This window comes from Eubalaena glacialis, chromosome 2 (assembly GCF_028564815.1).
Source record: "Eubalaena glacialis isolate mEubGla1 chromosome 2, mEubGla1.1.hap2.+ XY, whole genome shotgun sequence".
Classification (NCBI taxonomy): Eukaryota; Metazoa; Chordata; class Mammalia; order Artiodactyla; family Balaenidae; genus Eubalaena; species Eubalaena glacialis.
The window spans coordinates 138,884,676-138,956,764 of NC_083717.1; positions in this window are offsets into that span (position 1 = coordinate 138,884,676).

The window sequence follows — 72,089 nt, forward strand, 5'->3', positions numbered from 1 at the left end:
CAAAGATAGAGATTTGGATCTATGGAACAGAATAGAATATAGAAATATTTTCATTTTTACGTGGTCAGATGATTTTTTGACAAAGTTGTCAATACAATTCAACGGCAAAAAGATAATCCTTTCAATATATAGTTCTGTTACAATTGGATAGCCATCTGCAGAAACAATAAACTTCCATCGTTATATTAGAGAATTACATTAATACCAATGGTAATTCAAAATTGATTATTGAGTGGAATGTACAAGGTAAACCTTCCAAATTTTTCTAAGAAAATCCAGGAGAAAAATCTTAGTGAACCTTGTCTAGCTAAGTTGTTTTTTTTTTTAAATGACCCCAAACCACAAACTATTAAAGGATTTAAAAAATTAAAAATTAACTTAATCAAAATAAAAATATCTGTTCTTCAAAATGCAGTTGTGAAAATAAAAAAGCTAACCATCAACTGAAAGAAAATACTTGCATATCACATATCTGTTAATTCAGATCTAGAAAACAGAAGAAATGCTTAGAACACGATAACGAGACAAACAACCCATATTAAATTGCTAAAGATTTGAACAGACATTTTATCAAAGAAGGTAAAATTAATGGAATAAGCACTTAAAAGGTCTTCAAGATCATCAGCTAATAGGGAAAAGGACATTAAAACCACAGTGAAATACTACTGTATTACCTGAAGAATGACTAATATATAAAAGCCTAACTATATCGAGTGTTAACAAAGATTTAGATCAAATGGGATTATTATACACTGCTAGTGGGAACATAAAATGATTAAGAAGTTCCTTAAAAAGTTAAACATACATCTACCATATGACCCAGCATTTTCACTCTTAGAAATTTACCCACAGTAAATGAATGCATATGACCACACAAAATCTTGTACACAAATGTTTACAGAGGCTTTATTTCAACTACCCCAAAACTAGTGGCAACCCAAGTATCCACCGGGAGATAAATGAATAAACAAATACCCATATAATGAAATTCTAATCTTAAAAAATGGGAATGAACTACTGATATACATGGTAGCATGGGTAAATCTCAAAATAAAGTATACTGAGTGATAGGAGTCAGAACTACAGGTACTTACTACGTTTCCCTTTGTATGACAAATTCTAGAAAATGGACACTAATCTATAGTAACAAAAAGCAGATGAATGTGGTGGTGAGGAAGTGTAGGATTAGAGAAGAACAATAGGAAACATTTGGTGTGGTAGGTATTTTCATTATCTTGATTGTCTTAATGGTTTCACAGCTACATATATATAAATTCTAACAAATCAAACACTTGAAGAAAATAATATATTTAAATTAGTAAAAGCAGTAGTGTTCTTATATTCTAGATTTGAACTTAGAACATGTAATGTAAAATATTTTTCAATAAAATCTATATACACATTCATATATAATATATGGGTCATACGTTATATATTTTGGTAATACATACAAGCCTTCCTAAATAAGTGGAGAAACATATTTTAGGATTAAAATATTTCCATTTGAATATCTTATAGTCATCTCTAATTTAATATTTCTAAAACTGATTTTCTAACTCCCTCTATCTGCTACTATTGTGCTTCATAGTTCGTTCATTAAATGGCATTGAAGTTTACTCAGTTGCACAAACCAGAAGAGTGGTATGACTTTTTTCTCCCATCTCTCTATAGTCCAACCCCCCATACCAATCTTGACTCAATGTTATTTTATTTCTTAAATTTCTTTATTCTACATCTCTCCATCTGTATTTTTATGACCCTACTCTAGTTCCTTTCCTGGACATAGAAACATTCTCCAAATTTTCTCTGAATCTTCGATAGTAACATTTTTAACATTGCTTCCCAATGCCAGGGCGATAATGTAAACATTATATAAATATCATTATAAAGTTTACCTGCTTCTGTATATTCATCTCAAGCTACTGCATCCCCCATCTACATTATGACTCCATGTCAGCAATCCACTGAACTTGCTTTATTTTTTAAAATAGATTATGTTCTTTGTGGTGTTCATATGTATGTTTCCTTCTGCTGAAACACTAATTCTCACTTTTTGCTGGTATATTAATTATATATGTCTCAGTTTCAAAAAGATTTTCAGACTGAAGCTTTCCTTAAACTTTAGACTAGGTTGAGACTCACTTGTGCATTCTTTCATAGCATAATTCAGACTTATTATATAATATGTATATTTATAGCGCCATGAAGACTGAGATCCAAGAGTACAAGCACTTTGTCACCTTATCCTACTAGGAGTACGTGGAACATAAAAGAATAAAGTAAATATTGACAGATCGAGTGCATATATACCTAATAAATCTCCAGCACCATGCAGATGAATAAACTGAGGTATAGAACTTTCTTAAGTTCACAGTGTATTTGTTGAAGACCAGAGGTATTCATAGTAATCAAGCTTCCTCATTGTCAGTTCAGTATTTTTTCCACCGACTACATTACATTAGTTAAAGTTAACTATTGAAATGAATAAATCTCCAAAGTTTAGATAGTTAACACATTATTTCTCCCTTACCTCACAATCCAACGTTGATGTTGCAGAATGGACAACATTCCTCCTAGTTGTGATAATGTGATCCAGGCTCCTTCCATATGGGGTCTTTCCATCTTTCATCACATGGCCACTGAGTCTATTCTAGGAGCTTTCTCTATTCCATCCAGCTATAAGGGAAAAGAGCAAGAAATATCATCTGTGGGAGATTTTTATGGGCTGGACCTGAAAGTGATGCACATTACTTCCTCTCACATTTCATTTGTCAACATAGTCACATGGCCTCACCTAACTGCAAGAGAAACTAGGAAATGGAATCTAGCTGTGTGTCAAGAAAAAGGTGACAATAACCAGTCTCTGCCGATTACAATGCACTGTAATTAATAGTTAGACTCTAGAATGTCAAGGTATAAATACTCTATTTTAAAGCAGCACCTATTAAGTGTAAGCTTAGTGAAGTCAGGCATAACCCAGTGTTTAACAGACTGAGTTTAAATTTGATGGACAGAATTTAGAACATATGACAGAATAATGGTATTTCTATATAATTTAAAGGCAATAAAGTTGTAATCACTTCTTCTAAGTAAAATATCCTAATCACTATATGAATACATTTCCAATCTTGTTAGATGAAAATTATTAGTTACGTATTCTGCTTCATAGTTTCACCTTTCTGTTAAATATTAAAAGGGGTAAGAGCAATTCTTTTATTTGCTTAAAGGATGAATTATATAAAGGTCATTCAGGTCTATCTGCTCTAGAAGCAAATAAGGGAGATTTTATACTGGATGTGAAAATAGATATTTCATTTCACTTATCAACATTGAATTCAACTTCCCTTCACTTCCCTGTGCTGAAAAATACACTACACAGGGTTCAAGATTACAATGCCACTGTAAGTAATGCACAAAGAGCACAGTGCTTGTAAGTCGAATTGACTGAAATTGAATGCAATCCACAAAAAAATTGAGAAAAAAATTAATATACATTGTCAATGATGCAGGCATAAAAACTAGGAGTCGCTTTGAAAGCAATCTCATTTTTAACTCTATCACCATTTTTTTCCTTCCAAAGTATCTTGCAAAACAAATAATTGTATATTGTAATATAATTCACTTATGCTGCATATGGTTTGGTCTCTATATTTCACAATGTAGAGATAAATTTTCAGAAGAAAATATTAAATTTAGGTTGATGCAACTGTAAGAACAATTGAGCGATGATAATAATTTGCATTGTCTCAGTTTTAATTTGTGTTTGAAGAAAAAAATTCAGTTTCATTATGCCTATGGTCTATGATAAATTTCTTGGTTATGCTTATGCATATTTTTGTAACCCTGGCCAATATTATATTGGTACCACTGTCAATAATCAGGGAGTAATCAAAAAAATATTAAAATATATATTCTTTAAAGATAATGTTATACAAATTAATAGCAACTTATATACTTATGTGATCTCCCTATTTCACATGAACCTGCTCCATATATTTCTGTTTATGAATGTATTGAAAAAAAACAATTCTTCCTGAGGCAGGTGGTATAAATAATCTGCACCTGAGGGACATGTTAGTGTCTTTATTTCACCATTTTTTGGCTATATGTCCTTATAGAAAAAGTTCTGAAGATTTGCTATTTTTAATGGAGCAATATTTATCAGACTGATAATGATGAGGTACATCACCCAACCATTTATTGCTCATCTATTATGTAACAGGAACTCTTTGGGGCTCTAAGAAACATAAAGGAGTAAGACATGGATCTCACCCTTGAGGACTCACTGTATATTTATTACTGCATATCAGCAACTCTAAGTTGCCATTGATTGTAAAACAATTATTTTATATACTCTTAAGAAAGAAAAAATGATGTCAATTAAACCTGATCTAATCCTCTCTTACCACATCAATTATAACACACATCCAGACTTTATAGGTATTATAATATAGAAAAATATGCATTTAGAATATTTGCAATACAATACCAGCATCAATGTGATAAATGCTCTATCAAGTGGTAGAGAGAGGACAAAGTGACAATAGAAGTAGCTAAGACTGATTTTTCTTGGGAGAACAGAGGACAGGATATTAAGCTATGTCATAAATAAGTAATATTTAATATATGTCATAAAGAATAGGTAGGGAGTTTTATGGCAGCACACATAAGTAAAGAAAATAATATCACTCTTCTGTGCCTAAATTCTATAATTCTGCAGTGATACAGTAGTAAAATGTGTTACCGTAATTGTGATTTGTCCTCATGGATTCCATGTTAGTGAGTGCTACTCTTTGTATTTGTCATGATTTTAATAGTTCTAACTTTTATTTCTTCAAACCATAGTTTTTAATCTGAATGGGATAATTTCATGCCTTTCTTATCTGTGTTGTAACAGTTTACAAATTGCCATTAGCTACTAGCTTTCAATCTTTCACTTTTCTTTTGTTGTTGTTGTTACAACATTGAAGTATATCTCTAGCAAATTCCAGAGATCCTTTGAAAGTTTTCAGGCATTCTATTTCTGTAATGTATAGCCATTTACTCAAAGAGTTTTACAGCAAATGTATCTTAGATGCATGATTCTTCCTAATTCCTCCACCCTCTGTGTCACAGTTGGAGATTTTCTACTATAGTTTGATGTGGAACTCCAGCATATTAATTTTACTGGTGAGATATAAGTATTACATGTATTTTTCATAAACCATGATCAGATTCAAGGGCAATATCTAATTTCTTATGGTCATCTATATCTTTTCAGCTATACAATATCAAAGGTCGTTAGATTATTTTCAATAAAAATTCACGTTTTATGGCTTAGTTAATTTTAAAATTACTTTCCCAAAAGTATTTTATTCAACTTAATTTAGTAACTGCTAAATGTGAACAACTAATAATGTATAATGGACATACCAACAGAAAGAATATATAGTCTATTTTCCTTTCTAATTTCCCTATATTAATACCATTGCACTAAGAAATATGTAAAGATATATATTATACCTAAGCTTTTAAAGCCATTTTCCACTAACATAAAATATGACTTAGAATCAATATATAAAGGTTTGAACAGACGTTTTCAAATCATTATACAATGCCATCAGTAAGCAAAGTTATTTCATTGAAAATCTCCTTCAAAAACTTTAATAGGAATTTCTTTCCAATTCTCATAAAGAAGATAATGACTAATTTTCATGTTAATGCTATGACCCTGATAGAGGGCAATTATCTCTAAAAACCAATCAAATATTCATTAGAGCTGAATAAATTTGTTATTTAACTCAACTGCCTTTTTAGAAACTCAAATGTCAATTTTAAAATGATCTTAGAATATTTGACTGCATCAGCTGGCTCATGTTTTAAGGTGTTCTATATCCATATACTCTACTATATCATCTTAAACACCAATATTCTTAACCTACTTCTATATCAAATTTACATAAAATGATCATACTCAATATGATGTATGACAGCATAAAAATCCAGAATGTAGCTACTGTAATAGTGTGAAATTTGACATACTCCCTCCTGGCTGGTCATGTGCAAAGGAAGATGATATTTAAGTGATTGATAATAAAGTCAGCTGCAGCAGGTCCTCAGATAGACTGATTCCACTTTGTGATAGCTGGTAAAATGGAGGAGTACCAGAACCCACATGCATTATGTGCTTGTAGCCACATAACAATATATCTAAAGAATTACAAAAAACAGGAGAAATGCTGACACTTTTTCCCCTTCTGAGTACATAGAATTCATTTATGTTTCATCTTTTTGTCTAAAAGAATATCACATGTAGGATTTCTTCTTTCAAGTGAACTATCTGAATTCCCAGATCCAGTTTTTCTACTGAAAATTTAAAAGTGGCTGCTATAAAGGCATGGACTGCCGACAAATTGATTTGGTTTTCTGCTATTTAAATTTTTCCATTTTTTTCTTTACTTTAAAATATATAGCTGTAAACCCAACATCCAACATAAAAAGTAGAGCACTACCTGTACTTTGTACTTGCTTATATTCTCCTCCATTTGCCCATCTTCCCACCCTCTAACCCAGAGATAAACATCAGACTGAACTGCGCATGTATTATTTCTTTTGAAAAAGTTTTACTATACACACTTTTAAATAACATGTTAATCATGTGTGCTTGTTTACAAATTCTAGATAAAGGATATGACCATATGTAATTTGGTAATTTGGTAATTTTAGAAGTTTTATTTTTCATATAAAATTAAATTTCAAAGATTCATCTATATTAAATTTACCCTTTCATATATCTAGGTGTCTTTTTATGTATTTCAATATTTTTAACATAACAACTTTGTATTAGTTTGGTTATGTGCATTTCTAATTTCCTTAAAATTGTGTGGTGATTATAAGTAGTATTATTTTTGTTTAAAATTAAGTTTTAAAAATTTTACTAATATAAAGGAATGATTAATTTTATATGACTTTTAACCCAATTAGGAGTTTTTCAAAATTTTAAAATTTTAATTGTGGTAAAATACACATAACATAAAATTTGCCATCTTACCATTTTTAAGTATACAGTTCAGTAGTTTAAGTACATTCACATTGTTGTACAATAAATCTCAAGAATTATTTTCATCTTGAAAAACTGAAACACTATACACATGAAACAACAACTCTCTATTCCCCTCACCCCTAGTAGCCCCTGGCAACCACCATTCTACCTTCTGTCTCTATGAATTTAACTACTCTAGGTATCTCTTATAAGTGGTAATTTGTCTTTTTGCAACTAGCTTATTTCATTTAGCATACTGACTTCAAGGTTCATTCATACTGTAGCGTATGTCAGAACTTTCATCCTTTGTAATGATAAATAATATCCCACTGTAGATACTACATTTGGCTTACCTATTCATCTGTCAATGAGCACTTAGGTTGCTTCCAAGTTTTGGCTAATGTGAAAAATGCTGCTATGAACATGGGTATATAAACATTTCATTGAGACCCTGCTTACAGTTCTTTTGATTATATACCAAGAAGTAGAATTGCTGGATCATACAGTTACTCTATTTTTAATTTTTTTTAACTGCCAGATTGTTTTCCATAGCAGCCAAAACATTTTACAATCCCACAGCAGTACACAAGAGTTTTGATTTTGCTATATTCTTGCCAATAAATGTTATTTTGTTTTTTTTTTAACAGTTGCCATCCTAATGAATGTGATGTGGTATGTCACTGTGGTTTTGATTACATTTCCCTAATGATTAATGATATTGAGCACCTTTTCATATGCTCATCCATTTGTATATCATTCTTGGTGAAATGTCTATTAAAATCCTTTGTCCATTTTTAAATTGTGTTGTTTTTCTGTAATTTGTTATTGTGAGTTGGAAATGTTATTCATATATTCTGAGTATTAACTCCTAAACATATATATGATCTGCAAATACTGTCTCTCATTTCATAGGTTTCCTTTTCACTCTATTGATTGGCCAACCATCTTTTAAAATTCACTTAAAAATTCTAATGTTTGCTCTGTAAATTTACTTTAAATTTTAGCAATGTTGGCATGTGCATATAACCAGAGCGCTGTTTTTCACATTCAAAATGTTATACATTTTCACTTGATTTTATGTCTGATTGTGTTACCTAGATCCTCTGAATAATGACGGAAGTATTAATAATAGGCAACATTTTCTTACTGATTGTAAAGAAGTATTTCAAATATTTCCCTACTTAGAATAATACTTGCTGTAATTTTAAGTACATATTTTTAGAACAGGTTTAGATTTATACAAGAATTGCAAATTTAGTACAGAGATTTCCCATATACCCTGTACATACTTTCCCTTACTGATAACATTTTACCTTACTGTGGTAAATTAACTAGAATTAATGAACTAATGTTAATACAATTTTATTACCTAAAGTCCATACTTTATTCAGAGTTCCTTAGTTTTTAGCTCTTACCCTTTTTTTCTGCTTCAGAGACCCATCCAGGATAACACATTGCATTTAGTTGTCATGTCTCCTTGAGCTTCTCTCATCTGTGCCAGTTTCTTAGACTTTACTTGTTTCTAATGTTTTGAGAGATGTTGGTAAGGTGTGTTAAAATATAAACTGAGGCATATTAAACATTTAAAAGTTTATTTGAGCAAAAGTGTATTAGAATTGGGCAGTGCCAAACTGCAAGTGGTTAGGAGTGCTCTGCTGAGGAGAGCTAGGGGAAAGAGAAGTTACAGAAGAAAAGAAAGAAAATTATTTGATTGAGTATAAAGCCTAGTTGACTGTTTGTGATTTGTTGTACCTAGGTTTTGATTTCTTAACCTTGAGGCATTTACAGGCTTAGATTTTGCTTTGCTTACATAGACCACCAAAGCATTAGAGCCACTTCAGCCTAATGAACTCCTTGTTTAATTAATTTAACAGATGTTTTGTAGCATGTCCTTCTACTGGGATTTGTCTGATATTTTTCTCATAATTAGACTGGAGTTATTGGTTTTTCAGAGCAAGACCACTTAAGTAAGGTATCATTTTTATGATATATCAAGGGTACATACCATCAGCTAGACTTATCACTGTTGATATTGACCCTTATTACCCATCTCCCTTTTCACATTGCACTTTTGAAAGCAAGTCAATTAGTACAACCTACACTTAAGTAGTGGGGAGTTATGATACATCTCCTCCAGGGTGAAGTGTCTATATACATTATTTGGAATATATCTGCATGGAAGATTTATCTTTTCTCTCCCATTTATTTACTTATTCAATAATTTATTTATATCACTATGGACTCAATAATATTTATTTTTTTATTTTCAATTTTAATCCAGTACGTATGTGTTATTTTGTTTCTCAAATTGCTATAGCTTTGGCCATCAGAAGCCCTTTCATTTGACATCTATGTCCCTTTGACATACCACCACCATTGTGTGTGCATGCCTCTGTGTGTGTGCATGAGTTGTGTACTAAGCTCTATAGTATCCTCTGGCACTGCAAGATGCTCCAGGCTCATCTTGTGTATTTTATTTACCAGTCTACAATCAAGAGACCTTGATTCTTCTGTTGGAGAATGGTATTAGAAACTGTAATCTAGGTGCCAACCATGATCATTGCTACTGAGTTTCATTGCTTCTAGGCCCTTTCAGCTCACAGAGCAAGTAAATAAATATATGGAGCCAACCCATGTGTATGCATATATCTATAAATATTTCTCTACCTAACCATCCATATACATGTGTTCATACTGATTTCTCCAATTCTAATCCATTATCCCATGGGTCATTATAGTCTCATCCCCATGATTATGTGTAAATGCCCACTCTAAAAATGAAAAAGCTGACCTTCTGCTATCCATTTACTTAATGGTTCAATTCCTATACATGTATAGCACAGAGTTATTAACCTGTATCCCTGTGGGAAAAACTTTATCATCTAGAAAACTAAATTAGAATGTTTATGTACAATTTCTTTTGTCTTCAGTTTGAAAGATTCCATGACACAGTTATTCAGGTCAGCACATTTTCCTCCACCCCCTTTAGTTAGTGCTATGGTCTGAAAATTTGCGTCCCTCCAAATTCCTTTATTGAAATCCTAACGCCCAAGCATGATAATATTTGTAGATGGGGCCTTTGGGAAGTGATTAGGTCATGAAGAAGGAGCCTTCATGAAAGGGATTAGTGACCTTATAAAAGAGATCTCACAGAGCTTCTCCTTCAACTATGTGAGGATATAAGAAGTCTACAACCCGGAAGAGAGCCCTCACTCGATCATGCTGGCGGATCTTGGACTGTCAGTCTCCAGATATATGAACAATATATTTCTGCTGTTCATAAGCCATCTAGTCTACGGTTATAGCAGTCAAAATGGACTAAGACAGTGAGTAAGTTTGTTAAATATATTTGAGATGCAGGTGGTTTATTTTGTCATTCTGCATTTTATTCTAGGAATCCTTAAACTCCAAAATAATATTTTTTTAAAATTTACAACATTAAATTTCAACAGGTTTAGGCAAAGGCATAATGTCATGTAACTGCAATTACGTATCATAGGGAATAGGTTAACCTCTGAAAAATCCCTATGCTCTCCCTTTTCAACTTTCCCCTCCCCCCACCCCAACCTTAGACACACTGATCTTTTGACTGTCTATAATTTTGCCTCTTCCTGAATGGTATATAATTGAAATCATACAGTACATACTCTTTTCACAATGAATTCTTTTACATAGTAATATACATTTAACATTCATCAATGTCTTTGATGGCTTGATAGTCATTTTTATTGCTGAATAAAATTCCATTGTATAGATATCACACAGGTTTTCTGAAGTCCATTTACTTATTGGAGGATATAATGCTGCTTTCACTTTTTGGCAATTATGAATAAACCTGCTATAAACATTTATGGGCAGTTTTTTGTGTGGACATAAGTTTTCAAATCAGTTTGATAAATACCTAAGTGTGTGATTTCTGGTTGATAATCTATGTTTAGCTTTGTAAGAAACAGCCAAACTCTTCCAAAGTGGCTGTACCATTTTGCATTCTCACTAATAATTAGTGAGAGTTCCAGGTGCTCCACATCCTCACCAGGATTGTTGCATTTAGGTCATTCTAATAGGTGTTTACTAGTATCTTGATGTTTTAATTTGCAATTCCTTAATGATATTTTATGTTAATAATCTATACTTATTAGCCATTTGTATATCTTCTTTGGCGAGGTATCTGTTCTGTTTACCCATTTTTGGGATTCTCTTTCTTGCTGTTTAGTTTTATGAATTCTTTCTAATTTGAATATCAGGAGCTTTATTATGTATGTGTTTTTCAACTATTTTTTCCCAGTCAGTGGTTTCTTTGTATTTTCTTAACAGTGGCTTTGGGAAAGCATACATTTTTAATATTAATAAAGCCCTACCTATCACTTTTTTCTTTCACGGATTTTGCTTTTGGTGTTGCATCTAAAAACTCATCACCAAACCCAACATTACCTAGATTTTTGTCTAAGTTTTTTACCAAAAGTTTTATAGTTTCACATTTTACTTTAAGATCTATATTCCATTTTGAGTCAATTTCTGTGAAAGATGCAAAGTTCATGTCTAGGTTACTGCTATCATTTTGTAGATTTTGTGGGACAACATTTCTTCCTATAGCTATTTTTTCTAACAGTGATGAGACTAAACCTCATCATTTCTAAAGGATTATGCTTTCATCCATCACTTTATTCATACTGGGTAGGAATATTTTGTATATGATTTTTGCAGCTACATTCATGTTTGTGACTGAATTTTAATTATCCATTTGATTATTGTATATCATGAATATTCTTGAATCATATAATTCATTGGGGAATATCCTTATTTTATTCTTATTTAAAATATTTTGTATAGGAATTATTCTATGGCTATTTCTTTATTGTGGGCAGATAGTTATCCATTGATTTAACTTCTTTGATCATTAGAAGTCTTTTCAGTATTTATATTATATAATTATAGTTATATACTTGCTTCATAGAATGGGTAAATATTTAAGTCAGATGCCACTTTATGTTACAAATTAAAGATAAGAACCTAGGTTGTCTGGATTTCACAAAGGGTATGTGAAATTCAGACCAGTTTACATAAGTTCAGCTTGTACTGCTTGTAGCATGTTTTCAGATGATATGAAAAAGATTCTGCCTTTTTCTAGAAAAAGGATACCCAGTGTAGTAAATAATTATCATAATGCATCACAGTGAATAATATCTCCTTGTGTCCACACATGTTTGCAATACAACAGATGTGGGTCCTCTTATGAAGAAATAATTATTCATATTCTTGAATCTGGACTGGTTGAGCCTTGCATTGACCAATATGATGTGACAGAAGAGATGTATGAATTCTGGAACCTAGGACATGAGGCCTTGCACCTTCTGCTCTCATATTCTTGGAAACTTGAGAACTTTATGTATGAAGTCTAGTCTAACTTACTCGTGAGTAAGTTTTCAGCCTCATAACAATGCTGTGCCTTACACTTTCTAAAAATCAGTCTTCATCTAATGAATCACAAATTTAGATGCTTTTACATCTTTTCCATAGTTTCCTTACTCATTGTAGATGTTACTCTAGCACTTTCCAAAATGGCCTCATGCAGAGACCAACGAATATCCTCTTATTCTTTCTGGATATACCATATTGTTGATTCACTAACACTGAGCTTACAGCCAACAGCACTATAACCATGCCCAAAGGAAACTTATCTAACACAGGTATTTTCTTCACAAGGCAAATCACATCTTTTTTGTACTTAAGAATGTTACACAGTGCTTGCACAAATATATGAAAAATGTAGCAACCAACAGAGAGTGAAAAGGACACTTTTTTCAATATGAGCATTGAAATCAAGAAGGCAGGGTGAAGCCTTCTTCAACCTCAGCTGGGAACTTGAATGTCCAGGCACTCAAATTTTTCACAGTCCTGCACATGTCTACAAGTGACTGCAAAAGTGTCCTGAGTATTGATTTGGGGCTTACAGATAAATTTTAGCAAGTAGTCAAATTTTCAAATATGGAATCCATAAATAATGAGGATTGAATATATATGACATATATGTGGACATTTCCATATAAAAATATTTTGCAGCATAGCAAATAATTAGAGTTGCTAGATGTGAAAATTCCCAGCTAAAGTAAAAAAAAGGTGATGGTTGGCCATCTTGTTTCTATCTTATGCAGATGACTAGGGAATAGTGATGACAGGCAGGAGTGCAATGCAGTGTAAGAATTTCCAGCTCCGGGGCCATTTGAAGAAGTTTGAACCCCAACTTGGCCACCTGTTAATGGAGTAGCCTCAGGCAAGTCACAAAACATTTCTGATTCTGAATATCATTTTCTCCTTTGTAAAATAAAGAAAATAGAATCTACTAGGATAAGTTCGTTTCAGGATTTAAAATTATCATGTATGTGAGATATATATATTTCCCCCTAGGAACAGTAGTTCAGTATTCACTAATTTAATGTTCATGGAGACTTTATAGAACAAAACTACCATGAATAATGAAAACTAACTATATATATGTGTGTGTGTGTTTGTGTAAAATATGTAATATATTTCATACATACATACAGTTGTATGTCTGTGTGTTTACAGGTCACATTGACAAACTATTACATCTACTCAATAGAACACTATTCATTTGCAAAAAAAGGTACACACTACTGACACAGGCTCAAATACATTATGCTAAGAGAAAGTAGCCAGACACAAGAGACTATTTTAGGATTCCATTTACATGAAATGCCCAGAAAAGATGAACTTATTGAGAATAAAACTAGATTATTGGTGACTGGGAACTGGGGGTAGGAGTGGGAATTAGCTGTAAAGAGTCATGAAGGAACTTACCGGAAAGAAGAAAATGCTCTAGAAATGACTTGTGGTGATGGTTATACCACTCAGTAAAGTTATTCTGTTCCTCAGAAGTAGGATTGTTCTTATCTCATCATCCTGCCTAAGACTGTTAAATGACAGGTTTGTTGGCACTGGCTAGCTCATAAAAACGGAATATAGAAAAAACAAATCAGTTCTTTGCACCGAAAAATAAAATTTCATCCATATTTCCCTTAAAATGCCACAAAGACAGGATCAATGATACCGATATCCTACTCATTTTCTTGGAAATTTTTGTTGACCTGCAGATCAAGATGCAGGAAAATCTCCATGAATCACATCTGTTTTAATATCATCTGCACAAATTCAAAAAGGATTGTCATTCTGCTATTGTGCTTTTGAAAAGATCTGACGGTATCATTAATTGCTCTTGCTATGTTTTTCTATTTCAAATTTCTCTTTCTAACATCATATCTGAGCATTTTCTGTTCAGTAGTAATGACCTTTGTTTCCAGAAATTCATGAGATTTTCACAACATGAAATAGCTTCTAATGAAGTCATTCCTTTTGTCCATTAATATCTTTGGGTATCCATGGGACTTCAGAGGAGGTGACTAATGCGATCTGGTGTTCTGGTCAAACTACCATTCAAAATGGCTATGCCATTTGCATTCCTACCAATGAAAACTGCAGAACTCTTGGCACATAGCAACTCCACCCAACACTCTGCACTAAAAAAAAATTGCAATATAAAAATTTTTGAAATCTTCTGACCTCCCTCTCTTTTTTAAAGTCCTACTTTTGGTATGTTATGAGATGCAACAGAGATAATCCCCATTTTTTTCATATCAAATACTCTTAGCAAGATACAGGATCTCCTACACTAAGTAACTAATGATCAAAAACTCCTTGTAGATAAGAGTGGACACGTAGCTAAATTCTGGGCAAAGTTAAGTAAGCCAAAGTGACTTCTATCAGCTCCCTACCTTAAGAGATACTTTCACTTTCTTCTTTGGCCCTCCATTTGGCTACCTATAAAACTGATGCAACATCTCGTGTCATATGGTTTAGAACCATGTCTTAGGATTGGTGGAGTACTTAGCTGTGGGTCCTTGAGAATTGCCTGCAGTAGAGATACTATTCTAACTTTGGACAGCTTGCCTCCTGGTTGATTTATGTGGTAAAAAAAAAAAAAAAAAATTAAAATAAACTTCTATACTGCTTATGGCACTGTGATGTATGATTTTTTGTTACTCGTAGTCAACCTCATTCTAAAATTTTAGGAATAATTGACTGTAATCATTATTTTTAGCAATAAGGGAAATAAATTTACTTTTCAAGGCTTAAGTACCAGAATTACATAATAAATTTTAGTCCAAAGTAAATGTTAATGTAGATTGCTCATCAGAACTGGAATTTTAGGAAAAGGAAAGTCATAGAGGCAATCTCTGGCATGACTAGGGAGAATACAGGTAAATAAAAGAGTGTGTTGCATAGTGATCTAAAGCACCAATTACATATAATGACAAAAACGCTAAATTAAACTTTCTATGAATCATTTATTCTTAAGTAAAATGTTTAAAATTTTCAAGCATGTTGGATTATTGGTATAAAAGGTTTACGATATCTATCACATAAAGAAAAATTTTCTATTCATCTATCTATTTTCCTTAGCACAATGCCTGTAATACAGTAAGTACTTAATCAATGTAAGTTGCTGCTATTTGCTTTACTCAGTGTTATTTTGTGTTCCTTTTTTATTAACACTAAAAGATTGGTTATATCTCAGGTCACTTCAAGCTCTAAGTATAATGGTTTGCATATTTAAAAGACCAAAATAATTATTATGAAATTTAAAAGTTCTTATTCAAGACTTTTTTCTTATAATATTACTGGAGAATGTCTTAATGGAATTAAAATAAACTATTTTTTTAATTATATGATACTATTTCGTAAAATATTCTTATTTATAAAAGCAACTGAGGCTTAAGTATAAGTTTCTAGCCTAAAATCACACAAGGATTTGGTTCAGAAGTACAACTACAGTTTCCAAATAGTTTAATCATAGGTCTATTTACTCCATATCACACACTGTTTCCTTACTTTCTTTTTCTTAACATATTTTGTCCATTACGTTCTAATGAATTTTCTTTTATGTCATAAGAAAATACAAAACTATTATGTCATTTTAAGGAAGAGAGTTTACAAATTACCTTTTTTTCCCTGTTTTATTCATCTTAAATCCTTAAGTTATTGTGTATAAAAAAGTGAAAAGGCATGTAAATATATCAGAACTCCTATAAATAAGCATCCTTACTGTATACTGCATATGGTTTGCCAGAGGGATTGTTAAGATAAAGGGGAATAGTCAATAATAGTGGCAGTTCAAATTTTGTACCAATTTCACCTTCCATTAAAACTGTATTATTATATTTATATGATTTAGTGGAATTGTCTTGCTGTAAAGAGGTACACACTCTTTGATGGCTAGACTCTGGCTCTGGTTGTCAGCTTTAAAAACCATTCAGGGGCTTCCCTGGTGGCGCAGTGGTTGAGAATCTGCCTGCCAATGCAGGGCACATGGGTTCGAGCCCTGGTCTGGGAAGATCCCACATGCCGCGGAGCAACTAGGCCCATGAGCCACAATTACTGAGCCTGCGCGTCTGGAGCCTGTGCTCCGCAACAAGAGAGGCCGAGATAGTGAGAGGCCCGCGCACCGCGATGAAGAGTGGCCCCCACTTGCCGCAACTAGAGAAAGCCCTCGCACAGAAACGAAGACCCAACACAGCCATAAATAAATAAATTTAAAAAAAAAACAAAAAACCATTCAGATGAATTTGGGTTGTATAGAGACCAATATATCATGATCTGTTTAAATCACTATTATTTCCATAGTATTTCTACTTCAAGAGTCTACTGAAGCTTTGGAAAAAGGGAACCTATATAAGTCGGGAACATGTTTAAAATAGCTTAAAGATTTTTGAAGTCTTCTTTCTACCCATTACCAAACCAAGTAATACAAATATCCCAAACCTAATTTCTGATTGAAACACTTGAGGCTTAATCTTCTCTTTCTATATAGAGAAAAAAATGCAATGAAATTGCAAAGAAATATTCCGTTGGTACTTATTTTTATTACATACAGCTTTGGCTAGAAACTAACGTAATGTTTAGCAAGCCAGAGGGTGAGAAAATAAATTTTATGAAATATAAGCTATATTTGGTGAATAACCTAGAGCTACTTTGTATATTTTCACTGTGATGCTAGTATTTCTGAAATTGTCACTAGTCCAGAACTTATATGTTTATTTTGAAATTCTTCCTTTTAAACTAATATAGATCTAGGCAGAGATATGGTAATATCCATAGAACTTGTTGCAAATGTTTGGAAACTATACATTGAAGGGATATACCATGAAACAATCTCTGCAGTTATGTATTAACAATAGTGTTAAATAAAAAGCGTTTGAATTAAGAATTACAAAAAAAACATATTTTGGACATTTTAAATACTTTTGAAACCAGAAAATGCTCTTATATTTGCCTATCATTATACTTCTTGTATAGGGTCTATACTACTTGCATAAGAGATTTCAGTTATGTGCTCAGCAGCCTTTAGCCAAATCTCTTTGCTCTTTGGTCTGTATAGTAAACTATCAAGATATTTACTAAAGTAGCTCATAGAATTAACTAAATATTCAGTTCAATTATTAATTTACTTATTCATTTAGCAAACATTCCTTTATCCTTTATCATAAAAGCACTGGAAATTACAGAAGTAACTAGTAAAAGATACTTTTATAAAACTTACTCGGCAAGAAAGAAAAGAAACACATAAACAGCCAAATAAGACAAATTTATGTACTCAAAACTGTTTTGTCACAAATGACATAGAATGGTGGGAAATAATGGGCCAAGGTGGGGAGTGTGTGTGTGTGTGTGTGTGTGTGTGAGTGACACAGAAAGAGAGAGACAGAGACAGAGAGAGACAGAGATTTCAGCAAAGGTATCCAGGGAAATCTTCTCTGAGGAAGGATATAAGGTAGGTCATGAATGCTGAGAAGAAGGAAGCCACGTGGTGATAGGTTTAAATAACATTCTTTTTTTTTTCCCCCTCCACCTTTACTGAGATATAATTGACATATAACATTGTGTAAGTTTAAGGTGTACAACATGTTTATTTGATATACTGATATACTGCAAAATGATTATCACCATAGCATTAGCCAAGGCCTCCAGCATGTCACATAATTACCACTTCTTTTTTTGGGGGGGCCACATTTTAGATTTACTCTCTAGTAATAGAGGAAACACAAATGCCAAACTTTTATATGAAGAAATCTTGGTGTGACTGTGGAGCAGAAAAAAGTAGAATATAAAGTAGAAAATTCCAGAATTCATACCATGAATAATGTATAAGAATTGCATTTATTAAACTTTAAAATTTTTCTATATTTTAATTTATAGATAGATCTATCTAGAGACTATGTAAGTATGTGTACAGGCTTACAATAAAAATTCACATTTGTATTTACCACAGATCACGATAAAATGGGGAAAAAAAACACTTTCCTAAAAGGACTGATTTATAGATTTTAATAAATTTAATGTTATTCCAATAATGTATTGCATGTACAATTATGATAGTTTTTAGAAAGGATATAATTCATCTTAAATAGATACAATAATTAGCCAATAATTATTCTAATTTATTTAATATTTTTCCCAAGTTTTTGGGTATTAAGCTGGCAATTTAACCTGTAGAAACATATTAAGATAGATTGAGGAAAAGGGCAAAGGAATGTGACCCACCTTCCAAGCCTGAAGGCTATTATCAAAAAACTTCATAGATTATACCTTTTCCTATATCATATGTTTGAATGAGGTTGGAAAAAATGTTCCTAGAAATTAGATATATAGGATTTTGAGGTACTATGTGGGTGTGTTAACTATATTTCAACTATCTAGGATTTAACCACAAGTTCAGATAAAGTAAGAGTAAGCCACAACATCCAAGCTTTATAGCTTGACCTTGATGCAAATAGTTTGTTTACATAAAGCAAATAAATAGGTAGGTATCAATTTACATAGGACAACATGAAACATGTTTCCTCTAAACGAATAGACTATTTGATTATAATCACTTAACATTTCTTCATGTGGCTAGAGTTCATTCCAAATGACAGAGTTTATACACCACAATTTTGACTTCCTAATAAACTGAATATGCTACAAAATAGTTACCAACTCTGTAAATTGAGGCATATTACTTCATTAAAATATTATTTGTTATCACAGAAAGTGGATTTAACTTAGAATACGTTTTGCACCACAGAAATACTCTTTTCCACTTCCTCTCAAATATCTGTTATAGACTCTAACTGCTTCTTAATCCCTTTTAAAACAGAATTAATAAGAAACCATTTACCAAATTATATTAGTCACATTTCATTTTCTGAATTTCTCCAAAGGCTGTTGTGTCAATTTAAAATGTAGATTCCATTCACTATTAACTACCTGATGAAAGTTATGGAGAAATAATTATTCATACCATTACTGTCTTAAAAGGAATAGCTCTAAAAATTAAGTCATAGGCATTCACGTTGATATTGCAAACAGCTTGTCTTTTACCCTCTGTGTTTTACTTTATTAGAATTTCTAGCTTTACCAAATGCTTACGGATCAACACACTGATTTTATATCCCTATTAAGTTTTCATTCTATAGTACAAAAGAAGCCAATCTAGAATCTCATACATAAATTCAAATCCAACTTGGCATGGCCGTAACTAAGAATATATGCTACTGGAAGATAGTCTACGAATTTATTGAGCTATTTCATGCTATTTTGCTAAAGTCATGAAGAAATCAATTGCATCACAGCTACAATACTTGACCCTAAAGGTGCAGATGATAGCAAATGGCTTTAAACTAGCTATTCAAGGAATACTTACCTAGTCCCATAAAAGTCTTAATAAATACTGAATGCTTAATTGGCAGACTTCAACATTATCTGTACTTAATAGTAGTCTCATTTCATATATTTTCAGTTACTTTCCTAAGTGCAGCTAAATTAATTACAATGGTTACATTAAACTCCTTATCATTTGTTGAAAATAAGAGCCTGTGTTGACTTATAATAATTACTATCTGGGTCTAGAAAGATAAAAAATAGCTTCACTCAACTTGCGTTGATACATGGTAATGTTTGCTAATTAAGCAGTTGTGAATGGGAGTCATTCTTTTTTCAGTGAAATAGCGTAAAAAAACAGTATATTACAGTTGACCCTCCATATCTGCAGGTTCCACATTTGTCCTGGAGCTAGACCCCCAGAGATACGGATGGATGACTGTATAAATATTGCTTGATACTGTAGAATCATATTTCTATTTTTTAAAAAATTCAGAATATATAAGCCTAAAATAAGAATTGACCGTAATACTGTCTCCTAGATAATCACCGTTGAAATCTAAGAGTGGCAACTTCTAGAGCTTCACTTGTTATGTTTACAGTTTGGAGAGCATGCTTAAGATTAAGATGTTATACTAAATTTTCACTTAAATAATGAAACTAGTTCTTACACATCTTTCTATAAATGCTAAAATTATATCAAACTCACAAAATGAAATTTTCATCTTAAGATGGTTATATCATTGCAAACTTGTATTGTGCTTTTCATGACTTTTTCATGCTTTACCACATGTAAAATATATTATCCAGGGGTTTTCTACTGAATACTAACAGCACAATTGTCAAAGAGGAAAAGTGAGCTTTTTTCTTTTTTAAAAAACAGCATCATATCAGCAATTTCAGATGTGGTAATGTTGATAGATCCCTAATGGTAGCAAAGAAGATGACATTAAACAAATAAGCTAACTAATGAAATGTCTAATTTTCCTTTTCTATAATAAGTTCTAAATCAGTGTTTGGTAACAGTCTTAAAAACAAAATAAAAAATTGTAAGGATATATATAATGTATTATGTTGGTTAATTTTATGTGTCAATTTGGATGGACCACAGAGCCCAGATATGTGGTCAAACATTAATATGGATGTTTCTATGAAGGTGTTTTTTAGATAAGATTAAATTTAAATTGGTGGACTTTGAGTAAAGCAGATTACCCTCCTCAATGAGGGTGACCTTCATCCAATCAGCTGAAGGCCTTAATAAAACAAAGACTAACCTATCCTGAGCAAGAAGGAATTCTTACAGCAGACTGCATTTGGACTCAAACTGCAACTCCTCCTTGTCAACTGTGTGTGTGTGTGTGTGTGTGTGTGTGCGTGCATGTGTGTGTATGAAGTTATTCTAACTCTTTCCTTATCTTTTTCATATTATTTTTAAATGAGTACTAAGTGACTTATGGGAATACAGGCACACCCTGCTGTATTGTACTTTGCTCTATTGCACTTCACAGATAATGTATTTTTTTTTTTTTTTTTTTACAAGTTGAAGGTTTGTGGCAACCCTGCATTGGGCAAGTCTATTGGTACCATTTTTCCAACAGCATTATTTTTTAATTAAGGTATGCACATTAGACATAAAGCTAATAGATTACAGTATAGTGTAAATGTAACTTTCATTTGCCGTGGGAAACGAAAAAATTCATGTGACTCACTTTATTGGAATATTCACTTTATTGCAGTGGTCTGGAACTGAACTCACAATATCTCTAAGGCATGCCTGTAGTCATAAATCCCTGAAATCTATTCTTTAAGGAAAAAACAGTAAAGAAAAAAATTAATACTGTATGATCTCAATTACATAATGAATCTAAAATAGTCGAACTCACAGAACCAGAGAATAGAATGGTGGCAGCAAGGGGCAACAGGGTAGGGGGAATGGGGAGATACTGGTTAATGAGTACAAACTTTTAGGCATAAGATGCATATATCTGGGGATCTAATGTACATCATGCTGGCTACAATTAATAATGCTGTATTGTATAACTGAAATTTATTATTATTAGATCTTAAGTGTTCTTACCAGAAAACAAAGGTAACTATATGAGGTGATGAACATGCTAATTAATTGATTACAGTAATCATTTCACAGTGTATGTGTATATACGTGTATATATACATATATATAATCATCATGTTGTACACTCTAAATATATATACAATTTCTATTTGTCAATTATGTCTCAATAAAGCTGGAAAAGAAACTGTAAATGTTGTTAAAATCTATTAATTTACTTAGAGGTTACCCCCTGTACTGCTTTAGTTTCTATCCCAGAGTTTTTCTCAAAGAATTAAGATAGCACTCAAAAGTCTTCATATGAGAGTAATTCACTTTGGGGAAGGAATCACAAGAAAAATACAGTTTAATGCTTAGCAATTACTGTTTTTCATCACCTGTCTCATACATTAATTCATTGATCTTTTTCCCTGAAGAAGAAAGGTACCATGAGAGGATGAATTGTGTCTTATATACTAATTGACTCCCTACCACTTTGAATGGGGACTACCTAGTAGGTTATAGGCACTTAGAAATTATTTATGTGAACTAGTTTTTAATTTTGTTTAAGAACATTCATAGAAATAATAGGTATTGCATATAATATGCAGTTTCCTTAAATAAAACAATCCAATTCACCTACACAAAAAGTTGTTAAAAACTTACTTAAATCTTGTTATTATGTTTCACTGAACCAAGACCAAACTGATCATCATTTCTGCCCCATTACCCTGATTATGTAATGAGAACTGGGAAGACAATTTACAGAAAAACACCTAATTTGTTAACTCATACTAAACTAAATTAAATACATTCTTAAGGCAATAAATTACCATCTGTTCACTTTTCCTAAGGGCTACAGTGTGAGATTAAGACAATTTCAATGGGAAAAGGATGTGATGAATAATTATAGACTGTGAATTATGCAGTTTACAATGCATTGCTTATTCAAAAGAATATCTAAAATTACATTAATATATAAATGTTTACCTGTATGTTATCTGCTTCTTTTAAAATTCCTTTTAAACATTATCAGTACCAAACATCAGGAATGTAAAACAGCACAAGAGATCTTAATGATTCTATAAATTATTTTCACTAAGTTATTCAAACATATATAATATTAATTTTGTTTTGGTTTTACTGTTATTACTTCTATATGGGTTTGATTATTATCTGTTAACACAATATAATTTCACAAATAAGAAGGCAATATTTTGTATCTGACCATTAACATTCAGAAATGAAATAAAATTTCTCAGTCCTCTTTAATGGATTAGCTAAACAAAATTGATGAAACACAGCCTAAAGCAAACACACGCTACTGAGGTTAGACTATTTGGTACCTAGTTTTAAGGGTATAAATGGTAACAAATCATGATAAGGATCATTCAGTTTATGTTAAAAAAATGCCGTTTTTGGAATTTGAATATAACCGATCCTCCAGTGCATCATATCATGAGATTATAAATAATAATTCAAATCTGTTCCAAAGATATAGTCTCCTAACCTCACTGATTCTTATTCACAATTAGTCCTCCTATCTCTAGTTCTAAACTTAAAAATTCCACAAATATGTTTTGAGTACTTCTAATGTGTGAGGCACATTTTTAAGTGATAGGAATAAAGTTCCTACCTTTCAGCAGGTTATACTTTTGATACTTTCTGCTACTCTTTGGTTTGGTGACTCAGTTACTCTCACACTTCGCAGATTACAGATTTGCTTTTCCCATTCATTTCTCAATATTCACACTTTTTTATTTAACATCTTTATTGAAGTATAATTGCTTTACAATGGTGTGTTAGTTTCTGCTTTATAACAAAGTGAATCAGTTATACATATACATATGTTCCCATATCTCTTCCCTCTTGCGTCTCCCTCCCTCCCACTCTCCCTATTCCACCACTCTAGGTGGTCACAAAGAACCGAGCTGATCTCCCTGTGCTATGTGGCTGCTTCCCACTAGCTATCTATTTTACGTTTGGTAGTGTATATATGCCCAGGCCACTCTCTCACTTTGTCACAGCTTACCCTTCCCCCTCCCCATATCCTCAAGTCCATTCTCTAGTAGGTCTGTCTCTTTATTCCCGTCTTGCCCCTAGGTTCTTCATGACCATTTTCCCCCCCTTAGATTCCATATATATGTGTTAGCATACAGTATTTGTTTTTCTCTTTCTCACTTACTTCACTCTGTATGACAGATTCTAGGTCCATTCACCTCACTACAAATAACTCAGTTTTGTTTCTTTTTATGGCTGAGTAATATTCCATTGTATATATGTGCCACATCTTCTTTACCCATTCATCTGTTGATGGACACTTAGGTTGCTTCCATGTCCTGGCTATTGTAAATAGAGCTGCAATGAACATTTTGGTACATGACTCTTTTTGAATTATGGTTTCTCAGGGTATATGCCCAGTAGTGGGATTGCTGGGTCGTATGGTAGTTCTATTTTTAGTTTTTTAAGGATCCTCCATACTGTTCTCCATAGTAGCTATATCAATTTACATTCCCAACAATAGTGCAAGAGGGTTCCCTTTTCTCCACACCCTCTCCAGCATTTATTGTTTCTAGATTTTTTGATGATGGCCATTCTGACCAGTGTAAGATGATATCTCATTGTAGTTTTGATTTACATTTCTCTAATGATTAATGATGTTGAGCATTCTTTCATGTGTTGGTTGGCAATCTGTATATCTTCTTTGGAGAAATGACTATTTAGGTCTTCGGCCCATTTTTGGAATGGGTTTTTTTTTTTGATATTGAGCTGCATTAGCTGCTTGTAAATTTTGGAGATTAATCCTTTGTTAGTTGCTTCATTTGCAAATATTTTCTCCCATTCTGAGGGTTGCCTTTTGGTCTTGTTTATGGTTTCCTTTGCTGTGCAAAAGCTTTTAAGTTTCATTAGGTCTCATTTGTTTATTTTTGTTTTTATTTCCATTTCTCTAGGAGGTGGCTCAAAAAGGATCTTGCTGTGATGTATGTCATAGAGTGTTCTGCCTATGTTTTCCTCGAAGAGTTTGATAGTGTCTGGCCTTACATTTAGTCTTTAATCCATTTTGAGTTTATTTTTGTGTATGGTGTTAGGGAGTGTTCTAACTTCATACTTTTACATGTACCTGTCTAGTTTTCCCAGCACCACTTATTGAAGAGGCTGTCTTTTCTCCACTGTATGTTCTTGCCTCCTTTATCAAAGATAAGGCGACCATATGTGTGTGGGTTTATCTCTGGGCTCTCTATCCTGTTCCATTGATCTATGTTTCTGTTTTGGTGCCAGTACCATAATGTCTTGATTACTGTAGTTTTGTAGTATAGTCTGAAGCCCGGGAGCCTGATTCTTCCAACTCCATTTTTCTTTCTCAATATTGCTTTGGCTCTTCGGGGTCTTTTGTGTTTCCATACAAATTGTGAAATTTTTTGTTCTAGTTCTGTGAAAAATGCCAGTGGTAGTTTGATAGGGATTGCATTGAATCTGTAGATTGCTTTGGGTAGTATAGTCATTTTCACAATGTTGATTCTTCCAATCCAAGAACATGGTATATCTCTCCATCTATTTGTATCATCTTTAATTTCTTAAAGAAATTAAGACACTTAAATTATCAGTGTCTTATAATTTTTTGCATACAGGTCTTTTGTCTCCTTAGGTAGGTTTATTACTAGATATTTTATTCTTTTTGTTGCAATGGTAAATGGAAATGTTTTCTTAATTTCACTTTCAGATTTTTCATCATTAGTGTATAGGAATGCTACAGATTTCTGTGCATTAATTTTGCATCCTGCTACTTTACCAAATTCATTGATTAGCTCTAGTAGTTTTCTGGTAGCATCTTTAGGATTCTCTGTGTAGAGTATCATGTCATCTGCAAACAGTGACAGCTTTACTTCTTCTTTTCCAATATGGATTCCTTTTATTTCTTTTTCTTCTCTGATTGCTGTGGCTAAAACTTCCAAAACTATGTTGAATAATAGTGGTGAGAGTGGGCAACCTTGTCTTGTTTCTGATATTAGAGGAAATGGTTTCAGTTTTTCACCATTGAGGATGATGTTGGCTCTGGGTTTGTCATATATGGCCTTTATGATGTTGAGGAAAGTTCCCTCTATGTCTACTTTCTGCAGGGTTTTTATCATAAATGGGTGTTGAATTTTGTCAAAAACTTTTTCTGCATCTATTAAGATGATCATATGGTTTTTCTCCTTCAGGTTGTTAATATGGTGTATCACATTCATTGATTTGCATATATTGAAGAATCCTTGCATTCCTGGGATAAACCCCACTTCATCATGGTGTATGATCCTTTTAATGTGCTGTTGGATTCTGTTTGCTAGTATTTTGTTGAGGATTTTTCCATCTATGTTCATCAGTGATATTGGCCTGTAGTTTTCTTTTTTTGTGACATCTTTGTCTGGTTTTGGTATCAGGGTGATGGTGGCCTCGTTGAACGAGTTTGGGAGTGTTCCTCCCCCTGCTTTATTTTGGAAGAGTTTGAGAAGTATAGGTCTTAGCTCTTCTCTAAATGTTTGATAGAATTCGCCTGAGAAGCCATCTGATCCTGGGCTTTTTTTTGTTGGAAGATTTTTAATCACAGTTTCAATTTCAGTGCTTGTGATTGGTTCATATTTTCTATTTCTTCCTGGTTCATTTTTGGAAGGTTATGAATTTCTAAGAATTTGTCCATTTCTTCCAGGTTGTCCATTTTATTGGCATAGAGTTGCTTGTAGTTATCTCTCACGATCCTTTGTATTTCTGCAGTGTCAGTTGGTACTTCTCCTTTTTCATTTCTAATTCTATTGATTTGAGTCTTCGCCCTTTTTTTCTTGATGAGTCTGGTTAATGGTTTATCAGTTTTGTTTACCTTCTCAAAGAACCACTTTTTAGTTTTATTGATCTTTGCTATCGTTTCTTTCATTTATTTTCATTTATTTCTGATCTGATCTTTATGATTTCTTTCCTTCTGCTAACTTTGGGGTTTTTTTGTTCTTCTTTCTCTAATTGCTTCAGGTGCAAGGTTAGGGTGTTTATTTGAGATGTTTCCTGTTTCTTAAGGTAGGATTGTATTGCTATAAACTTCCGTCTTAGAACTGCTTTTGCTGCGTCCCATAGGTTTTGGGCCGTCGTGTTTTCATTGTCATTTGTTTCTAGGTATTTTTTGATTTCCTCTTTGATTTCTTCAGTGATCTCTTGGTTATTAAGTACTGTATTGTTTAGCCTCCATGTGTTTGTATTTTTTACAGATTTTTTCCTATAATTTATATCTAGTCTCATAGCATTGTGGTTGGAAAAGATACTTGATATGATTTCAATTTTCTTAAATTTACCAAGGCTTGATTTGTGACCCAAGATATGATCTTGGAGAATGTTCCATGAGCACTTGAGAAGAATGTGTATTGTGTTGTTTTTGGATGGAATGTCCTATCAATATCAATTAAGTCCATCTTGTTTAATGTATCATTTAAAGCTTGTGTTTCCTTATTTATTTTCATTTTGGATGATCTGTCTATTGGTCAAAGTATGGTGCTAAAGTTCCCTACTATGATTGTCTTACTGTCGATTTCCCCTTTTATGGCTGTTAGTATTTGCCTTATATATTGAGATGCTCCTATGTTGGGTGCATAAATATTTACAATTGTTATATCTTCTTCTTGGATTGATCCCTTGATCATTATGTAGTGTCCTTCTTTGTCTCTTGTAACAGTCTTTATTTTAAAGTGTATTTTGTCTGACATGAGAATTGCTACTCCAGCTTTCTTTTGATTTCCATTTGCATGGAATATCTTTTTCCATCCCCTCACTTTCAGTCTGTATGTGTCCCTAGGTCTGAAGTGGGTCTCTTGTAGACAGCATATATACGGGTCTTGTTTTTGTATCCATTCAGCCAGTCTATGTCTTTTGGTTGGAGCATTTAATCCATTTACATTTAAGGTAATTATCGATATTTATCTTCCTATTACCATTTTCTTAATTGTTTTGTGTTTGTTATTGTAGGTCTTTTCCTTCTCTTGTGTTTCCTGCCTAGAGAAATTCCTTTAGCATTTGTTGTAAAGCTGGTTTGGTGGTGCTGAATTCTCTTAGCTTTTGCTTGTCTGTAAAGCTTTTAATTTCTCCATCAAACCTGAATGAGATCCTTGCTGGGTAGAGTAATCTTGGTTGTAGGTTTTTCGCCTTCATCACTTTCAATATGTCCTGCCACTCCCTTCTGGCTTGCAGAGTTTCTGCTGAAAGATCAGCTGTTAACCTTATGGGGATTCCCTTGTGTATTATTTGTTGTTTTTCCCTTGCTGCTTTTAATATTTTTTCTTTGTATTTAATTTTTGATAGTTTGATTAATATGTGTCTTGGCGTGTTTCTCCTTGGATTTATCCTGTATGGGACTCTCTGTGCTTCCTGGACTTGATTAACTATTTACTTTCCCATATTAGGGAAGTTTTCAACTATAATCTCTTCATATATTTTCTCAGTCCCTTTCTTTTTCTCTTCTTCTTCTGGGACCCCTATAATTCGAATGTTGGTGCATTTAATGTTGTCCCAGAGGTCTCTGAGACTGCCCTCAGTTCTTTTCATTCTTTTTTCTTTATTCTGCTCTGCAGTAGTTATTTCCACTATTTTATCTTCCAGGTCACTTATCCATTCTTCTGCCTCAGTTATTCTGCTATTGATCCCTTCTAGAGAATTTTAAATTTCATTTATTGTGTTGTTCATCATTGTTTGTTTGTTCTTTAGTTCTTCTAGGTCCTTGTTAAACGTTTCTGTATTTTCTTTATTCTATTTCCAAGATTTTAGATCATCTATACTATCATTATTCTAAATTCTTTTTCAGGTAGACTGCCTATTTCCTCTTCATTTGTTAGGTCTGCTGGGTTTTTGGCTTGCTCTTTCATCTGCTGTGTGTTTTTCTGTCTTCTCATTTTGCTTAACTTACTGTGTTTGGGGTCTCCTTTTCTCAGGCTGCAGGTTCGTAGCTCCCATTGTTTTTGGTGTCTGTCCCCAGTGGCTAAGGTTGGTTCAGTGTGTTGTGTAGTCTTCCTGGTGGAGGGGACTAGTGCCTGTGTTCTGGTGGATGAGGCTGGATCTTGTCTTTCTGGTGGGCAGGTCCATGTCTGGTGGTGTCTTTTGGGGTGTCTGTGGCCTTATTATGATTTTAGGCAGCCTCTCTGCTAATGGATGGGGCTGTGTTCCTGCCTTGCTAGTTGTTTGGCATAGGGTGTCCAGCACTGTAGCTTGCTGGTTGTTGAGTGAAGCTGGGTCTTGATGTTGAGATGGAGATCTCTGCGAGATTTTTGCCATTTGATATTACATGGAGCTGGGAGGTCTCTTGTGGACCAGTGTCCTGAACTTGGCTCTCACACCTCGGAGGCACAGCCCTGACACCTGGCTGGAGCACCAAGAGCCTTTCATCCACATGGCTCAGAATAAAAGTGAGAAAAAATAGAAAGAAAGAAGATAAAATAAAATAAAATAAAGTAATTAAAGTAAAAAATAAAAAATAACTATTAAGAAAAAAATTTTTTAAAGTAAAACAAACAAACAAAAATAACTGGACAGACAGAACTCTAGCACAAGTGGTAAAAGCAAAGCTATACAGACAAAATCACACACAGAAACATACACATACACACTCACAAAAAGAGAAAAATGGAAAAAAAAAATATATATCCTTGCTCCCAAAGTCCACCTCCTCAATTTGGGATGATTCGTTGTCTATTCAGGTATTCCACAGATGCAGGGTACATCAAGTTGATTGTGGAGATTTAATCCGCTGCTCCTGAGGCTGCTGGGAGAAATTTCCCTTTATCTATCTTCTTTGTTTGCACAGCTCCCGGGGTTCAGCTTTGGGTTTGGACCCGCCTCTTCGTGTAGGTCGCCTGAGGGAATCTGTTCTTCGCTCAGACAGGACATGATTAAAGGAGCAGCTGCTTCGGGGGCTCTGGCTCACTCAGGCTGGGGGGAGGGAGGGGTATGGATGCGAGGCGAGCCTGCGGCCGCAGAGGCTGGCGTGACATTGCACCAGCCTGAGGCGCACCATGCGTTCTCCCAGGGAAGTTGTCCCTGGACCACGGGACCCTGGCAGTGGTGGGCTGCACAGGGTCCCGGGAGGGGCGGTGTGGAGAGTGACCTGTGCTCGCACACAGGCTTCTTGGTGGCGGCAGCAGCAGACTTAGCGTCTCATGCCCGTCCCTGGTGTCCGCACTGATAGCCGCGGCTCGTGCCCGTCTCTGGGACTCATTTAGGCAGCGCTCTGAATCCCCTCTCCTCGCGCACCAGGAAACAAAGAGGCAAGAAAAAGTCTCTTGCCTGTTCGGCAGTTCCAGACCTTTTCCCGGACTCCCTCCCGGCTAACTGTGGTGCACTAGCCCCTTCAGGCTGTGTTCATGCCACCAACCCCAGTCCTCTCCCTGCGATCCGACCGAAGCCCCAGCCTCAGCTCCCAGCCCCCGCCCGCCCCAGCGGCTGAGCAGACAAGCCTCTCGGGTTGGTGAGTGCTGGTCAGCACCAATCCTCCGTGCGGGAATCTCTCCGCTTTGCCCTCTGCACCCCTGTGGCTGCGCTCTCTTCCGTGGCTCTGAAGCTTCCCCCCTCTGCTACCCGCAGTCTCTGCCCACGAAGGGGCTTCCTAGTGTGTGGAAACCTTTCCTCCTTCACAGCTCCCTCCCACTGGTGCAGGTCCCATCCCTATTCTTTTGTCTCTGTTTTTTCTTTTTTCTTTTGCCCTACCCAGGTATGTGGGGAGTTTCTTGCCTTTTGGGAAGTCTGAGGTCTTCTGCCAGCGTTCAGTAGGTGTTCTGTAGGAGTTGTTCCACATGTAGATGTATTTCTGATGTATTTGTGGAGAGGAAGGTGATCTCCGCATCTTACTCTTCTGCCATCTCGAAGCTCCTCCTGAATATTCACACTTTCTTGATTTTAGCTTCAACATGCATCAGTGGCCTTAACACTGCCACATCCACAAATTGAGAAAGAGTCAAACACATCAAAAGAATAACTAATTACTTCTGCTAGACCCCATCGAAGACATAGTTTAAACCATGTTTCATGTTTATTATATTCCAATCTAAATTTTGTTTTAGAAAGTTAATATGGGGAAACAATAAGTAATAGACATTTGTTTCATTTAAAATACTAAATAATTGGTTGTAGTGAACAATATTTCATTTCTGCCCTCAACTAGCTTAAAGTAGAAATCACCTAACCAAATTCAAAACTCAATACATAGTTAGAGCTTATACTTTAATATGAGGGAAGTAGAGACAATAGACAACATAAATAAAATACATGTATGTTACGTAATAAGTGTGATGGAGAAAATAAATCAAGTGAAATGGACAGATGTAATTTCAAATGGTGGTTAGGGTGAATTGCTAAGAAAAATTGCATTTAGGTAAATGCTATGACAGAATGAGCTATGCAGTTAACAAGAGTGATAATGGCCCAAGCAGAGGGAAAAAACAAGTACAGAGGCCATGAATGAGTTTGTGTAATTTGGTTTTTTAAAGAATAGCAAAAACAGGTAGTGAAAGCTACTGTCTGTTGAAAAAAAAAGAAAGAAAGAAAAGAAAAGGAAAACCAGTAAGCAGAAATGTGGAGAAAGAGGAGAAAGGAGAGAAAAAAAGAATGAGAAATGAAAAAGATAAAGCAAAATCTGGAGATGCAGTGAAGGTAAATACTTTGTTAAGAACAAAGACATTTAATAGTCCTTCTAAGATAGCATATTTTTATACATAAGCATATGTATTTAAATTAGTCCAAATATTTAAACTCTCATCAGTTTCACCAGTTGTAAAGGGTCAGACTTAAATGCCAACCTCCAGTTTTTTTTTTTTTAACAGGTATATGTTTTCTCCTAGTCTATGGCTTTTTCTCTCATTTTCTTAACAGCTTTCATAAAGCAGAAGTTTTTAACTTTGATAAAGCCCAGCTTATCATTTTTTATTTTTGTTGCTTTTCACCAATAAATATGGTCATAAATATAAATTTTATAGATGACCATTATCAGGATGAAGTATTCCCTTGATATTCCTAAACTGCCCTTAAAAAATCAAAAATAGTGATTGAATATTGTCAAATGCTTTATAAATCTACTAAATATTATCATATTAATTTTTTTTAGTGTTTAATGTGATGCATCTCAGTGATCAATTTTTGAATGTTGAACATGTCTTACAATCCCCAAATAAGTCCTACTTTTCTTGATTACTCTCCATTCCCATTCTGGGGTTCCAATTACACAGGTATCATTTGATATTATCCCACAACTTTGCTAAAAGGTCCTGTCAATGAATAACCAGAGTAGTATTGTAAAAGTTTATTGTATACACACCAAAAAGACAGAACTAGGAACACTTCAAAGCAAAACATGGAGTGGGTTTAGGCTTTTGTTGTAAAGCAGCTTACACAGTGAGAAAGCAATGACTTTATTCTTCTCAGTAGTTGGTTATAATGTTAGAATTTTCTTAAATGATAGAGAATTGGTTAGTGGTTACCTCATATCAATTTGGGGGAAACATTTCAAGTTTTGCTTATGAATTCCAGAAGCATAAACAAGAAATGACCCAGGGTCAAATTAGTCCTGCAAAATAAGCTAAATTAAGTTTTGTGTGTATGACTAAACTGATATTGTCTGTTTAGGGAATTTTCAGAGTTGCTTTCCATTTGTTTTTTATTTTAACAGCTCTTAGATGACTGTTCTGTTTGTTTATTCTTTTATCACTTTGCAATTATGTTTCAGTTATTTATTTTGATATATATCAAGTTCACAGATTCTTTCCTCAGATGTGTTGAATTTACTGATAATTTTATCAAAGACATTGTCTTTCTGTTATTTATTTATTTTTTTATTTCTAGTATTTCCATTTGACTCTTTCTTATTAGTTTCCATATTTCTACTGAAATCCCCAACTGATCATTCATGTTATCCACTATAGGCAATAAAGCCCTTAACATATTAATTATAGTTACTTTACATTCCCTGAGAATTGCAACATCTAGGTCATTTCCAAGCCTAGTGGTTCTAATTATTTTGTCTCTTTGTAATGTGTATATGTGTGCATATTTGTGTGTGTGTGTGTGTGTGTGTGTGTGCACCTGTGTGTTCATGCTTTTTGTTTTGTACTTTTTGATTTTGCAAAACTTGTGTAGGAAAGTAAAGACTAAGGTAAATGATATTTATAGTAGAAAATGGGCATGCCTCTTCTTTGCTAGAACTTTAGTGTGTGTGAGGGGGTTAAGAGATGCAATGGATTTGGGTGTTGTGCTTATGGTTCCCTTCCACGCACTTAACATTGGCTTCAAACTTCTCTAGTGTTACCTTTTGCTTAGTGTGGGGACTGGGTTCCTGGAGTAATTTTCTCAATGTTCCTGTTCACTTTCAGCTTTGGAGTTTTTCTATGTGCCTGTTACTCACAGAAGGTCTCTCTCCACCCTCTTGCCTCTCCCCCAGTGGTAGACTGCTGCTTTACTGGTTACTCAATGCTATGGCTAAATGTGTGCCCCCAAAATTCATGTTGAAGTCCTAACCTCCAGTACCTCACAATGTGACAATATTTGGGGATAGGACCTTTAAAGAGGTGATTAAATTAAAATGAGGCATTTAGAGTGGGCCCTAATCCAATCTAACATATGACCTTATAAGAAGAGGAAATTTGGACACATAAAGAGACACCAGAATTGTGCACATATAGAGGAAAAACCATGTGAGAACACAGCAAGAAGGCATCTATCTGCAAGCCAAGGAGAGAGCTACTGACAGCTTAATCTTGGACTTCCAGCCTCCAGAACTGTGAGAAAATACATTTCTGTTGTTTAAGCTACCCAGTTTGTGATATTTTTTTATGGCAGCTCTATTAAACTAACACATTCAACATTTTCTAGCTTGTGTTCAGGATATGGAGACGCCTTGTCTCTTGTACCGATGTAAGCATTGCCTATATCCCTGGATCTTGGCTGTGGGGCTTTACAGTGATCCTGCTCCTCCCCCAGCATTAGGTGTCCAACTGCCTGTGCCCAGTACATTTTCCTGCCATTTCCCAGATGTAGTGGTTTTTGTTTGTTTTGTTTGTTTTTCTCTGTTCTTCTCCTCCAGTTGCAATGGCTCTTCAGCTATCATTGGAATCTCAGTGTTTGCTGCCCTTTTATCAAGGGATTAAGCCTTTTTTTCCTTAAGATATGAAGTTCTAGGCAAGGATTTTTGTTGTTTCTATCATAGTGGTCGTTCCACTACCCAGGCTTAACACTATTCCTTTGGCCCTAATCTTTCTTAAATGCATGTAATGACATCTGTGGAAGAGAGGCTGCAAGTGAGAACAAATTTGCCTTGTTTCTAAAACTCCCAGGGATTCTATACTATCACATTCACTCACATTATCTTAGCAATTGTTTAAAAATTTTAGCTGAAATCTTCTTACTAATGCTGTGCTGTATCCTAGGTTATCTAGTGTTTGAAACTCGTATCTCTTTGGTGGTACCTTTCTTTCCTTGAATTTCAGGCTAGTTGATTATACCGCAACCTTAACTTTCTGAGAGTTTAAAGATGAATTATAAATTTGCATTCTGTCTATCTGATTTTTCTTGTTGTTAGGTTGGGAGATAAACTCTTTTCAGTTTTCTGTATATGCTAAGTGGAAACAGAAAGGGGAAAAATCATCTTCATAGGGACATCATTAATAGTTTGAAATTCAACATTTTTTTGTTGTTGTTGAAAGATTTAATAAATGGAAAGCAAGTAATGGAGTTAGAATTTACTAATAGGTTTCAAATCATAACATGCAACATCTTACACTAAGCTGAGCCCTGAAGAAACAGCAAAATTTGTGTGTGCCACATTGTTTATGCAAATTAAAGTAATTTATTCTACAGTACTCATCAGATTAGATATTTTTAAGTTTGTCAGAGATTGCCCTCCCAGATCATTCAGCCCTGTGTAATCTTATGTCTATCAACTATCTGACCTGTCGGAGTTCTTAATGATATCAAAGGATTCACCCCAAGAATGTAGCTACTTGACTTGTTTTGTAATATAGCAAGTTTCTCAATAGTTTTTGATGCAAAGTTTTAAACATACTAAAAATTTTCTAAGTTAATGATCTCCAAACAGCTGCATTCATAATAAATCTACTCCCTTGTATTGTCTTTGAAAAATAAATCAACATTAAATTTCTTTACATTTATGATTCAGTCAGATGGGATTATAATCACAGAACTTATACACACTATTAATAAGGTAAAACTCAAACAATAACTTATCATAGGATAGGTCTGGGCAGAATTCTGAGTTTTTTTCTTTTTTTCTCTTTAACTCCATTTCACCTCTTTACTCCCCTAAAGTCCGGTTCAGTACTTCCAAATTTATCCTTCAATTGTGTAGGATATTCTTCGACTATGCTCTTTGGCTGAGATGTTCCATCAACTTCTTAAAATGTATTAGTTTTTCTCTACCTCATTTTCTCAGGTTCAGTCTCCTATTTATTCTGTAATTGTTATTTCAATTACTATTTATAAGCAGAGTGGATGAATTATAACAAAACTAGTCTTGACAATCAAGCTATTTAAAAGGAAATCAGCGAAGAAAATGTATTCCAAAATTGACAAATGGCCTCACCTTTGCTTCTTCCTCTCATTCCACTGTCCTAAAAACAGGGTTCTTTCAAAAGCAAAGCTCAGTAGGCTTATGAATACCCTTGGTGTAAGAGTGAATGGAATAAAATGAATTCACTTTGGAAAAATTCTAGTGTGGAACTTATACTAAGAACTCATAGTTATGAGTCTGAAGAGAAACCAAAGTTTTAAGGTAGGGTCTTAGAGAATGTCCCTAGAACTTTCTGAACTTTCTACAAAGGCTCTTTTTGTGTGAATCTTGGCATGTAGATTTTGAATGTCTGTTTCTACAGCTTTGACATGGTAGGTTGAGGATGTGGAGTGAAAGGCAGATGGGAACAGAGAGTGAAGAGCAGATTAACAATGAACCTAGCTTTTCCCATCACAAGGTCAGAAGAATTATTCATACTTTATTTTCAAATAAATAATATTTTGACCAGTACCCATTTTTACCTTATATAATTATTTTGCATGGAACAAACCCAGACCACTGCCAGATATCCATTCTGAACTAAAACCTTGTACTTCCTGAAAATGTAGATAATAAAAATAAAAATTTACTTTCTGTAATTAGCTGAAAGATGCCATTTTGCCAGTTGTTGTGCAATTTTGCCCTTTCTCCTCCTTTATTAAATTTTGACCTGTTCATGTTGTAATATAAAGGAAGAGAAGGGAAATGGAAAGAACTTTGGCTCCCTAGGTTGATTGCTACTACTCTTTGTAGGGTACATCATATGCTTTAACCTTTCATTAGTTAACAATACAGGACTTGAAGAAAGTAGTTTTAAAAATTGTGTTCAGGATGTTTCTAAATGAGAATAAATGGGAATAATTTTCCTTTGGAGAAAAATATAATTCTGCGTGTATTTTAATTTCACCCCTAGTAAGAGCAGGAAAATAATGGCAACAAATTTTATCTCTATTCTCTTAGTATATCCTAGAAACAGCTCTAAATTGGCAAAATAAAATAGAATGAGTGATTATTTTGAGAACTTAGACTAAAGCAGCTATTTGGGAAATAAATAGCCTGACTGCTCTCTTAATAAAGTCAGTTAGGCAACTTTTTAACCCCAAATTCCATGTTTTCTTTCTTTTATCCAGCCATCAAAGAATATGTCGAGGTAAAAAAGTACTTTGCAACCATTTATTCAAGTAAAATGAGTAAAATACTACATATTAATATGGGGCTCTATGATATTCCTAAACTATATCATTCCTATATGAATTAAGGCAATGCATTTTACTTGAGATTTTACAATATCAGGCACTATGTTAACTATCCTGCAAAACTTCTAAAGTTTACGGGGTGCTCACCTTCCCTTCCTTCCTATTCACCAAAAGGGAATGTTTGGCTCCATGTCAAGCACAACATGGAAACCTTAAAATAAGGGGTCTATTTTCCAATGGGATAACTAAACTGACAAAAGTTCAATTCTTCCACATGATGTTCTCTTTCATTTTTCATTCATCCAGTGTGGAAGAAAACTAGGGCTGTACATGAACTGGGCATCCCTTTCACCTTTGTGATGAGTCAAAACAACTCAGGCAGGATCTCAGCAAAGAAAAACACATGGTGGAGGCACTTCATGTCTGCTTATGATCACAATGATGGCAATAATACCAGTGATCTTAACATTTAATATTAATTGCTTACTATGTAGCAGTCACAGTGTTTAGCACTTTATGTGCATTACTTCATTTAATTCTCATAAAATTCTTATGAAATAACTACTGTTATATATCACAAAAAGAGTAACTGAGGCTTAGTGAAGGATTCAAATCCATTTTTAAACTTTAGTGTAAATAAAAGATATCCATGAGTTTCTACTTTCCTAACCTAGTATAGCTATAAAGAACACCAGTTACAAATAAGTAGCTGAAGGTCCTTAAATGATCCTCGGAAACAAAAATTTTATCTATAATAGGACGTTGGTGGGTGTGGTAGTTTAAAATATGTCCACAAATTATTTGATACTCCTGTGATGGTTAGTTATATGTGTCAACTTGACTGGACTAAGGGATGACCAGACAGTTGGTAAAGCATTTCTGGATATGCATGTGAGGGTACTTCTGGAAGAGATTAGCATTTGAATCTGTAGACTGACTTATGAAGATCATCTTTACCAATGCAAGTGGACATCATCCCATTTTATGAGAGCCTGAATAGAACAAAAAGGCAGAGGGAGGATGAATTTGCTCTCTGCTTGAGTTGGGATGTGGGACACCCATTTTCTGCCCTTGGATATTGGCAGTCCTGGCAAGGGACCTGGACTGAATTACAACACCAGCTTTCCTGGTTCTCCAGCTTGAAGAAAGAAGATAATGGGATTTCTGAGCTTCCATAATTATGTGAGCCAATTCTTGTAATAAAAATCAACTCCCTCCCCCTCTCTCTCTCTCTAGATATACATATATAGATATAGCTCTCTCTCTCTCTCTCTCTCTCTCTCTCTATATATATATATATATATATCCTATTATATCTCCTATTGGTCCTGTTTCTCTGGAGAATCCTGACTATAACAACTCCCTACAAATTTAGAGCCAAATCCACCCCACTCTACCCCCTATAAGTGCGTGAGTTGGACTTAATGACTACCTTCTAATGAAAGTAAAATGGTGTCTCTGGCACTAGGTAATAAAAGTCATTGCGGCTTCCTCACTTTTGGGAAAGCCAGTTGGCAGAGCCATATTAACCAAGACCCAAGGCTTCCTGCTAACTTCCATGTAAATGAGTCATCTCAGAAACTTCTGATGACTGTATCTCAGACTGATCTGTTGACTGCAAACTTCTTAGACACCCAGAACAGAGCCAACCGCTACACAGATCTTGAATTACTGATCCAAAGAAAACATGAGATAATGTTTTTTGTTTTTTGGTTTTAAGCAACTACGTTTTGGAGTAATTTGTTATGCAGCAATAATTAACCCATATTGAGAATTATTAATGTTGGATCCATCTCCTTTAAAAAATAACAAGCAGAAGAAGTTTTCAAAATATAATAATGACCAAACTCTCCCTTTTAACAGTTCATGGTGTAAAGGAGCATAAATAAAACACTAGATACAATCCAGGTTGCCTTCTAGAAAAATGTAGACAGAGTAAGAAAACAGAGCCATGTGCGAGATATTTTACCTGCGAGAATCAGGGAAGATTTCATCAGAGAAGTAACATGAAAACTGAGATTTAAATCAACTATTTAACTTCTCTGAGCAAGTTACTAGACTGTTAAATAAAATGATGTGTTACACATATAAATAAGTCCCACAAAAATGGCCCTTCTTGAGATCTACAGAATGAAGAAGATTTATATCTGCTTCATAGAAAAGAAGTATAAGATAACTGGTTCTATTAAGTGCCTGAAATGAAATTTAAAGTAGAAAGCGTTGGAGGCAAATATTTGTTTCTACTAAATGAAACTGAAATGAAATTTACCATACATACTAAGGAAAACTGGCTAATGTGCAATAAATCTGCATTTTAATAATTCTTGTATAAATTATATTCCTCCTGAGGCAGTCATTCTGAATTAACTCTTTTTTTATCTTGAGTTACTTACATGTAAGATAATATTTCTCTCAAAAAAATTTCACTCAAATAAGTCTGTCAATTTACCCTTCTAACTAATTAATTCTTATTAATAACATTAAAGATATTGAGTCACCTCTGGACTAGGGTTTAGTATTCATGAATTTAAGCCTTTTCTACTTTTGATTCTAGCAATTCCTATAATTTGACATTAATAATAATGTGACTGTTTAGAAGCAGTCGAACATTAAAGTGCTCTTTAGTCAATATCATATAATTTAACTGACTTGTGGATTCAAAAATAATTAATTCTTAGTTCTGCCCAGAACGCTGTAATTTCTACACAGGGTATCATTTTAAAGTTGGACAAAAAGACAGACTGAACACCAAGCATTCTCTCTTTCTTATGGACATACTCAGGGTGTCTTCTCTACATTTCTTGAAATCACTGCAGCCAGTATCCAAAGGTAGCAAGTGAGGAAACAAAACAAAAGAAAACAAAATATCAGTCGTAACAATAAGAAGAAATAAGGTCAAATTTTCTGAGGATAGGAAAAGATCTCCACCATTTAGAAGGCATTTGTGGAACCAACATGGCCTTGTTTCTTTGTTATTGCTTATTTACTTGTTTGTTTTAGAGGAAAAATAATGAAATTTTGAGTCAGATGAAGGAAATTTGACTCATGACAGTCTCTTTTTGACTAAATATGTGCACTAGTATTTTAAGGCACTTCTAAGCCTCCATTTTCTCATAAATGAAATGAAAAAGGTAACAATTCCTTACAGTTTGTGATACTGATTTTAATTACAAGAAAGTGTGAGTGGCATGTGAGACATTATGAGAATTTAGTGCCTATTCCTCTAGTCTGTTAGGTTTTTGGGTTCATGTATGATGACAAACTTGTCTTTATTCCTACCACTTATCACAATGACTGTGAAATAGAAGGGTTGCTTTAAACCTGTGTTGAGTGATTGATTAAAAATAAGACCATAAACAAAATGAAAAGACAACCCACAGAATGGGAGAAAACATTTGCAAATGATGCGACCAACAAGGGATTAATCTCCAAAATACACAAACGCTCATACAGCTCAATATTAAAAAAACCAAACAACCCAATCAAAAAAATGAGTGGAAGACCTAAATAGACATTTCTCCAAAGAAGACATACAGATGACCAAAAGACACATGAAAAGATGCTCAACATCTCTAATTATTAAACAAATGCAAATCAAAACTACAATGAGGTATCACCTCACACCAGTCAGAATGGCCATCATCAAAAATTCTACGAATAATAAATGCTGGAGAGGGTGTGGAGAAAAAGGAACCCTCCTACACTGTTGGTAGGAATGTAAATTGGTGCAGCCACTGTGGAAAGCAGTATGGAGGTTCCTGAAAAAACTAAAACCAGAGCTACCATATGATTCTGCCAGCCCACTCCTGGGCATATATCTGGAGAAAACCATAATTCGAAAAGATACACGCACTCCAATGTTCACTGCAGCACTATTTACAATAGCCAAGACATGGAAGCAACCTAAATGTTCATCAACAAATGAATGGATAAAGAAGATGTGATATATTTATATAATGGAATATTACTCAGCCATAAAAAAAGAATGAAATAATGCCATTTGCAGCAACATGGATAGACCTAGAGATTATCATACCAAGTGAAGTAAGCCAGACAGAGAAAGACAAATATATGATATTGCTTATTTGTGGAATCTAAAAAAAAAAAGATACAAACGAACTTATTATAAAACAGAAATACACCCACAGACATAGAAAACAAACTTATGGTTACCAAAGAGGAAAGGGAGGGAGGGATAAATTAGAAGTTTGGGATTAACATACAGTACTGCTATATATAAAATAGATACCCAACAAGGACCTTCTGTATAGCACAGGAAACTACACTCAATATTTTGTAATAACCTATAAGGGAAAAGAATCCAAAAAACATAGATATATATGCATGTATAACTGAATCACTTTTCTGTACCCCTGAAACTAACACAACATTATAAATCAACTATATTTCAATAAAAAATAAATTAAAAAAGAGACACTGCTTCAATTTCTTTCAATTTCCTTTCTTATAAGTACATGGGCTTATATATTTCCAACTAATGATATTAAGAGAAGAATTATTTCTTATACAAGTTGTGGATGTAAATTCAAAACTAAAAAATTTCAGATAATATATTTTATACTTCAAATGCTTCTTTTCTTATCCAGTTCCCTTAAAAAATACTGTCATATATTCTGACATGGTTAAAGATGTAATAGAAAAGTAAGAAACATGACTATAAAGCTAACACACTCAATAATACGGAGCGGATTGTAATGTAAATTTATCTAACTGTAGGCCAAAAAAGGGAAAAGCGTATACAGAGATTGAGATAAACATAATAGGTCAGGCCAACAGTAAGTGTAAGCGTGTCTAGAAGAAAAGATTTCCCCATTGTTGGTACATGGGACATGGCAATAAGAAGTCTAAGATTAGCCAATACTTGTAAATACAAAAGGTCATGCATTAGAACTTATCAGAAGGATATATCAACAGGACCTGGAGTATAGCACATGTTATAAGCCAAATCACTTCAGCACTTAAGGTAACATTGAAGCTAATCACTTTTAATATTTAATGAAGTCCCCATTTTAAAGAACCACTTCAAATATTTTGAAAGCATCTGAACCAATCTGTTCTAACTTAATTGGTTTATTATCAAGATTCTGATATCTAAAATGGATAAAAAAAAATTAAACAAAGAATAGCATCTAAATAATGGTCTCTGAATAAGGCATATTTTAAGTCAATATCTATTTTACAATGTCTATATGTTGATGTTCCTATTTATAGCAGGATCTTTTGATAGGGCTTTACCCATCCTGTTTTACTATAAGTGATATTTGGTTCTATCAAAAAAAAAAAACTACAAAAACAAACGAACTGGGCTTCCCTGGTGGCGCAGTGGTTGAGAATCTGCCTGCCAATGCAGGGGACGCGAGTTCGAGCCCTGGTCTGGGAAGATGCCACATGCCGCGGAGCAACTGGGCCCGTGAGCCACAATTACTGAGCCTGCGCGTCTGGAGCCTGTGCTCCGCAACAAGAGAGGCTGCGATAGTGAGAGGCCCACGCACAGCGATGAAGAGTGGCCCCCGCTTGCCACAACTAGAGAAAGCCCTCGCACAGAAAGGAAGACCCAACACAGCCATAAATAAATAAATAAATAAATAAATTATAAAAACAAACAAACTTTAGGATATTAGGGTTTCACAAAAGATAAGTTAATAAGTCCTGAAAATTACATATTTAAGACATATCACAGTTTCTGTGGTATATACCATGATGTTTTCATAAGGATTTTGACTCTGGTCTTGACATTTAAATCTGGGGATTTTTTTTTTTTGTATTAATGGTCTTGGTGAAAAACAGAATATCAATAGCATATATTTTCAACACATATCATTATTTAGGGTGCAGCATGGGCATTAATTACATTGTACTGTGGCAAATATTTGGGTCACAATCCTACCATGCAGAGTAGTCACAGAACATTCTCTCTTAACAGTCTTATATGTTTGCTTTAAGAAAAAATAACTCATCTCAGAATAGGATGTGGTTGGTTAGCATCTCTTAACTGTATGCCAAAATAATCATTTGGACCCCAAGATCTATTAAATTTCAAGAGTAAAGGTAATTTTACATTATGTGCTGGTTGTTATTGAAATTAAAGTCAGTGTTTTCATATATAACAGGTTTTTTTTACAATCAGAAATATTGTTTTATTATATGGTGATAAGAGAATGAACACTCAATAGCCAAATGATCTCTGAATGCTACACAATTACTTGTATTTTTAAAATTGCCAAAATTAGAAACTACGAAATGCATATTGGAAGTAGGATATTCATACAGCAATGAAAATCTACATCAGGACAGATTGTTGGTTGCCAGAGGCAGGGCATGGGGGGAGTGGTGGTGAAATGGGTGAAGGGAGTCAAAAGGTACAAATTTCCAGTTATAAAATAAATACGTCATGGGGATGTAATGTACAGCATGGTGACTATAGTTAATAATACTGTACCGCATATTTAAAAGTTGCTAAGAGAATAAATCTTAAAAGTTCCCATCACAAGGAAAAAAAAATTCGTAAGCTATGTATGGTGACCTATGTTAACTAGACTTACTGTGGTGATCATTTTGCAATATATGTAAATATCAAATCATTATGCTGTACACCTGAAACAAATATAATGTTTGTCAATTATACCTCAGTAAGAAAACAAACATCTATAACTTCACACAATAATATGAATGAATCTCAAGAATACAATTTGAATGAATGAAGCCAGACATGATAAAGTACACACACACACTACATACATATATACACATGTATGTATTTATAAGTACAAAAAATAGGCAAAATTAATTTATTCTGTTAGATTTCAGGATAGTGATTATACTTGGTGGGGGAGGGGTGGATGGAAAGGAAAATGAGAGGGGTTTCAGGGATGCTGGCAATGTTCTTTTCTTGATCTGATTGCCAGTTACATGGGTGCATTTAGTATGCAAAATATTTATTGAAATATAACTTAGTTGTGAGACAGTACTTTATGGGTCCCTTGCATTTGTGCATGTTGTGTGAGGAGAGGCACCGGCTGCCTTTTGTTCCAGATTATCTTTTCAGAGATGTTAATATAGAAACGGCCTTGGAAGATACAGAAATAGTTCCCTTCAGGGTGGAGAGAAGATTTGTTTCCTGATTAGCATAATAAAGATAATGCTTCTCTCTAGGAAATAATTTTAGTTGGTTTGCATGTAGCCCTTTATAAAAAAATTGGGTTTCCCTAAGTTCAGAGTTCCTCTCCTCTAATACAACCCACTGCATGTGCAGATGTCACCGGGCCTTGTTGCACAACCTAGTGGAAACTGAGGCTCAGGAAACATTGCAAATGACCACATTTTAACTACTACTATTGATGCCAAAAATAAACTGTCCTTTGCTTTTTCCTCAGGAGTCTCATGACTTCTGCCAGCATCCATGAAATGGTGGTATGCTAACTTGCTAGCTTGAAGATAGGGTAAAATCTCAAACCCTTCACATTCCTTGACACTAAAATAACCACTTAACAGATGTAGTAAATGTTGCATATTTTTAAATAGTAAACTACTATTCTTGATGCTTATGATATGTGTATTTTCCATATGTGTATTGTACTTTAATAGAAAAAATTACTTGGAGCTGTATTCATTTCTCATAAATCACGAATCACAAGAGGAAGCAAATGCAGACACTAAAGATTTCTTCTTCAAGAAGATATCCACCCACATACACACGAAATCAAAACAAATAAAGCACCTGTTAGCATTTGTAGAGCAATAAACAAGTTTTTGAGTCCCAGTGCATTAGTTACTCTTTTTGGGAAGATAGTATTACTACAGAGCATGGATTTCTTAAATCTCTGTATTTTTAATTATATGAAATTTTGATTAAATTTCCATTTGAAAAGTTGCCCTATTATATTTATGTACTCTGTGTCAGGTATTATCTATTCAATTTTTATTTTTCCCTTCAAATCAGTAATATTTAAATACTATTTCAAGATTTTTTTAAAATATAGTTTTATTTTATTTACTTTGTTGAAAGAGAAGCAAAGATGAGTGTGAAATTCAGTATTTGCCCAGTGAACAATAGTATTGTTTGTGACGTTTATGGGTGAATCTACTGGTAGAAGACATGATAATTGGAAAATGAGTATAATACCTTATTTGTGCAAAGTTTAAGTATTTGGAGTAGCTGAACTCATATCATATTGAATCATAAGTCTATGGTGAAAGAAAATACAGATAGTTACAGCTCTCAGCATAGTGAACAGCGAAACTGAAACATAGACAGCTTAATTTATTTTTCCAAAATTATTGAAAAATTTTGTAGAGGAGGAACCTGAACTTTGATCTTACTTAAATGCCCTTCCTTTACTGTCAAAAATTTATCCTAAAAGGGCAAAAGATTAACAGCCTTTCTGTTTAAGAAATACATTTACGGATTAAATGGCAAACACTTCTGGATGTGACAACTCCTTGTCGTTTTAAAATGTGATATTGTGTAATTTCCACCTTTTAAATGTAGAAAAAATGAATTTTTTTCCTGAAAATTGAAATTGCATTGACAATGAATCATTAAAACTGAAACTCAGGAATTAGAAAACAATAACCAAATATGCTAGAAAAATAATACATACTCAGGACTTCAGTTCCCATAGGGTGCAATTTTCTCTAAAGCAGTGTCAATGACTCAACTCACTGTAATGATGTTTAGAGGATCAAGAAACCGAACCACAAAAATGCCCTAATAAAAAATAAGTTATCTGAGGATGGAAATGTCTTCTGTATGAAATATTTTGCACGAGCCCTTATGAGATCCCTCTCAGCTATACAACTAGGCCTGCTTTCATACCTGGGGCTGTTCTCGTGGGATTTTGCACTGCTTTTCAGCTTTGATAGAATAGAAGAGAGAGAGGAGGATATTGATCTGATTGGTTAATCTAGCGACAAAGGTTTATGAGCTGCTCAGTAGGCTTTTCAAAATAACAAAATACAGTTTTTGAATTATAAGCAAGTATAAAAGGCTTATAACTTAAAGGGAAAACTGGTTTTGGGTGGTGATATTTTTATGATTCTTTGATCACTGCTCTCACCTCCCTACTCCTCATATCAGATAATGTTGGATAGGGAATACGCATAACTCTCATCCTATTCCTATATTCAGAGATATGGTAATTTGATTATATTGTTAATATCTTTTTTTTTAACATCTTTATTGGGGTATAATTGCTTTACAATGGTGTGTTAGTTTCTGCTTTATAACAAAGTGAATCAGCTATGCATATACATATATCCCCATATCTCCTCCCTCCTGGGTCTCCCTCCCATTCTCCCTATCCCACCCCTCTAGGTGGTCACAAAGCACAGAGCTGATCTCCTTGTGCTATGCAGCTGCTTCCCACTATCTATTTTACATTTGGTAGTGTATAAATGTCCATGCCAATCTCTCACTTCATCCCAACTTACCCCTTCCCCCTCCCCATGTCCTCAAGTCCATTCTCTACATCTGTGTCTTTATTCCTGTCCTGCCCCTGGGTTCTTCAGAACTTTTTTTTTGATTCCATATATATGTGTTAGCATACGGTATTTGTTTTTCTCTTTCTGACTTACTTCACTCTGTATGACAGACTCTAGGTCCATCCACCTCACTACAAATAACTCAATTTTGTTTCTTTTTATGGCTGAGTAATATTCAATTATATATATGTGCCACATCTTCTTTACCCATTCATCTGTCGATGGACACTTAGGTTGCTTCCATGTCCTGCCTATTGCAAATAGAGCTGCAACGAACACTCTGGTACATGACTCTTTTTGAATTATGGTTTCTCAGGGTATATGCCCAGTAGTGGGACTGCTGGGTTCTATGGTAGCTCTATTTTTAGTTTTTTAAGGAACCTCCATACTGTTCTCCATAGTGGCTGTATCAATTTACATTCCCACCAACAGTGCAAGAGGGTTCCCTTTTCTCCACACCTTCTCCAGCATTTACTGTTTGTAGATTTTTTGATGATGGCCATTCTGACTGGTGTGGTGATACCTCATTGTAGTTTTGATTTGCATTTCTCTAATGATTAGAGATGTTGAGCATCCTTTCATGTGTTTGTTGGCAATCTGTACATCTTCTTTGGAGAAATGTCTATTTAGGTCTTCTGCCCATTTTTGGATTGGGAAGTGTGCTTTTTTGATACTGAGCTTCATGAGCTGCCTGTAAGTTTTTGAGATTAATCCTTTGTCAGTTGCTTCATTTGCAAATATTTTCTCCCATTCTGAGGTTTGTCTTTTCGTCTTGTTTATGGTTTCCTTTGCTGGGCAAAAGCTTTTAGGTTTCATTAGGTCCCATTTGTTTATTTTTGTTTTTATTTCCATTTCTCTAGGAGGTGGGTCAAAAAGGATCTTGCTGTGATTTATGTCATAGTGTTCTGCCTATGTTTTCCTCTAAGAGTTTTATAGTGTCTAGCCTGACGTTTAGGTCTTTAATCCATTTTGAGTTTATTTTTGTGTACGGTGTTAGGGAGTGTTCTAATTTCATACTTTTACATGTACCTGTCCAGTTTTCCCAGCACCATTTATTGAAGAGGATGTCTTTTCTCCATTGTATACTCTTGCCTCCTTTACCAAAAACAAGGTGACCATATGTGGGTGGGTTTATCTCTGGGTTTTCTATCCTGTTCCATTGACCTATATTTCTGTTTTTGTGCCAGTACCATACTGTCTTGATTATTGTAGCTTTGTAGTATAGTCTGAAGTCCAGGAGCCTGATTCCTCCAGTTCCGTTTTTCTTTCTCAAGATTGCTTTGGCTATTTGGGGTATTTTGTGTTTCCATACAAATTGTGAAATATTTTGTTCTAGTTCTGTGAAAAATGCCATTGGTAGTTTGATAAGGATTGCACTGAATCTGTAGACTGCTTTGGGTAGTATAGTCATTTTCACAATGTTGATTCTTCCAGTCCAAGACCATGGTATATCTCTCTCCATCTGTTTGTATTATCTTTAATTTCTTTCATCAGTGTCTTATAGTTTTCTGCATAGAGGTCTTTTGTCTCCTTAGGTAGCTTTATTCCTAGGTATTTTCTTCTTTTTCTTGCAATGGTAAATGGGAGTGTTTCCTTAATTTCTCTTTCAGATTTTTCATCATTAGTGTATAGGAATGCAAGAGATTTCTGTGCATTAACTTTGTATCCTGCCACTTTACCAAATACATTGATTAGCTCTAGTAATTTTCTGGTAGCATCTTTAGGATTCTCTATGTATAGTATCATGTCATCTGCAAACAGTGACAGCTTTACTTCTTCTTTTCCGATTTGGATTCCTTTTATTTCTTTTTCTTCTCTGATTGCTGTGGTTAACACTTCCAAAACTATGTTGAATAATAGTGGTGAGAGTGGACAACCTTGTCTTGTTCCTGATTTTAGAGGAAATGGTTTCAGTTTTTCACCAGTGAGAACGATGTTGACTGTGGGTTTGTCATATATGGCCTTTATTATGTTGAGGTAAGTTCCCTCTATGCCTACTTTCTGGAGGTTTTTTATCATAAGTGGGTGTTGAATTTTGTCAAAAGCTTTTTCTGCATCTATTGAGATGATCATATGGTTTTTCTCCTTCAATTTGTTAATATGGTTTATCACATTGCTCGATTTGCATATATTGAAGAATCCTTGCATTCCTGGGATAAACCCCACTTGATCATGATGTATGATCCTTCTAATGTGCTCTTGGATTCTGTTTGCTAGTATTCTGTTGAGGATTTTTGCATCTATGTTCATCAGTGATATTGGCCTGTAGTTTTCTTTTTCTTTCTTTGTGATATCTTTGTCTGGGTTTGGTATCAGGGTTATTGTGGCATTGTAGAATGAGTTTGGGAGTGTTCCTCCCTCTGCTATATTTTGGAAGAGCTTGAGAAGGAGAGGTGTTAGCTCTTCTCTAAATGTTTGATAGAATTTGCCTGTGAAGCCACCTGGTCCTGGGCTTTTGTTTGGAAGATTTTTAATCACAGTTTCAATTTCAGTTCTTCTGATTGGTCTGTTTATATTTTCTATTTCTTCCTGGTTCAGTCTCAGAAGGTTGTGCCTTTCTAAGAATGTGTCCATTTCTTCCACGTTGTCCATTTTATTGGCATATAGTTTCTTGTAGTAATCTCTCATGATCCTTTGTATTTCTGCAGTGTCAGTTGTTACTTCTCCTTTTTCATTTCTAATTCTATTGATTTGAGTCTTCGCCCTTTTTTTCTTGATGAGTCTGGCTAATAGTTTATCAATTTTGTTTATCTTCTCAAAGAACCAGCTTTTAGTTTTATTGATCTTTGCTAGTGTTTCCTTCATTTCTTTTAAATTTATTTCTGATCTGATCTTTATGATTTCTTTCCTTCTGCTAACTTTGGGGTTTTTTTGTTCTTCTTTCTCTAATTGCTTTAGGTGTAAGGTTAGGTTGTTTATTTAAGATATTTGTTTCTTGAGGTAGGAATGTATTGCTATAAACTTCCCTCTTAGAACTGCTTTTGCTGCATCCCATAGGTTTTGGGTTGTCGTGTTTTCATTGTCAGTTGTTTCTAGGTATTTTTTGATTTCCTCTTTGATTTCTGTTAATATCTTTTGACTTTAACAGTTTACACTGTGAATTAGCTGAGGTTTTGGTAACATAATTCCTTGAAATTGCTTTTCACTAAATCCTATCAATACAGAATTTTCCCCTGTAAGAATGTATATTTGCATAATATCACCAGGAATTTCCAATGGGAATGAAAATCCAGTGAACCATCAGATGGATAAAGATGGTCAATATAGATATATAGGAGCATTTTATTGCTCTGTGTGTTGTATAGCCACAATAATAGATTCTTGTGAAAGATCGTAAAACTATGCCTTTTCAGCCATTACAGTGAGGAACAATTCAATTCAATATATTTCTACGTATATTTTCTCTAAGAATTACTTAACATTATGGAATTTTTCAAAATTATTTATTCTCTGGTATTTTTGGTAATGAATAAAATTATTTTATAGCATTAGCTCATATTCATAGTACTAAAACTTGTCCAAATTATATTCACAACTTTTATTTTTATCATGGCCAATCATGGCTAACTTGACAATGGTCATAGTACCAAAACATATCCATATGATTGAAAAACACACTTTGAAATTAAATCTAAGATTGATGGCTGTTTTTCATTATTAAATCCAGATGCTGATTGCTTTTCAGCCCTTGACTTAAAAATATGAGTAGCAATCTCCCTCTTCTCTGTGATCTTCTGCCTTCCAAATCTTCTAAATTCTCATGTTTCACACAATGTTCCTATTGTTGACAACTTACCTTTTTCCTCCAACTATTGAATTCTATACACTTTGACACTGGTCTTCCATTTCTATGAACTAAGAGGATCACTTTTGAGAAAGAAGATCTTTTGTTTTAATTTTATACCCTTCTTACTTTTTGAGTTTTTAATTAAAAGTATATAATACTTTCATGAATAAAATTGAATACAGAAAAATGTCAAAATCATTTTAAGATGTCTGTAATTTTGTATACTTCAGCCTAGAAAGTATATTATATTGTCCTAGTTAATTCAAGCTTCAAATCAAGGTAATAAGTTATCCTTAGAGAAAATCTACAACAGAGGGGTAGTCAACTGACATTATTTCAGAAAGATCACACTTCAGAGGCACTATTATAATCCCTTCAGTGAGCCTTATTTTTGTCAATATGTGAGGTTTTGCCAAGTGGTATGATAAATATGAGATATAAATTTTACCAGTGAATCATAGTTTGTTAATCAGCATGTATCTTGCTATGAGTTTGGGGTGAATGCTGTTGCCTTAGGCCAGCTACAAGGCTATAGAACCCAACCCAAGTGTTGTTGTACCATATGCCCTGATAGAACTTTACATACAAGAGGCAGGAGTACATGAAAGAAGACAGAGAGCTTAGTGAACAGGTTCATGAACTGTTAGTGCTTGTTTTCTAATGAATGTTTTTCTAATACATGTATGCATGTATGACAGAATTTGGGCTGCGGTTTGCTTTAATTATAACATTTGAGTGAGGTGAGTGGATAGCCATTCATAGATTCAAATTTATTGTAGGTCAAAGGGAAATTTCTGAAGGGTTTCAAGCAAAGAAGAGCCATGACACAATTTGTATTTTAGAGTGAGAGCTACTATGAGGAGCCTGAACTGGGATGAGTTGGAGGAACAGACTGGAAGGCAAACATGAAAGTAGGCAAACAGATTTTGGCTCTATTACTTTCCCTTTTTTTATATTCTATTAAAATTCCCTTATCAGTTATCAAAAAAGAAGATTTCAAAGGTATCCTTTTTATTTCTTGTGGAGATGTTTGTAGAAAAGATCTTAAGCGCTTTACTGCTGATTATGAGTTACACGGCAATCTAGCTGTAGAAAAAAATATAGCTGAATGCAAAGTTCAACAAAACATCATTTAGACAATAAAAAGTAGCAAACAATAAGTGAAATAATATAGAATATGATAAATGCTCAAATGGAGGGTTGGAGTTCATTCTGCTGAGTAGTGGAAAAGGATACAATAAGCCTCAGCTTGGCAGAGGGGCATATTTGATAATAAGTGATTCAGCTATTAGAATGTACATTCAAGATTAACTTACTAAAATGATTAAGATTCATTAAGTAACATGTCTTCCTTAAAAACTCTTTAATATTTCATGTGAGTGAGTGGCAAATATAAATGTTTCAGTTTTACTTGGCTTCATGATGGATATGGATCAAACTAGAAGGTACACAAACCAGCTGTGTTAATTTTGATGACGTGATCCTATCAATGAGGCTCAAGAAACATTAGTGTTATCATGCATGGTGAACCATGTGTAAGTATACAATGCAAGTCTAGTTTTTTGGGATCATTTTCACATAGAACAGACAAGAATAAGAAGCTTACTGCAAACCTTTTCAGGAACACAGGCCTGGTTCTGGGCAGTGTCCCCATGGGCCTGAGCATAAGCTGGCATAATTTCTTGCATGCAAGGGATATTAAGAATGTTCTCTTAACCAGTAAATCTCCCCTACCAGGATGGGCAAGGGTGAATGGGATATGAAAAAGGTGCTATTTTTATTTAGTGACACTAGTATTATGTCTGAATAGGGGCCACAAAAACAGAGGTGTTTGAGTTTCCAAAAGTCACTGCTCCCTGCCTACAACCTGCACTTTGAAGCATATTTTAACATTTATTTTACTCTATTTCAAAATTTCTGGTGCTCTATTAGTTCAAAAGGGCTGGCAGCATATGTAGTATATTGTAACTTCATTTTAAGAAAATATTTAGGGCATTTTTATTTCATTTTCTTTCAGAGCCGTCAGAGCACAAGAAGGGATGACTGTTTGTTAAATGCAATATTTTTTTCCTTTAATGGTAGTTTAGAAATACTATAAGTTCATGGAAGTCTTCAGTACAAATAACAGTAGAATCACTGAAAATTATGTGCATTATGAAGCACATTTAATTTTAAACCATTTTTTCTTCAAATGACTCTTATGACCAAATAGCAAACACCTTAGAAAGGATTCTGTAATGGAAATCTTCACATAAAGTAAAACAACTCTAGGAGTCAAGGCTCTGATAAAAATAAACTGCAATATTCTCCTGTTGTATACTGCCTATTCTTTGCAAAGGAATAGTTAGGGGGAAAATCAACAGTATTTACAATTCTCTTAAGTTTAATGGAAACGCAGGTTTGAATTTTCAACTGTGAGTTACATGAAAATATGCAAAGAAAGTAGTATACACAGCTACTTAATTACCCTGGTAATTAACCAACCCCCATATGTTTACATTTTCTTGAACACAGAAAAGATGCCATTTAGTGTATAACATTGTACAAAGTCCGTTCAGTGAATAAAAGTTCTGTATGTACACGAACTTCTAATTGTGTGTTTTATTTCAGATTTAACCATTTTTATAAAGCAGAAGCCAGTGGGTAGCCACAGCTGGCAAAAGGAGAAAGCATTTGCTACTGCAGAGGACTCGTTCATGAACTGCTCGAGCTGACTTACATGGAGAGGATCCTATCACAAGTAAAGCAGCCACTGGGAAGACCTAAATATCTTCTTGGTTTAAGATTACACTGATTTTGACATAAATAGCTCACCTCTTTTTTACTCCCATCCCTTGGATGTCATTTCTGTGAAATTTGAAGCTCTTAAAAATCAAAAAATCAAAGTATGGTGAGTATCAAGGGAAGTACAAATGTGTAAAAATATTGAGTGCCAGGTTTATCGCTAATAATTTATTCTCTTAACACCCTTGCAAAATACACTTACACTGTTATTTCCACTTTGAAGGTTAGGAAAAAATCTATAAACCTATGGTCTTTTCTAGACTTCTAAGCAAGGAATATCTCAACCAAAATAAAACTCCTTGAGAATTTTGTTTTAGATTTAACAACTCATTCTTCCATGCCCTTATTCCTCACACTCCCCATCCATTACTCATCAAAGGACAACTTAAGAAATATGGTTAAAATGGCACAAAGGAAAAAAATCAATTGATTCTTAGGAACTTCCAGGGAAAGAATTTTAGTGAGTTGTTACTCTTAAATTCATTTAACCTACATTATTTTTAGGTAATGTATCTTTTAAAAATGAAATAAAACCCTAAAATGGCAGCCATTGTCATACCACTCCCCACTGTAATTCCTGTTTTCCCAAGTCAAGCCAATTTAAATCTTATCAGCTTTTTGGTTTGTTTGTTTACTTTCTTTTTTGTGTTTAATTTCATGTTTTTAAATGGCATAGCACCTTGTTTTGTATTTATTTTTAAATTGTAGACTTTTGTATATAACCTTATCTCTAATGGAAGATTAAAATTTAGCTATTTTACATTATGCTCCTAAAATAAACATATCTCTACCAAACCAATATAGCTTAGATCCCAAGTTTACTTATATTCATTCCAGGTGAAATAAAGACATCACAAAATAGATCTCTGAGTGTTGATGAAAGAGGGTTTTATAAAATAGTAACAAGTAAATGTTAGTGCTTGTAGATAGAGATTAATTATAATGGAATCTATACCAATTACATAGTCCATGGAAATTCTATAGTTTTGTTGAAGATTTCTGCAAATTTCCTCTGTTACAACCTCAGTGCCACTTAATACTATAGTTCTTTAGCCTTTCATCTATATTTATCTTACACCAAATAAATCCCACTGAGAATCTAAGCCACAATTTCATTTCCAAAATTAAAAAAATAAATTACTTTCACTGAATATTGGTAAATTAAAAGCCCCTTTCCACCTAATTTTTGAGTTGCTTGCAGATATCATGGTCAGAGTATTATCCTTATCACAATAGTACCCCTTCCCCTATTACAATAGTCCCTTTTACCCCCTTTTGCAAAATAAGATGCATTTGAATAAAGTCTCTCCTTACCTAAGTCTCAATTTGTTTTTTATCTGAGTGTGAGTTTGAGAAACATTGTTGATGTTTTCTGGCGTTATAGAGAGGGACTATACATTCCTCCCCACAATTTTGATTCATGTCAATAATTCTTTTTTATTTTATTCCTGTTCCTAATCAATGCTACATCAATTTGCTCCTCAGAATTTCCTGGGAATTCTTAGCACACCAGTCAATTGACTTCCAAGTCTTTAGGAAATTTTATTTTTCCAGATAAATGCATACTTGAAAAAATATGAAATTATTCCATACAAGTGTTTCATTTGCCAGCACGTAAGAAGATTCTCATTCTCCAACTTGGCATGAGATTCTAGGTAAATCCTGTATATCTGAATATTCCTAGGTAAATAATTCTCAGTCCTCTACAGTAATTTTTATTAACTCAGTTGTTGGCAATAACACAACAGGTTTAGAAAATTTAGTAAAGAGGTATTTCACAGAATAAAATAGATTAGTGAAATTTGATTTTGGTCACTTTCCAAATTTAATTCCCATTGGTAGACTGTTTATAATTTTTTTTTAAAAATTACATATTCTATCATTTTGGGGATAGTCACGATTATTTATCATAAATATAATCAAATAGATACTGTTTTCTGAAGACCTGTGAAAATTTTAAGTCCCTATTCAATACTAATGCATTTCTAAAGTTTTAATAGTTGCTGATCATTTATACTCTTTCAACTACATGTAAAAAAATTTCACCCTGCTTTGTATTTCAAATATGCATGCCTACTTCATAGTAAGACTCTTGGTAAAAAAAAAAAAAACTGGAATAAAATTAATGAAAAAGATGTCTACGGATAATTTCAATCTATGCTGCATTCAAAGAAATGTTATGTGTTAGAAAATATTTCTTGAATTGGGACCCAGATTTAACTTCCAAAAATAAGATCTTAGGTAGGTAATTGTCATTAACAGAAGGTGAAATGACAAATAAAGCAATGCTATTTTCTGCCACTTTTAATTATATTGGATGTAGGAAAAGTTCTCCAAATTTGTTAATTCAAGTCATCTCCTGCCTCATTTCTAAGGTTGTTCTATATATAAATGTCTTAAACCTGGAGCACTGTTTATGCAGTGCAGATTCCTCACTTCTGTCTTATGTTCCCATTCTCAGAGTTCCAAGCTAGATGTAAGACATGCATAAGCTAAGAGTTCTCACTCTGGTTCTAGATATATGCTTAAAGACCATCACTGTACCCAGACTTCATGCTACCCTTCCTTTTTAAAATCTTCTGTAATATATTTTTAATGTATTTATTTCTCTGTGTCTAATCCAGTTTTTCTTTTCAAATATATCTTTAAAATTACCAGTTATTTTTACAGATGGTCTATTGTGCTCTCCTAGCCATACATTAGGTTATATTATAAAATTATGTTTTTAGTTTCAATTTTTATAATTTTTCAAATGTGCCTATACATTTTCCATGACATCCTGGTCTTGGCTCATATTTTACATTCCTTTTCAATATCTATGATCAGTTCATTCATTGTTATGAAATACCCTTTTTATTATTATCATGCTATCTCTGTTTATTAGACTGCATATTGTTCTATTTGCTTTGCCTTGCTGACTGTCCTTCAAGATGTTTCATTTATACATGTGATTTACAATGATTCTTATGCTAAACATATTTTTAGTGGATGTTATCTGTGAGAAATCACGTGCCCTGGAATCTGAATGTGTTGTTATAATGTTATTTTGAGTTTCTCTCTTTCTGAGCCTTATAGTTTTACTCAGGCCAAATAAGTTTTAATGTTGATTTTTCAGTTATTTCCAACCACATCATTCTAGGGCAACCTCATAATGGTTTGTGTCATGCAATCTTATGATTATGATTTATTATAGATTATTACTGTGCTACTCATAGCCCAGGACAGATAGCCAATCTGCTTGTTGCCTTCTGGTATAGGAGATAAAGTTTTTCTGGTTTCTATGTCTCAAACAGTAGACAATTTCATGACTCCTAGCTTCATTTATCTAGCTTAGTCTAGTTCTCTACAAGGAGGAAACTACTTTTATAATATCCTTTCTACTACAGAGCCTAAGCCCTAACTCCCAGACATTAGGAGTTATATCAGCTATTAGTAATAGTAATATAGCTATTCTATTTATGAGCTCTTTGATCCTATTCTTCACTCTAATGTTGATATTCTTTTTCACTTTTGTCATCCAGAGAGTTTATTCTTTCTTAGTTTAAGAGTAACATTTTCCTTTTTAAAAATCCATTCTTATGGAAAATAAGGAGAGTGATTAAATGAGAGAAGGAAAAAACAATGGATAGAAGAAGGAAGGGAAGAAATTCATTTTCTATATTACCTCTGTATATTATATTTATTAGAAGCTCATCTCATCCACGATGACTTCATCATCACCTCCTACACAAAACTCTCTCAAATCTAGTCTTCCTAACCTTTGCATATGCTTTTATTTTTAGCAATAATATATCTTTCTACCAATCTTGCTTTTAAGCACATAAGCTACAACTGGATTTTCAATAGATTGACACAAAACTTTCCCTACTACTAATATAGTGGGCACTCAATAATTGTTGCTCTTAAAGTCCAAAATATAAATTATAGCCTATACAGCCTAGTTGTATTTAGCTCCTGCCTAGCTCTCTCTTCTTACTGCTTCTGTCTCTGTTCCATTTCTTCCCCTATAACCAAATTCACCTGCCCTCTCTCCAGTTCCATAGATATGAATTCAATTTGTGTGATAGCACATGCTTTCTTTAGACCTGGGTCCTTTGCGTATGCTATTCCCTTTTCTTGAAATACTCCCATTTTCATCCTGTGTGGTTTGATTCTACTCATCTTTCATATCTCATCCAAGATGGTACTTCCTTTAAATAGACTTGCATGTCCTCTTCTGGATGAAATGCCCCTCTTATTTGCCTTCCTTAGAATGCCATGTTCATATCATTATCCCAATGAATTATGTACTTAAATACATATTTGGATAACTTATAAAGTTCCAACAAGTAGATAAACCTTTTTTTTTGTTTTTTGTTTTACTATACAATAATCTTTACTTTCTTAGGACTTGCATAGCTGTGATAGCCTTAAGTTCAGACTCTTGCCCTTGACTAAATTATGGGCTTATACTGTTCTCTATGAGTTGTTTAGGTTTTTTAAATTGGAGTATAGTTGCTTCACAATGTTGTGCTAATTTCTGCTGTACAGTGAAGTGAATCAGCCATATGTATACACATATCCCCTCCCTTGTGGATTTCCCTCCCATCTAGGTCACCACAGAGCATCGAGTAGAGTTTCCCATGCTATACAGTAGGCTCTCACTAGTTATCTGTTCCATATAGAGCAATGTATACAACAATGTATACATGTCAATCCCAAATTCCCAATTCATCCCACCCGCCCCATTTCCCCCCTTGGTGTCCATATGTTTGTTCTCTACATCAGTGTCTCTATTTCTGCTTTGCAAATAGGTTCATCTGTACCATTTTTCTAGATTCCACATATATGTGTTAATATACGATATTTGTTTTTCTCTTTCTGACTACAATTTAGAGACACTGTTAGTGAAGCCTAGACAAGCTTAGCTAACATACACAGATACATATCTTCTTCAAGGTTTTGTGTGGACATACCAGTGCTTAGCATGGTGAATTTTGCATAATTAGAACTTAACAGGATATAAGTATGGGGATGCATTGTGTGATTGAATGTAGTTTCTATATCCCAATTTAAAAAACAGAGGCAACAAAATCACTAAGAAACCTCCACAAAGTACATTTTTCAGGCTCTAGTCCTGGATGTTCTAATTCAGTAGGTCTGGGATGAGCCCTAAGAGTTGATATATAACTATATATAAAGACAGATGATTATGTTAACACAGCCATGCTTATGTTAACATAATCATCTGTCTTTGTGTTAACAGTTTGCAAACCACTGTTTTTAGGTTTTATTGGAAATTTTGATAGCATAATAAAATCTGCATCTATATAATAATCTCTCTAAACAAGCCACTTACAAGACTTTTTGGAAATTGTGGCTATTATTTGAAGAGTCAGGATGATATTTAGGCTTTACTTACCTAAGCATAGTAATCTTGATTGAATGAGTGTCCATTTAGCTACAGGGTCTTTCATGTATTGAACTAACTTCTCAATGCATGTGGGCAAATTTCTGTAATTACTTTCTCATGAAACCATATTAACAAGTGAGGAAAATCACTTCTGTTTTTCTCCTTTTAGTTGGAAAAAGTGAAGATTATACTACAGTTTGTAAGTAAATGATTGTTTTCCTTGTGAACTCATCAGGCACTGTTATTTTATTGCTAGCAAGTTCAGTTCCACGGATCAAGTATGTACACAGAATTTACTTTATGTCAGGGCCTCAGGTAAGAGCTGAGGATACAAAAGTAGGAACACCCCCCAAAAGAAGAGGGATATACAATCAACACTTCTAAGATATTGACCACTCTGTGACCCATACAAATAGGAATAAAAAATTACCACCTTGATCATATTACAGGGCCATTAAGACATGCTTTGATATCTTAAACTTATCAAATATTTGGCATCAAACTAAATCTCTAACCCCAATTTCTTCCAAACAAGCTGACTCCTGCCCCTGTCTTTATCATCTCCTGTTCTTTTATCCTAGTATACTATTATCACACTTATCCTTATCCTCACTATTTCCTCACTTCATCTGGATTCCATCTAGCTCAAATGTCTATTAATTTGGGAGGTCTTCCTTGAAAACTTTATGTAAAATTGAACTTTCTTGCCCATGTGTTCCATTTCCCCTTATCGTTTTTCATTTACTTATTCACTTATATTCTTTAACATTACATGTATTTGCTTATTTGTTTATTTTTAGTCATCCCTCATTAAAAGGCCAACTTCATGATGGCAGGAACTTTGAATTATATGTCACTTCTATATTCCCAGAACAAGGGGGAAAGAATACTCCTAGTTAATATTTTATGATAAACATGTAATGAATGTATGATGAATATGTAATAAATATTTAGTAAAGTGTCATTAATTAAACATATATACCCTTCCTTAGAAGAGTATCTAATTCTTTTTAACTTTGGGCTGTGAAGATAGCCTCAGTTTTCATTGAAAATTGCCTCTAGATCAATTATTTTTGATTAGTTATTAGTTTTCTTTTCTTCGCTAGTATAAGAAAATTGGCCAAAACATAGTTTGCTTAAATTGGAATTTCAAAGCCCATAATAAATGTTCCTTTAATATTTTGGTGACTGACAGCCAGTTGACTATCAGTGGAATTATGAAATATTTATTTTCAAGAACTCAAAAGGAATAAAGGAAAAAAATCAATAGTCTTTTTTTTAATCTCTCCAGAGGAAATCATTATCCATATCTGTAATACCACATCACTTTTTATAGCCAAATAGTGGAAAATACTAGATAAAAAGATATTTGATCCCCAGGATATCCTCGAATTGCCAAACAAGAATCAAACATCCTCAATACCAGAGGGTAACCCCAAAATTTTAAGAAAAAAACTTATTGATAATAGGGTAAATTTTTTGTCAAAATAATACCATATTTTAAAAAATATTAGGAATCAAAACTGCCTTATTTTTAGTATTTGTTTTGGGACACACAGTTTCATTTCTATTAAAAAGCAAAGATGTTATGCTATGCAATGCTGCAAACAATTAAGCCTTGGGCTCATTTTTCTGAGCTTTCCAAGTCCTGAAAACGCTGTTGATTGATATTTTTGTATTTCTATATGTTTCAGACTAAGAAAGGTCACAATTCAGACCACATATCATCTAAGCAAATGCTATATTTTTATCAAAATTTTATTTGTTATAAGAGAAAATCAATATACTTTATTAAAAATAAGATTTAAGAATGGCCTAAATATGCTCTTTGGGACTCCCCCAAGTTTCTATCATTTGTCAGACATAGTACCTTCAGGACTTTTTGCTGAACTAATTTACAGATCTATATTCCATGACCCCAATGACACTAAAGCAACCTCTTGATCAGGAAAAGTTCTTTGTCTGAATATAACAGGGTCTATCATTAAAGCAGTCCTATTGATTAATCCTGATTGCTCCTCCAGAAATGCTGTCATGGAAGAAAGCCCATTATTGGTCATCATAACTATTTTCATTACATTAGACTCATTGTTATTTCTCAATTTACACTTTGTAAAGATGAAGACAGGAATGTATAGCAGATAGTATCATAAACTTAAACTAGATTTTTCCCAAAACTATACACATCCTGATAGTTTAAGAAATTATTATATTTATATGTTAACCTCGGCAGGAATAGGATAACTCAATGAAAATAATGAGTCATTTGTTATCCATTTTGGAGATTGTTTCTCCTGCCATCCTTTTACCCAAGATAACTCACTACACTTGCTCTCACTCTCGCTCTCTCTCTCTCTGTCTATCTCATCTCCCAAGTGCGTAATTTTTACACACAAACATTTCCATTGATTAGGAATGGCCCACAGCTCTTTGTCAATACATGACACACTTGATCACAGGATCAAATATAAGGATATTCTGAAGGGGATTAAATGGATTCTACATATATTGATTCTTAGCAGGCAGTTTTTTGTGATATGGCCCAAAACAAGTTATTTTTGTGTTTCAGTGGAGAGCAAAATTAATATAAAATGATTTTTATTTATCTCCATGTGCAAATGATCTTTACAATTGAACTCTGACAAACAAAAGTTCCATAGATTAGATGCAACAAAACTTGGTATAGGTTAGAAATAGTGGATATTTGGACGAGAAATGATGAATGCCTAAAAGTATCCTACCTTGCATAGCTGTCATTTACTCACATAACCTGTTATTTTGTAGATTATGATTTAAAAGCTACATTTTCAAAAAGGACTTTTAATTATAATTATATTCACATAGCTGCTATAATTTGGAGCCCTAATTCTGCCAGCTTTTCATTAGCTGTTACTATCTGTTAAATCAAAATTGTTCTTCTATATTTAAGACATAAAGGCTTTCACAACAAATAATTCCCTGAAACATAGAACTGTGGATAATTATTCGTATACTAGACTTTAGGAACAGTTATGTGGATATCAGTAAAATTATCAGCTCATTCACATACAATGTCCTTGAAATGAATAGACTCAAAAATAATAAGCCTCTTAAAATGCATTTATATAGAGATTAACTTACTGATATGAATATAAATGTTAGGGAACAAATTCTATAGCTGGAGATACTAATTGTGTGGATATTTCCTTTGAAAACTGCTACATGTAGTACTTAGGCATTATTTCTTTAAATGAATCTATTGAAAGTCAATATCATATCTATATTACAATTACATGAAACAATTGTGCATTCTTAAATTTAACCCCATATGGTTTGGACAACTACAACGCACACAGGTTTGATAAATAAATGTGGCAAAGATAAAAAGATGGCAAAATAATTTCTTTCCAAGAGAAACCAGAAAATCCTTTCAAATGAAAATATAATGTCATTAAACATTATTTCATTAGCATTCATTGCATCTGGAAAACAACATTAACTTGTATAATAATACATTTTACAATATTTTCTTAATTTTTTTTGTTTTTTGTTTTGGCTGTGTTGGGTCTTTGTTGCTGTGCATGGGCTTTCTCTAGTTGTGGCAAGCAGGAGCTACTCTTCGTTGTGGTGCATGGGCTTCTCATTGCGGTGGCTTCTCTGTGTTGCAGAGCACAGGCTCTAGATGTGCGGGTTTCAGTAGTTGCAGCACATAGGCTCAGTAGTTGTGGTATGCGGGCCCTAGAGAACACGAGCTTCAGTAGCTGCGGCGTGTGGGCTCAGCAGTTGTGGCGCATGGGCTCTAAGGTTCACAGACTTCAGTAGTTGTGGCATGGAGGCTCAGTAGTTGTGGCTCATGGGCTCTAGAGCACAGGCTCAGTAGTTGTGGCACATGGGCTTAGTTGCTCCGTGGCATGTGGGATCTTCCTAGACCAGGGATTTAACCTGTGTCCCCTGCACTGGCTGGCGGATTTTTAACCACTGTGCCACCAGGGAAGTACTATTTTCTTAATTTTTATTACTGATTTGAAGCAAGCAATATGGCAATATATGGTTGCAAAAAATAGCATCTATCTGTAAAGTAAGGTTTGCTTCTGTAAAGGAGGGCAACATATAACTCAAATTTTGCTGCAAAAGAAATGCTTGTCCTATTGCGTAAAGAGATGTCAAAGGGTCAAGTGAAAACTCAGCCAACTGCTTTATTTCATTCATTTTTCCCCTAATAGTTCATAGATTCTTTTATTACTTTTCAAATCCAACCTAAAGTACCATAGTAACTCCACTAGCAAATTAGTATATGTAATCATCCCTGAGATTCTTACATAAAAATTTTAGTGATAAAATAATCACTTTAATCACTAATTTTATCAATGAGATAGAACACATTTAAATATGTTTAATAACATTTAAGCTGTTCACTGTCCCAAGAATTTAATGTACTTTTTCCTCTGTTCATTATTGCTCTCTAACAGACTTAAAGATAAGTTATTTGACTTGAAATTTCAGTTATTCTTCAGTTTTGATCCATTTTCCTGATATTGATGTAACCATCTCCCCAGCATTAACAATGAAATGCTGGCAATAAAGTTGCATTTCTTGCCGTTTTGCCATTTCTTTCACTGCTACTAAAAACACTGGCTAGAGTTAAGTTCTTACTGAAAGAAGTTGATGTGCAAGCTTATTGTTTTCAAATAATTTTCCAAATGATACAGGGTTATTTCATTCCTTAATATAACACTCAGAGATAACAACACCTGGGAATTTTGGAGTTGTTACAAAGTACTTAGAATTTACATTGCAAGCACTTTTAAAGTAGATGATCCTTAGCTAAATAAATCAAGCTGAATAAAACTGAAATCACCTCAGAATAATTCACCTAAACCCTCTTTTTTACTAGATAGATCTAATTTTTAGCATATATATTTTTAATTTTGTAAGTTTGGTTTCCTAAATAAAGCCCAATATAAATTTGAAAAACATTCTTCAGAAATGTAAGTTTTCATCATGCAAAAAACAGGCATATTCCATGAACTAGGTATTCATATTGTCATCTTTGCAGTGTTATCTACTCAAACAGAAAAGCGTTTATCATTATAAGATTGAAAAATAACACTATGAGTAAACAGCATTTATTTACAAAGCTTATTTCCTTCAGAAAGTTTTCTTTGGACTCATTTCTCCTTTTCTAAAATTATCCTTAGAACTTTGTGTTCAAATGCATTAGATTTATATTTTTTCTTGTCTATTACAATAATATAAACCATTTAGAATACATCTATTTAACCTACTTCTTTGAAGAAGGTAATTTTTTACATCTTCTCATCACAGGGTCAATTATCATAGTCTGAATATTGGGTTTTTCAATTTATGTCACTGAGTATTCCAAAGTCTGGTAGGGAGAATTCAAACACAACTCCTTTATTCATGAACTCAGTAAAAAATGGTATTAAATTTTAAAAAATCTAGTGTTGTGAACATAAATATATTATCTTCAAATTTTTAAATTGAGCATAGGATGTGATGATGAGGTCTATACTCAGTTAAAGAAAATTCATAGCAAAGGTCATTTATTATAGTCCATTATTATATTGCATGATAAGAAAATCACAGTCTTCAGTATAGTAGAATTGGACATGCAAAACACAACTAATAACTGGCTAATAATGACTTTTGAAAGTCTATTTTGAGCCACTTCTCAAGAAGTAATAAGATTGGTAGTGTTAAACGTGCGTTTGCGTGTGTCCACCTTTTATGAAATATAACGCTATGCAAATATTAAAAAGTCTGTCCTCAAAAACTTCCCATTCTACACAAAGCGATGAGCTTTATAACTAAAATGACAATAAGACAATTCATTATTATTTTCTAAATTACTTCATGTAAGATGGTATGGTAGAAAGACCCTGAGCTCACTTCCTCTCATGAGCATCCCAAAATCACAACTATTTGTAGAACAACCATAAATGAAAAAGACTGGAACCCACTGGAAAAGATCTTCTACAAGTAAAGAGATAAAGAAGGAACCACAAGGAGATGGGTAGGAAGGGAGACTCTAGATATAATCAAGTCCCATACCCCCGGGTGGATGACACACAAACTGGAGAATAATTATAATGCAGAGGTTCTCCCACAGAAGTGAGAGTTCTGAGTCCCCTGTCAGGCTCCCCAGCCCAGGAGTCCTGCACCAGGAAGACATGTCACCAGAGCATTTGGCTCTAAAGTCCAGTGGGGTTTAATTTCAAGAGTCCCACAGGAATGGGGGAAATAAATACTTCACTCTTAAAGGGTGTACACAAAAATCTCACATGCTCCAGGACCCAGGGCAAAAGCAATAATTTGATAGAAGCCTGGGCCAGACCTACTTGCTGGTCTTGGAGAGTCTTCAAGAAAGGCATGGGGCAGCTGTGGCTCAATGTGGGGGCATAGACAATGGTGGCAGCTATTCTTAGGAGCTCCTTCTACCACATGGACAGTGGTATTGGTGGGTGCCATTGTGGAATCTATCGTCTAGTTCATTAGCACCAAGACCTGGCCCCACTTAACAGCAGACTGGCTGCCTAAAGACTTCCTGAGCCCACAGCCACCTCTAGGCATGCCTCTAGATATAGCTTGGCAAACCATAGGGCCGGGACCCAGCTCCACCCACAAGTGGTAAGGTACTGGCCTTGCCCTCCAGGAGGCCTGCTCTAGCCTCTGGACTAGCCTCACCCACCAGGAAGCAGACTCCTGTTGCAAGAAAACCACAATCTCACAGTCTTTGGACCCAGCCTTCCCAAATCAGGCGAGACCCTGCCCTGGGAGCAGGTGGGTCCTGGCCCTGCCCACTAGCAGGTTAAGACAAGCTTCAGGATACCCCAGACACCATAACCAACTGTGTCAGGAATCACCACCCACCCAGTGATCTGACACCAGTTATTGGAACCCTGGGCACTGCAGTAAGACTCTGGGACACTGCTCTGCCTGCCAATAGTCTAGCACTAATCCCAGGACCTGGCTTCACCCACCAATGAGCTAACACTAGTTCTGGGGCCCTCTGCATTTCTGCAGTCAGCAGCTTTGTGACCAGGCCCAACCAACCAGTAGCTAGCAGAATCTGCATAAGGCAAGGCCTGGCAACCAACGAGACTAGGGGCCAACACAAACCTACCAGACTGCCCACATAGCCAGCCACAACAGAAGGGCCCACACAGCCCTCATAGGGAGAACCCCCAGAGCATATAGCTAGGGTGACAAGAGGGTAGTGTACTGCTGGGATGCAGAGGACATCTCCTACAGAAGGTACTTGTTCAAGGTTGGAGATTGTAACTAACCTACCAGATACATAAAAATAAAAACAACTTAGGCAAAATGAGGCAGCAGAGGAACATACTCCACATAAAGGAATGAGATAAAACCCCAGAAGAAAAACTAAGGGAAGTGGAGACAGGCGATCAATGTGAGAAAGAGTTCAGGGTAATAATCATAAAGATGATGAAAGAACTCGGGAGAAGAATGGATGCAAAGAAAGAAAAGTCAGAAGTTTTTAACACAGAGTTTGGTAATACAAATTAAAACCAAACAGAGATAAATACAATAACTAAAATGAAAAATATACTAGAATGAATCAACAATACAATAAATGATACAGAGGAATGTATCAGTGAGCTGGAAGACAGAGTAGTGGAAATCACTGATACTGAACAGAAAAAAAGAAAAAATAAAGAAATTAGGACAGTTTAAGAGATCTCTGGGACAACATCAATCACACTAATATTCACATTACAGCAGTCCCAGAAGGAGAAAAGGGAGAGAAAGGGGCTGAGAACATACTGGAAGATATAATAGCTAAAAATTTCCCTCACCTGGTAAAGGAAACAGTTACCCAGGTCCAGGAGGTACAAAGAATCCCATAAAGGATTAACCCAAAGAGGAACACACTAAGACACATTGTAATTAAAATGACAAAAATGAAAGATAAAGAGAGACTATTAAAAGCAGTAAGGGAAAAACAACAAATAGCATACACAGGATCTCCCATGAGGCTATCAACAGATTTTTCAGAAGAAACTCTCAGGTCAGAAGAGAGTGGCACAATACATTTAAAGCAATGAAAGGGAAAAAACTACAACCAAGCATACTCCACACAGCAAGACTCTTGTTCAGATATTATGAAGAGATAAAAGCTTTACAGACAAGCAAAAGCTAAAAGAGTTTAGCAACACCAAATCAGCTTTACAACAAAGGTTAAAGAATTTTTCCAGGAGAAAAAGAAAAGGCCAAAACTAGAAACAAGACAATTACAAAATGAAAAAGCACATTGGTGAAGGCAAACATACAGTAAAGTTAGGAAATCATCCATGCACAAAGCTAGGAGGAAGTTAAAAAACAAAAGTAGTAAAATCATCTATATCCACAAAGCAGTTAACAAATACACAAAACAATTAGATGTAAAGCACAATATCAAAAATACTAATCAGAAGAATACAAACGCAGACTTTTTAAAATGCATTTGAAATTAACAGATCAGCAACTTAAAACAGTCATGTATATATATCTATATAGAACTTTCTATATATAGATCTCTTGGTAAACGCAAACCAAAAATCTATGATAGATACACACACACAAAAAAGGAATCCAAACATAACACTAAAGACAGTCATCAAGTCACAAGAGAAGACAGAAAAAGTACAAAGGAACAAATAAAAACTAAAAACACAATTCCAAAACAATTAACAAAATGGCAATAAGTACATACCTATTGATAATTACTTTAAATATAAATGGACTAAATGTTACAATCAAAAGACAAAGAGTGGCTGAATGGATCCAAAAAACAAGACCCATAAATATGCTGCCTAAAAGAGACTCACTTCAGATCTAAAACACACACAGATTGAAAGTGAGGGGATGGAAAACAGGTATTCCACACAAATGGAAAAAAAAAAAAAAAGCTGGAGTAACAATACTTATATCAGGCAAAACAGACTTTAAAATAAAGACTATTACAGGAGATAAAGAAGGACACTACATAATGACCAAGGGATCAATCCAAGAAGAAGATATAATAATTGTAAATATATATGCACCCAACATAGAAGCACATAATTATACATGGCAAATATTAATGGACATAAAGGGAGAAATCAACAGTAATACAATAACAGTAGGGGACTTTAACACACCATTTACATCAATGGACAGATCAAACACACAGGAAATCAATAAGGAAACGCTGGACTTGACACATTAGACCAGAGGGACTTGACTGACATATATAGAGAGAGCACTCCATCTGAAAGCAACAGAATACACAATCTTTTCAAGTGTACATAGAACATTTAACAGGCTATATCACATGCTGGGTCACAAAATAAGCCTCAGTGTATTTTAAAAAAAATTGAAATCTCATTAAGCATCTTTTCCAACAATAATGCTAAGAGGCTAGAAACCAACTACAAGAAAAAAACTACACAAAGCATGAAAATGTGAAGGCTAAATAATATGCTGCTAAACAACCACTGGATTACTGAAGAAATCAAAGAAGAAATCAAAAAACTGAAATAGCGATGAAAATAACAATGAAACATGAAAACATGTTTTCATGAAATAACAATGAAAACATGACAATCCAAAACCTATGCGACACAGAAAAAGTGGTTCTAACAATGAAATAACAATGAAATTAACAATGAAATAACAATGAAAACATTACAATCCAAAACCTATGGGACACAGAAAAAGTGGTTCTAACAATGAAGTAACAATGAAAATAACAATGGAATAACAATGAAAATATGACAATCCAAAATCTATGGGACACAGAAAAAGTGGTTCTAAGAGAGAAGTTTATAGTGATACAAGCTTACCTCAGGAAACAAGAATAATCTCAAATAAACAACCTAACCTTACACCTAAAGCAGCTAGAGAAAGAAGAACAAACAAAGCCAAAGGCAGTAGAAGGAAAGACATCATAAAGAACAGAACAGAAATAAATGAAATAGAGACAAAGAAAACAATAGAAAAGATCAGTGAAACTAAAAGCTGGTTCTTTGAAAAGATAAACAAAATTTGATAAACCTTTAGCCAGACTCATCAAGAAAAAAAAAAAGGGAGAGAGAGTAAATCAATAAAATTATAAATGAAAAAGATGTTACAATGGACACCATATAAATATAAAGGATCATAAAAGATAACTACAAACAACTATATGCCAATAAAATGGACTAAAAGAAATGGACAAATTCTTAGAAAGGTACAACGTTCCAAAACTGAAGAAGGAAGAAATAGAAAATATGAACAGAGCAATCACAAGTACTGAAATTGAGACAGTGATTAAAAACTTCCAACCAACAGAAGACCAGGACCAGAGAGCTTCACTGGAGAATTCTATCAAACATTTAGAGAAGAGTTAACACCTATCCTTCTGAAGCTTCTCCAAAAAACTGCAAGGGAGGGAACACCCCGAAATGCATTCTAGGAGGCCACCATCACTCTGATACCAAAACCACACAAAGATACCACAAAAAAGAAAATTGCAGGCCAATATCGCTGATGAACACAGATGCAAAAATCCTCAACAAAATACTAGCAAACCAAACCCACCAATACAATAAAAGGATCAACACCATGATCAAGTGGGTTTTAATCCCAGGGATGTAAGGACACTTCAATATCTGCAAATCAATCAGTGTGATACAGCACATTAACAAACAGAACAATAAAAACAATATGATCATCTCAATAGATGCAGGAAAAGCTTTTTACAAAATTCAACACCAATTTATCATAAAAACTCTCCAGAATGTGAGCACAGAGGGAACTTACCTCAACATAATAAAGGCCATATATGACAAACCCACAGCTAACATCATTCTCAGTGGTGAAAAGCTGAAAGCATTCCTTCTAAGATCAAGAAAAAGACAAGGATGTCCACTCTCACCACTTTTATTCAACAGTTATAGAAGTACTAGCCACAGAAACCAGAGAAGAAAAAGAAATAAAAGGAATCCAAATTGGAAAGAAGAAGTAAAACTGCCACTGTTTGCAGATAACACAATACTATACATAGAAAATGCTAAAGATGCTACCATAAAACTACTAGAGCTCATTAATGAATTCAATAAACTTTCAGGATAAAAAATTAATACACAGAAATCTCTTGTATTCCTATACACTAACAATGAAAGCTCCAAAACAGAAATCAAGAAAAGAATCCCACTTATCGCATCAAAAAGAATAAAATACCTAGGAATAAAACTACCTAAGAAGACAAAAGACCTGTACTCTGAAAACTATGACACTGATGAAGGAATTCGAAGATAACACAAACCAATGGAAAATATACCATGTTCTTGGATTGGAAGAATCAATATTGTCAAAATGACTGTAGTACCCAAAGCAATTTACAGGCTCAATGCAATCCCTACCAATTTACCAATGGCATTTTTCACAGAACTAGAACAAAAAAGTTTAAAATGTGTATAGAAACACAAAAGAACCTGAATAGCCAAAGCAATCCTGGGAAAGAAAAACAGAGCTGAAGGAATCAGGCTCCCTGACTTCAGACTATACTACAAAGCTACAGTCATCAAAACAGTATGGTACTTGCTCTAAACAGAAATATAGATCAATGGAACAGGAGAGAAAGTCCAAAAATAATCTATGACAAAGGAGGCAAGAATATACAATGGAGAAAAGACAGTCTCTTCAATAAGTGGTGATGGGAAAACTGGACAGCTACATGAAAAAGAATGAAATTAGAACATTCTCTAACACCGTACACAAAAATAAATTCAAAACAGATCAAAAGCCTAAATGTAAGGCTGGACACTATAAAACTAGTAGAGGAAAACACAGGCAGAACACTTTTTGACATAAATCACAGCAGTATCTTCTCTTATCCACCTCCTAGAGTAATGAAAATAAAAACAAAAATAAACAATGGGAACTTATTACACTTAAAACCTCTGTACAGCAAAGGAAACCATAAACAAAACAAAAAGAAAACCCACAGAATGGGAGAAAATATTTGGAAATGAAACGACTAACAAGGGATTAATCTTCAAAATGTACAAATAGCTCATGCAGCTCTATATCAAAAAAACAACTCAAACCAAAAATGGGCAGAAGATCTAAATAGACATTTCTCCAAAGAAGACATACAGATGGCCAAAAAGCACATAAAAAGCTGCTCAAGATCACTAGTTATCAGTGAAATGGAAATAAAAATACAATGAGGTATCACCTCACATGGGTCAGAATTACCATTATCAAAAAATCTACAGACAAGAATTGCTGAAGAGGGTGTGGAGAAAAGAGAACCCTCCTACACTGTTGGTGGGAATGTAAATTGGTTCAACCATTATGGAGAACAGTATGGAGGCTCCTTAAAAACTAAAAATAGAGCTACCATTTGATCCAGCTATCCCACTCCTGGGCAAATATCAGAAGAAAACCATAATTCAAAACAATACATGCATCCCAGTGTTCACTGCAGCATGATTTACAATAGCCGAGACATGGAAGCAACCTGAATGTCCATTGACCGATGAATGCATAAAGAAGATGTGATACATATATACAATGGAATATTACTCAGTCATAAAAGAATGAAATAATGCCATTTGCAGCAACATGGATGGACCTAGAGACTATCATATTAAGTGAGGTAAGTCAGACAGAGAAAGATAAATATATCATAGCACGCATATGTGGAATCTAATTTTATAAAAATGTGGGACTTCCCTGGTTGAGCAGTGGTTAAGAATACGCCTGCCAATACAGGGGATATGGGCTCAATCCCTGGTCTGTGAAGATCCCACATGCCACGGAGCAACTAAGCCCATGCACCACAACTACTGAGCCTGCGCTCTCGAGCCCATGAGTCACAACTACTGAAGACCACATGCCTAAGGCCTGTGCTCCACAAGACAAGCCACCACAATGAGAAGGCCATGCGCTGCAACAAAGAGTAGCCCCCACTCGCCACAACTAGAGAAAGCCCGTGCACAGCAACAAAGACCCAATGCAGCCAAAAATAAATAAATAAATACATTAAAAATATATAAAAATTAAAAATTAAAAAATGATACAAATAAACTTATTTACAAACCAGAAACAGACTTACAAATATAAAAAAAAAACAAACTTATTGTTACCAAAGGGGAAACGTGGGGTGGAGGGATAAGTCAGGAGCATGGAAGTAACATACACATACTAATGTAAATAAGATACATAACCAACAAGGACCTACTGTATAGCACAGGGAACTCTACTCAGTATTCTGTGATAACCTATATGAGAAAAAAATCTGAAAAAGAATGAATATATGTATATGTATAACTGAATCACTTTGCTGTACACCTGAAAGTAAGAACATTGTAAATCAACTATACTAGTGTCCATCAACAGATGAATGGATAAAGAAGATGTGGCACACATATACAATGGAATATTACTCAGGCATAAAAGGAAACGAAGTTGAGTTATTTGTAGTGAGGTGGATAGACCTACAGTCTGTCATACAGAGTGAAGTAAGTCAGAAAGAGAAAAACAAATACCGCATGCTAACACATATATATGGAATCTAAAAAAAAAAAAAAAAAAAAAAGGTCATGAAGAACCTAGCAGCAGGACAAGAATAAAAACGCAGATGTAGAGAATGGACTTGAGGACACAGAGATGGGGAAGGGTAAGCTGGGATGAAGTGAGAAAGTAGCATTGACATATATACAGTATCAAATGTAAAATAGATAGCTAGTGGGAAGCAGCTGCATAGCACAGGGAGATCAGCTTGGCGCTTTGTGACCACCTAGAGGGGTGGGATAGGGAGGGTGGGATAGGGAGGGTGGGATAGGGAGGGTGGGAGGGAGACGCAAGAGGGAGCGGATATATGTATACATATAGCTGATTCACTTTGTTAGAGAGAAGAAACTAACACAACATTGTAAAGCAATTATACTCCAATAAAGATGTTTAAAAAAAAATCAACTATACTCCAATAAAATTTTAAAAAGTAAAAAAAAATTTAAATTAAAAGATAAGCGTACATATTATTGTATTATAAAATTTAAAAAAAAAGAAATCATATCAAGCATCTTTTCCAACCACAACTCTATGAGACTGCAAA